A 72,089-nucleotide genomic window follows, 5' to 3' on the forward strand; every position below is an offset into this window, starting at 1 on the left:
AAAACCCGCGAAAATTGCCGTGGTTAAACGGAGCGTGCACGTGCAACTAAAAATTAAACTTAGTGAGTTCATCCACCGTATCGAGTACTTTCGTTTTCTAATTTTTTTTCCGATGACACCAACACCGCCGCCGCGAAAGGCTATCGTAATACTTTCGCTAGGCGCAGGCTCGGATACAGAGGGAGGCTATAACCAATGGAGGAGAGTGCACTTTATTATCGTATTACCTTATATATAAACTAATTACTCTCCATGAATAAGATAGCCTACCTCCTGTATCCGAGCCTGTAGGCGAAATTAATAAGGTTCAAAATCCACATTAGTAAAATGGCCTAATAAAAGTGGTTATAAACTAGGTCACAGTGTGGATGTAAACCACACTGAAACGACCGCCTTCCATTACGCAATCACGCATCATGCTCGCGAAAGAGCGCGCGCACACTATTAACGCTTACATGTCATGTACTACACTAGTAAACTAGTCGGTTATTACTTATAACATTATAATAAAACTGTCAATCAAATAATGTAAACACTAATTAAATATCCAGCACGCGTGAGAGAAAAGGAAAATTCAGAAAAGAGACGCAACTTCACTCCTTCGATTCTTTTTATTTGGAGCTTGATTTTTTTGTATATGGGTCTGTTTTCAACGACTAGTTTACTAGTCTAGTCATGTACCAGATAAACATGTCATCTCCAGTACATTTTAGATTATTCATTGAAAACAGATTACAATATAGTCATTTTTCATGTCTCGATTATTCAATTCCGAATAAAAGACATTCAGGGAAAAAAAGAGAAACACCTGGGTAATCTAGTTAAAAAAACCGAAAGTAAATGGTAGACAAAGTAATGAGTCAAGGCAAAACGAGATTAGCGTACCACTATGAAAGAAACCGCCTCCGGCGGTCGATTATTTTATTAAACTATAGTCATTAAAAAAAAACCCCGGTCTGGCAAAGTATTGTTTTAGCTTTTTGTCCAATTTTCTTTTGTTACAAACAAAAGACAAGTTGCGATTTGCATATTTTTTATCACGTTACCAAAATCTCCTTTTGGGATCGGTGTATTTTCTAATCACATGATCAGAATGTTTGCGAAATAAATCGATTTTGGTACGTAAGCTCTATCTTTTAACAATAAAAAGAGGCAAAAGCCTCCCAGACCAGTGTTTTTATAATGACTATGATTAAACGCCCCTTCGAATAAACACCCCTCCCAAAAACCGTACTGTTTACGCTATTACTTAAGTTAAAAAGACAATAACATATGAAAGGGATAACCAGATGGTTTTGAGATATGTTGCCTTTAGATTATTGGGAAAGAGTTCGATAAAAAGATTTGGAGGTTTTGCTCAGGACTATGAAACGAAGCGAATGATCACAAACAATCTGATTATATATATATTATATATATATATATATATATATATATCTGATTTATATATATATTTGTTTGTTCTCCGGCCAACTTACGATTCTATTCTTTTCAGTTTTTGTGTGATTTTTTCTATTTTTATGTAAATTGTGTTTTGTTGTAGTGTCTGTTTGTTGTCTGTTATTTATTTGGAAGCTGCTGGTCAGTTCCTTTTTCTACTATGTTTCCGAAGGCGACTGAGTGTGGGCCCTTTAAACACGTGGAAAGTCACTATGCCAGTCACAAGTCTGGGACTTCGGGTTTTTTGTTTTGTTTATGTATCCTTTTTTTTTTTAATTTATTTGATGTGTTTTGCTTTTGTATTTGTCCCCCCATTTTGTATGTATTTGATGAACTTACGGAAGTGTGTTTATCAAAAAAGTTTTTTGCAATTCATTGTTTTCTCCACTATTACTTTTCCTTCTATCTTCATTTGGATTAGGTTTTTCTTTCACATACCACTATTTAAATTCCCTTTAACTTTTTGCTAAATTACCCTCTGTTTCGGAATGATTAAAAAATAAAAAATACCAAAAAAATCGTAAATACACACAATTAACAAAAATATTCTTAACTTTTTTCGTTTTTATCAGTTTGAGTTATTTATATATCAATACTTTTCTTTTTCTAAAACGACAGATATTACATATCTTCACTATATATATAGCAAAAAATTACTTATGGAACAAATTAATTCAAACAAGCTACTAATAAGATTTTGTGGAGATCGTGATTATTGATTTCAAAGCGCCGAAGGCGGGCTAGATCCGAAATTCCAGGATGGGAAATGAAGCCACTTATTTCCTATCCAGAACACGTTACCCGTGTGTTTTTCAAACAGAGGTTCTAAATGCGGGCAAATTGAAAGCTTCACTTTTTCTTGTCTGGGAAAGGTTGAAGATTCCTATGTAGCTTCTTCGGGGCTTCAAAATCAATGATCATTAACAGTTCGAGCAGAAAACAATTGCTACATTTTCACAGAAATCAAGTTTTTTTCGAAATACTCTTTCTTTGACTTTTCGATTGGAAAGACTTAAGAGTCTGATCCAAAAAAACATTTTCGAAGTAGTCTAAAAATGTCCGAAAACGAGAAAAATCTGAAGATATATTTGAAATCAGAGAAGTTTAGATTCGAAAAATTATAAATTCAAGATTTTTTTCCGGTTAAAAAAATAATCATTGAATTCTTCATTTTTTTAAATTTTGATAAGAATAAGCCTCCAAACAATTCGCCCAGAATTTTCTTTCTAGCGAGGTACAATAGACTCTTGCTTATTCGAACTTTTATTATTCAAATATCCGAGTAATTCAAAAAGTATGATTCCTCGTTCGGGTTCGAATGAGCGAGAGTCAACTGTATTATAACTGTACTTTTGATTACCTTAAAGGAAAAACTTTTGGCGTGAACTTAATTTGGCTAATTTGGCAAAAATATATATCTTCTATAGATCTAAAATGTGCAGACTAAAACTTTTTAGAAGAAACAATTAAATCCTTAAGTAATTAAAATACGATAGGAAAATTAATTAACTATCTTACTAAAAATAGTAAATTTCTGGATCGGAAGAGCAACAACTTTCGTTTGTGCAGACATTTCAAGGTTACAATTTCCTGGTTTATCAGAAATAAAATACTGTCAATGTTTTAAACACATCATAACCACATTTTCGATATGGAACGTACTTCGTCATTTACTCTTAGGTGCCAAATAAACGGGAGGTTGGAAAATTTTCGAAATTTTAATAAACAGAGGGACCTAATTGTCGGGGGGGTTGGAAATTCTACTTCTGAAAGCCCCAAAATAAGGTAAATATAGGCTAAAATCTAACTATTAAGAGCAAAATAAGGGGCCTTCTCTTTGACAGCTGAAAATATTCTTAAGAATTAATAAACGGGGGGGGGGTCCTTATAAGGTCCGGGGGGGGGAGGAATTGGAAAATTTTCCAGAAACCATATTGAACTTGGCTAACACCAAGCATTACAATCATCGTCAACAGTTTAATAAGCTAATGACCAGGTTTTTCGAAACCGAAGGAGCAAAATCCTGAAGAATACGATTGACCTGTAAAAATAAAAACAATAAATAATTTGAGGCATGGAAATCCATTTTGTTCAATAAAAGATTTTGCAAGAGAAAGCCGTTTTTTTCTGAATGTTTAAATCGTTTATTTCCTATTGAAGGACTTGTACCCTTTCTAAAGAAATAGCTTAACAATGTCTAAGTTTAACGGTCTACGTAAATCTCAATGGCATATAGTATTTGGTCGTGGAGACAACGTTAAACATTAAGCAAAAAAAAAATCTTTAAATTCCAATTAAAAAAAATTATCAGAATTTATCAACTAACAGGAAGGTCAAAGTTTTTTAACATAACGTTTGATTGACTGAACCGATTTTGAAGTTTTATATACCAAAATTTAAGTTAAGCCACCCACTATAGCATAAAAAAAGTATCAACAAATAATCTTTAATCGGGAGCCGACAATGTCTTCACAAAACTGAATCCTTCTTTGGCGCACCCGGTATACATAAATAAAGCTCTTTCTATTGTTAATAGCAAAGTACCGCTTGAAAAATTCAAGAAATACTGTCTTTCCGGCGAAAATAGGTTGCTCCGGCGATTTTTAAATAGTTCCAGCATCAAAAATCAATTTTGTTGAAAATTAAAACATGCTTGATGGTGGGCATTGCTATTAATGATGTTTTTGAATGAAAAAAACAACCAATTATCATAGGAAAAAGTCATGAAAATAGGTGAGAACTCGTATCATATGATGCAGAGGGAGAATGAGAAGAAGGACGACGTCCTTAAAAAGCTCCTTAAGAACGATATCGAGCAAATTTAATTAATACATGGCTGATTTTGAAATAACAAGGACATTGTTTTATTTTTTTCTCTTTTGACGTCAAATTTATAGGTTCAACCTATTCCACCTACTCTATTACAAATCGATATAATTCGTCGTAGGTTGATTCTCGAACCATAATTGTGCGTTGATTTGACATCAGGATAGAGTTTATGTTCGAATGGTAATAATATGCTGATATTCCGAAATATCGCTCTTAAGTGAATTTTTGACCTGGGCCCAAAAGGGGTAATTTCGGATTTTGGCCCATAAAATTTTTTTGCTGGAGATAAAAAATTTACTCCCTCTCAAAAAAGTTAGTGAAAATAGGTGAGAACTCGTATCATATGATGCAGAGGGAGAATGAGAAGAAGGACGACGTCCTTAAAAAGCTCCAAAACCAGCTAGCCGAGAACCGCATCCTTAAGAACGATATCGAGCAAATTTAATTAATACATGGCTGATTTTGAAATAACAAGGACATTGTTTTATTTTTTTCTCTTTTGACGTCAAATTTATAGGTTCAACCTATTCCACCTACTCTATTACAAATCGATATAACTCGTCGTAGGTTGATTCTCGATCCATAATTGTGCGTTGATTTGACATCAGGATATAATTTATGTTCGAATGGTATATAATATGCTGATATTCCGAAATATCGCTCTTAAGTGAATTTTTGACCTTGGCCCAAAAGGGGTAATTTCCGAGTTTGGCCTATAAAAATTTTTGCTGGAGATAAAAAATTTACTCGAGATAAAAAATTTACTCCCTCTCAAAAAAGTTTCGAAAGACATTGTTTTTTTAAATGAGATCATAAAATTCCACTCCGCCAATTGTTGTCACGGATCCTAAGGAATGACCCCCTAAAGCAGACAGTAAAATTCGTGATATGCATCATTGCAATGTTTTCTGACATTACATCTGACATTACATCACGGACCCAAAAGCTGACTGGTTGTAAGTGACGTAAAGTCAGTCAAAACGTAACTTGCCATCAATCAGATGTAGGGTCCTTGGAAGACATTGCGATGGTACTTATTCGTTTTGAAAATGATGACACTGGTCGCACTTGTGAAAACTGTCATTACAGGACTCCTCAATTTTTTCATAAATTGATAAATTTATCCCAATTTAGGACTGTTACCATCGTTACTCTAGTTGATTATAAAAATAAAGAAGTGATCCTTCAGTCGATGCTAAACTAACTAATGACCACATATTTTAGACATTACATATCTTTGTACAAAAGTAAAGAAAAAACAAATGATGAAAAAACTAATGTTGAAATCTCGAGAAAAAAATCCAAAACCGGTTTTTCCGGAAATATCGGGCTCCGTCACATTTCGGGCATTGCCATTTTGCATCATTATGCAAAGAATCAGAAAAAACTAATGGACCAATCCCGAGAGAAGCTGGTAACAGAGGAACGAACGAACGAACGAACGAATGGGCATGGGTTAATCTACAGGACCTCATAGGGAGGTCCAAAAAGCTGACTTTTTCCTAATATTGCAAATGAAATCTGTATATTTACCTTCGATGGATTATCTCTAACTACAACCGTTGGATTTTCATTTTCTTTATGTTTTTCAGGGAATCAGATTTTGCTTCAGTAGATGGTTTAGGATGCAATTTTAAGATCTGTGCAGTTGACATAGTCGCCATGTGACTTTAGTCCACCTTATTCATTTGTTCTTTTGATTATGAATATTACGATTATCACTTAAAGCGATATGATAATTTACGAGGAATTTTTCGAAAGGGCTTTATGCTACTTTTGGTTAGCATTTTTTAAACCGAGTTTAATTAAGTTAGGATTATGGTTAGTCAAGTATACTTGAAAACTAACAGGTAAACGCTTGAACGTGACGAAAAACAAGTGGCGAGGTGGAGGTTGACAATGTTTTTCCTTCACAGCAAGTCATTGAGCAAGTTTTCAACTTCACCCGGGGGGGGGGGTACTTAGGCAAAATGGGTGCCGGGTATGTGCGAGCCATAAGGGTACCTTTTCTCATTCCTCAAAAGTCTCTCAAAGGGGTACAAATTCAAAAGTTAGTCTCTGAAAGGGTCCCAAAATCACGAAAATCAAAAATTTCTCTCTCAAAGGGTCACGAATTCCAAAAATTTTGTCCAAAATTTGGTGACAATCAAACCAAAATTTGGAAAAAATGGACCAAAATTTTGGAAACAGTCTCTCAAAGGGTCCTAAAATCACCAAAATTTTGTCTCTCAAAGGGTCGATTTTCGATTTTCGGCTCGGACATACCCGTCACCTCGCAAACCTAGTACCCCCCCCCGGAACTTCACTTGCCCTCGGTTGGTTAAGCACTCACAGTCAATCTTCAAGTAGCAGGTTGAAATCCAGCTGGGCTACGTGTTCGTCGATGGCTGTCTTTACAGTTCCCGAACGAATACCTCCCGCCAGATCTTAACGCTGTTCGTCACTTTTAAGAGTAATGACGTAATGTTTCGGTATCAAAAATACACATTATTCTAATACAGTTTTACCGTATTTTATATATCAAAAAATACTATTCCAAAGTCTGACCCTAAACCAAAGCTGCACTTAAACTAAACCATTTCACACATTTATGTTGTTTGATTTTATTAATCGAACATTAAAATAATTATCTTTACCTTACATGCTGAGAACAAAACTACTGATGATTTTATGGATGTTTTTTGAAGGTAATTACTCTTTTTTTAATGTTTTTAGAATTTTGTACGAGTTCAAACTCTAGTAATTGCACCATTTACTAAGGGTGGTTTTTCACTGAGACTGTCTGGCGAAAATTGATTATCTGAAACAAAGAAAATTGATAGGAAAGCATTACTGACTCCCAAAACAGTTGTTGAAGCGTTTACAACCCTTTGAATTTGAAGAAAATTTTATTAAAAATCATCAACTTGCATATCAAGGGATTTAGAATTACAGCCTTCTAATGAACATTTTCTGTGACAAGATTCCTCGTCTTTTTTGTATCAAATCAATACAGATGAAAGTTTGCTCTTCAACTCTATCGGGAAAGAAAACATTTTTCCCATATGACCAATTTTTTATAAAAGAATCCCACTGCACATTCTGCTACTTTTATGGCAACAAATTTGTTTTTTCTGCCTTTTTCGCTTAATCGGTCATTAAGGCAAGAGAGGTCTACCCCTCTCTTGGAGAACAAAAGGTTTAATGACCAATTTTCGACGTTAAATCTGGAATGCTGATATAAAGATCAAAATCTGATGTTAAGCCCGAATCTTCATTGTATATTTTTTACAACCCTTAGGAATTTATGAAAAGGACCGTTGATGTGAACTACTTATCTATCTAGCATATTGAAAAACCACCCTAAGTTATTTCTTCATTTTTATCATTTTTCGTCATTGTACACATGTATATATTTTCATTGTAAAAGTTAGATATATTAGATCTCGAGAAAAGCTAATACCTGCAAAATTCCTTAGTCAAGGAAAGAAGCTACTGATGCTGCTTGTGTCTTACAATGGGGGCGTCTGAAGGATCTTCAATAGCGGCCCAAAGCATTTACTTGAGGAGTTGCGACCCATGCAAATTACTAAGCTTTGTTAGTCAACCATGAATTTGTCAAATGAATCAAATCCTATACTTCCAGTTCCGGGAGTGAGCAGGAACTCTGCCAACGACATAACCAGTGATCGTAACACAGATCGATCGAATGAGGAAGCATCCACAAACCGTACCTTACGGGGGACACATCTGATGACGGCACAATTTTAGGGACACTCTTACGTTGTAAGAAACCAATTAAAGTTGGCACTCTCAATGTCAACACTTTACGTGACGAGAACAGAGCACGTGAATTAGTTCACTGTGCCAGTAAATACAGCATTGGCATTCTCGGAATCCAAGAACATCGATTTATTCACGATGACCCTATCAAGATGAAACGTATTGAACCTCATTACCTAATAACATCCTCAGGATGGAGAAACGACCCCCAAGCCTCTCAAGGCGGAGTCGGCTTGCTTCTAAATCACAAATCAAAAAAAGCACTCTTGAAGGCCACGAACGTCAGTAATAGAATCATTATGGCTGAATTTGATGGAAACCCAAAAACTACAGTGTTAGCTATCTATTCTCCAACTAACGCTGCTGACGTAAATAGAGTCGAAAACTTCTACAATGATCTGAACAACACCCTACAAAGCATTCCTACACATAACGTTCTCCTTTGCCTAGGGATTTCAACGCCAGATTAGGCAGTAACGATGGATTACTTACCTTTCATGACGCAACCACCGGAAATGGACACTATCTTGCAGACTTCCTATTAGAAAACAATTTACTTGCTGTTAACACTATGTTCCAAAAGCGAGCAGGTAAACCATAGACGTTCAGAGATAGGGCATCAGGGCTCAAACGGCAAATTGATTACATTGCTGTCAAAAAGAAATGGAGAAACAGTGTTCAAAATGCTGAAGCATACAACTCCTTCAACACTGTTGGCTCGGACCATAGAATAGTCTGTGCTACAGTTTCACTCAACCTGAGAACGTCCAAAACACAACCAAAAATAAAATAAGATTGGAAACGATTCTCTTCGGATGTGGACCTTCAAAAAAGGTACATGATTTCAGTCAGAAACAAATATCAAAAACTAGCTGGCGACAGTAACAATGACAAATATATAAAGTTTGTTTAGGCGAACAAACAGTCAATGCAAGAGTATTTGCCAAGGAAAAAGAAAACAAAATTTTTGTCCATCTCAACCAATCCAACGGTGATAGCCGCACGGGATCAAGCTGATCCCGCTAAATCCAAATATGAATCCTCCCAACTGCTCCCAATCAGATCGAGACAAAGAAGCTTGGAATCAAGAATTACAGTATCTCTATCGTACATACCAAGAAATTGGGAACCACGATCTCAGGGAGAAGATAGATAAGCTTGAAAACCTTCATGATACTTGTCAATATGGGGAAACATGGAAATTGATAAACGAAATATCCGGTAGGAAAAAGGCAAAGGAAGGTCAGGTTACTGGATTCAGCGCAGAAAAACGAGTTCGTACACGGTTCAAACATTTCCAGAACGTTCTAGGCAAACAGCCTGATGTTGAAGATCCAGACAAACAAATTGATGTAGTCTTCGATGATGCCGAAATCGACGACGAGGAATTCACGATAGACAGATTATGAAAAAGCCAAAAAAGAGCTTATTGGAAAAGCTGCAGGTCCTGACGACATCCCCCAGAGATCTATAAATTCTGCAACTTTGATGAAATTTGCCTGGGTTTCTGCAACTCTACATTATTAGACCTAGACAAACCCAATCTCTGTTCATATATGAACATTATACCTGTTCCCAAGTCTGATGATCTCTCAAAGCCTGATAATTACAGAGGAATAAGTCTTATTTTCACTATCGCAAAGATTTTCAATAGACTTATCCTCAATCGTATTCGGAAGACAATCGACCTCAAACTACCTTTTAAATCAAAATGGCTTTCGCTCTGGAAGAATTACAGTTGAGCAAATACTAACTCTCCGGCGAATTATTGAAGGGAGGAAAGATAAAAATCTGAAAGCAGTCGATATTCACTGACTTTAAAAAAGCAATACGTCGAGGTAAAATGCCGAAGATTCTTCGTGCTTACGGAATACCAACAAACTTGCTGGGTGCAATCGACGTAATGTATCGAGATACTAACGCCAAAGTAATCTCGCCTGACGGAGAAACAGACATGTTCCGGATATCCTCAGGAGTAATGCAATGTGACACATTAGCTGATATTAGATGATATTTCGAAGGCACAAAAGCTGTTGTCTGCAGTGGAAGGAGAGTTTATTAAGGTGGGACTCGGACTGAATGCAAAGAAGATGAAACCCATTGGATTATAACATCGATGGTCCTACACCACTCCACACATCAAACGGCACCAACCTTACGTGGGTGAACGATTTCAAATACCTCGGGTCCTGGGTTAACTTTACTGACAAAGATGTAAGTGTCAGAAAAGCCCTTGACTGGCAATCACTTGATGAACAAGATATGGAAATCTAACCTGAACACCTCTCTAAAAGTGAAACTATTCGCAAACCAAATGTCGGATAGATCTGTCGGCGAAGAACACTGGTTGGCCGGCTACGGCCGATCAGGTAAGGTAGGTCAATGACACCCTATCAGTATAGACTTTTAAACTCATATATATTTCGAGTAGGGGCCAATTTTACTTTCGTTTTGAGTGGTTTCATTTTTCGATTTCAAGTCAACATCTTAGCAACGGGGTGCTTGCATATAGTTACAGGGGTTTGTGCAAAAAACTAAACATAGAAGATATTCCAAATCCCCCATTTCGATTAAATGCAATGAGAAATGAAACTTTTCTATGTTTTACTTTTGTGTACCTATTCTTCAAAATGAAAATATTTAAGATTTTAAGTTCTTCTTTTATTCAATGATTTTTTACGTCACTTTGTTGACAATCTAACTCTCGCATCAAATTCCCGCTTTCTTCAGTAAATTGAAGATGAGAAAAAACCTAACCCACGGATCACAAATTGAAACAAATACCGTGAGATTGGGTAACTTGCATCAGTAGAGGCTAACACGGATAGCCCTCAAATGAATAACCTGGCTGGTTATTAAAATACAACTACCCAGCTCCGCTCCCAGCTCCACTCACAGCTCTACTGTACCATTTTTGTTTCTATTTAACTTTGTATTTTAATGACCAGTCAGGTCTTTCATTTGAGGGCTATGCCTGCTAGCCTCCACTGATCCAAGTTACCTGATCTCAGGGTATATAAAGGGTGGAATTTTACAGCCGCCTTTCGTGCAAGGCACTGAAAGGTCACGGGTGCCAAAAAGAAGGACCATTTGAAATGCGGCAACCTCATTGGTGGAAATTTGAATAAACAGCTGCGAAGGAGCGCTGGGAAGCAATCAGTAGGGTGAATTGCACCAAATTTGTCCCGTCCATCAGCATCATACTCAATTTTCAAGTTTGTTTAAATGACCATTTTTATTCTAAAAGAGGCCCCCTCAATTCACGTATTCATGCACAAAATTTTGCCGATTCACGTATTTACGCGCGAAAAAGACAATTTTCACGTTCACGCGCCAATTTTGCTTTTATATCTTTTGTTAAAACGATTGGGTTGAATATATGACATTTTATGGGTTCTTTAAGCAGTTTGACCTATTTTTATGCCAAACATTTTCGCCAATATATAGTTTTCTGCAGTTTTGTGACCTAATTCTCGATAGCGTCGACCTTTTAAGGTATCTTTTACAGCTATTTGAGCTTTAATAAAGTAATTTTTTAGGTCTGCCGCGCCAAAGTTACAAAGAACTACCCCTCTGGCGTAGGTTGGACTTTTGGTGTTGGTTTTTCTTCCTCGCAGACCCGTAAGAAGTCTTTTCAAATCGAGGTTGTGCCAATCATGGTTTGAGAAGCCGTAGACTTCAACACAAGCTTCAAAGAGGTGGAGAGGTAGTAGAAGCAGAGAACGCAAATTCCAATATTCGACGGGTAAGTCATGGAAGAAAATGTTTTGAAAACAACAACGCGAGCGAAGCGAGCGCGAAATTTTTCGAAATTTTTCGCCTTTTGTGACTGAAAAACAGCCTTAATACGCTATTGTTAGTCAAGTCTGCCTTATTTGGTCGTACATAATTCTTTGAAAATCTTTGATTTCATTTGACACTGAGCGTTTGTTGGCGAAAATCTGGTACGGCAATTGACGTACCTGCCGTACCCGGTGCGGCGTTCCAAGAGTTTCGCCAAAGAGAAAACTTTTAAAATTTAGGATGCCTAGATTTGAAAACGCATCATGTGCATTATCTATGAGAATTTTTTTTTAATTGCTTGAAGCTGCATGTATACAAGATGTTTTAGAATTATCTACTTTTACAAATTATTGAAGGAGTAAAAATCCTCTAAGTCTCTAAGTTTAACGCGGCATCATTTTGTGTATTGTATTGTATAATAACAATATAAGTGACTACGTAGAGACGACCATTACTAAACGCTGACGGAGAAAATTTTCTCTAGACTCTTTTGTTTTGGCTAACGACGCTCTCGTTGGATGCAGTATTTGCATCACAAAAATTGGCCTTAAAAAATGAAACATACGCCCTCACAAAAATAACAAAATTGTTTGTTTAGATATCTTGAGAATTTTAATGTCATAAATTTGATTATTTTGTATGGCTTTTACCATGACAATAAGTGAATATGACAAAAAATTAATGCAAGACTATGCGAGCGAAGCGAGCAAGAAAAATTTACAGATTTAGGTATTTAGGTCTTAGAAAATCTTTTAGAGTTTCCTTGCGTTTTAGGCAATGATTTGCTTTTCACGTTTACGCTAAAAATCTTGATTCACGAATTCACTGTGGAAAAATCTTATTTTCTCAATTCACGTATTCACGTGCTAAAAAAGTCCAATTCACGTATTCACGTCAGAAAAAAGGCTCATTCACGTGTCACGCCAGCCCCTGGGGGAGCCCCCTAAAAGGTTGTATAATATGTCTAGTTACTGGAATGAATAAGGGAAAGCAAGATTTTTCTCTTAATATGAAGTTTCATGCCGTATTGTGCTGTGCTAATTTTCCTGATAAAAAGAGGAAATAGTTAGAATAAGCACCAGTTGTGGAACTAAAACAGTGCTAAATTACACAATCAAACAGAATTTATCACTTATTTTGCAATAGGACAGCCCATAAAAGAATACTGCATAGTTAATTTTTTCCCCGTAAACCTAAAACTTTTGTGTGACGGACGAGACATGGGATGACGGACGGGACATCACCTTAAAAGCTCCCTCCTGAAAGAAATTTGATATTTAGGGTAAGTTTGAAAAATTCTTTGATTTTCAATCCCTAGCCTACAATAATTTCCAAACTTTACATTGTTACCAGCACATGCTAGTGAGATATCAGCTAATAAGTAGGGACAGAATTTGTTTTCAGCTCCAATTAGCCTGATATACTACTGATTTCTTAAGCATCAACATATTCGCAACCGCAAAAAAACGGGTCCAGGTTCAGAGTAAGACCTTTGATTTTGTAAAAATAACTTTACAATTGCATTAAACACTCCCAAAAGACCCATTAAGTACTTGTGTGATGGACAGGACAAATTTTGTACAGTATATGGCCCCCAAAACGGAGACGGCCCCCAAAACGGAGGTTTTCATTAAAATGAAGATTCTGACTTGTAGATTTATCAGAATTAAACGATTTTTGTTTATTTTGAAAGAATGATGGTTATACTTAAAAATGAGCATGTTTTTGCTGGTTTGAGACAGATTCAAAATAACATATTTGCGTCTAAAGGAAATATTTTAACACCAAAATTAGATAAAAATTGCATATAACTCACTCTAGCTCCTTGGATATTGAAAATAAGTTATGAAAACGGGGTATAGGAAACTCTCTACACCTAATGCCGTTCAGAAAATGCAAATACATCTGTGACTTTAGAGGCTGGGTAAAAGATATAGCATCTTGAAGGTCAACCAGTATTTTGGAGCCCTAGAATCAGCATTGACAAAACCGAAAATTCTAAATATGAGAAAAAGCAAAAAATCTTGAAATTCTATTCCTATCACCTTGAATTAATAGTTTATAACAAAAAATTAACATTACATATAAAATTTTTCGCTGAATCAGCAAAAACGGCAAATTCTGTCATTTTTTTGCAAAATATAGGAGAAAAATTTCTTTAAAGCTTAATATTTTCGGTTTTAGTTAAGCTTTTTTTCTAAAATTTTCACAGCTTATTCCATACATGAATGGAACTATTTTCAAAAGAGGTTTGTTTTCAAAAACTTGATTAAGACGTTGTTAAATCAAAATTGTCATTATGAAAATTTCTAAATTTTCAGTTTGGACTTTGCAATATCGAAAATCTTGAAATATTTCATAAAAATCATAAATTTTACATCCATCGGGTAGTAAATTTAAGGGAAAACACAAATATGTTCATAGTTTTCCCCCTTATTACCACTGGGCTTAATAATTTGATTTTAACTACACCTCCGTTTTGGGGGCCCGAAACCTGCATTTTGACAACCAGGGGTATACTGTTAAAAATTTTACGATCAAATAAATTTATGCCCAGAACCCTCTAAATCATATTTTAAAACTATGGTCAAAATTTTGTATTCATATCTTAAAAATATCTCGAGAAATCGCTAAAACTTCAAACCTCCGTTTTGGGGACCATTAGAAAAAAGCTACCTTTCTAGCGATTGAAAAATATTGTTGAAATTGAAAATTTTGAAAAAGAACTTCCAGGAAATAAAGTAGACATGTTAAATGTTTTCATGCAGCAAAGATTTTTGTAAAATCTCTTTTCCTCTAGATTTGAGAGAAATTTCAAATTTGATCGCCGTTTTGGGGGCCACATACTGTATACAAAACAAGATTTTTGCAGAAATCGATATATATATAAATATATGGGGCAACACATTATCTGTTCCTCAGTTTTCGACCTACACAGGATTTCGGCCTTTTACGAAAAGTTTTTATATATATAAAAAAACCTTGCCATGCATAAAACTTCCCAAAAAACCAGCCTTAAAATCATATTGAAGTCTATACTTTCTAAAACAAACCAGTCTCATCTAAAGGTGTTCCCATCATAAATTATTTTGCCTTGAAATTACACGGTTTTTATTTTTTTTCCGAAAAAACGAAAAAAACGCTGTTTCATTCTAAGTTATAAAGCTTTCGATCTGAAGCTAGACTTTGGACTTAGGTCTGTTTCGAACTTTTGAGAGAATTGACCTGGCATGAAACACATTCTGCTGTTGTTGTTATATTTTGTTGACTGGGTAAGACATATCAACAACATACAAGCTCGATATTTCCATATCAATAAAGTTTTCATAGAGATCCACTGGTGATTTATATTATTTGTTTTGTAGCTTAAGGTCTCAAAGTCTATATTATATCTGTCCCGTTCTGTCCCTAAATAAAAAATTCGAAAAGGAAAATTGATTGGTATTTCGTGGCACCTTCTAGGCCTTCTTTAAATGTATTTTCATTTTCATAAAAGTAACTGCTAGATAATATAGAGGTAGCTGGGTGGTGTAGGTAAAAATTAACAAAATCTTAAAAACTCATACAGTATATATTTATAAAAAACTTTCTACTATAAAAAACTTAAAATATGAATTCCTTCAAAAATATATTTTGATATGTTGTACAGTATCTGATTCTGACCCTTATGTAGCTAACTTAGATAAAAGTGTACCATCAGGGGACGCGCCATCAATTGGGAATTCCCATCGATTGGGGTTACACTTTCATAGTATAAGTGAGGATAATTTTCATCACCTGAAGACTACACTATTTGTAAAGCTGGAAATCATGAAATGACTTGTTTACATTCTAGCTAAATTCGCAAATCGCAGACCAGAACCTACTGTTTGGCATTTGAAATTGATGAAAGTTACTACTTACTTATGGTCTTATGAAAGTAGCACCAATCCACCGTAGGTAAAATTAATGTAGATAATATAAGGATCCATAATTTCCATAATATAAAGTATCACGCCATCACGCAAAAAAATTTTCTCCATCACGCATCACGAAAATCGCTAAAATTTATCATCACGCAAAGAATAGCGAAAAATAGCCAAATCATGCATCACGCCTCAAATTTTTGCCCTATCACGCATCACGCCAAATTCTTGATCACGCCATCACGCCAAAAAAAATTCTAATCACGCCATCACGCAAGAAAAAAGTCCCAATCACGCCAACACGCAAACCACTGAGGGGCCTCTGATATACATAAAAAACTTTCTACTATAAAATTTGAATATAAAATAATCCTTCTAAAATATGTTTGAAATAGGTTGTATCTGTGTATATGTATGTAACACCCTATAAAAGTTTAAATCATCCACATGATGGCTACTGATGAAAAAGCTTGTACTGTAATGTGAGAGTACAGAATATGTTAGTCAACAAAAAAAACATATTAGACAAAACAAGTATATTAACAGTAAAACTCATCGTTGTCATCTAAAGGGTTCACAACATAGCCTTTACAGTCACAGTGGTACCATTGAAAGCATCTATCACATTGCACCATATAGGAAGGTTTTCTCCACTCATACATTCCTAAGGTGACAGAATTATTTTTTGTTTAATAATTTTGAATAAAATAACAATTATAAGTTTAAAAAAAATATTAGGTAACTTCGACAAAAGCATGTGGTTTTTAGTTCCAAATATGTTTTGATATAACAGCAATAGACCTTATCGCATTTGCCAATTTTTCTAATTCCCATAACAATCCCACAATGCATTGCTTTTTTAGAAAAATCAGCAAATGCGATAAGGAGTATTATTATTTTGGTTGTGCAGTTAGATTTTCTCCCAGAAATTTATAATTAAGCAACATTTATTATACTGCCATCCAAAAAGTACAGTACAGTAAACATATATCATTATATTTACCTGTTGACTGAGAAATTTTAGGAATTTCTTCTTCGAACTCTTCATATTCTTCATCTTCATCACTTGAAGAGTCATCTGAAATAATTTCTAAAAAGAAAAACTTTATACTTTCACACCATATCCGTTTTTCAGAGAAGAGATCCTAAGGCCTTTATCCATACATACACCCCTGTCTCTGTGCTCCAGTGGGTGTTGATTACCCAGTGGGGTGAGAATCAAAAAACCTGAAATTCACTGGGGTGAAAAATATTCTCTCAAATATTGAGTGGGGTGGCGAAAATTTCCTTGACGTTCACTGGGGTGAGAAAAATTTTTTTCCATGAGCTAAATTTTGGTTAGCCTGTGTGTGACTGTAGACCGCTTAATTTTGTCGTGTTTTAACGATAGAAGGTGTTGGCTGACTTTTAGTTTAGTGCTAGAAAAAATCTGCGTCTTACATACTACTAAATATCACTAGAAATATCATCTTGATCAGGTGGATCCACTCTTACACTGTAACAGGAAATGTAATGAGGTCTGGGGGAAGGGGGCTATAGTGGAGCAGTACGTTATATCAAATTTTATGAACCCTGGAACCTAGTAATGTTTAGTCAACATGATTTAAGTAGAGGTCTTTCATTCAGTATCCACGCAAGTGAGAAAGCCTCTCGAAAATCATTCAGGCTATAATCTAGCTTTAAAGAAAGGAAGGTACAAGTACAACTGTGGTTTGCGCTGACTGAAATTTTTGATTTTCAACCCCTCTCGTTTGGCATTTTCTACGTTTTAAAATGACCATTACAATGACCATAGAATTTGGGTTAAATACATTAGTTACCAAGGGAACTTATTTTGGCGGGAACAAATTTTGGCGAATTTGGCGAAATTAGACAAACTTCACCAAAATTAGTTGCCGACAAAATTAAATATTTTGTTCATTCGCCTAAATAAGTTCTCGCCAAAATCAATATTTTTGGTGTCTAAATAACTTTTTGAGTTTACAAAAAAAGCTTCAAGTAAGACAAATTATAACCGATTTACGCTGTCATTCGCCAAAATTAGTTCCCGCCAAAATTTAGAAAATTGATCAATCGCCAAAATAAGTTCTCGCCAAAATTAAAATTTTTCAGGATTTTTGCCGCTCGTGAAAATTAGTTCCCGCCAAAATAAGTTAGTGAGCGAAGCGAGCAGATTTTTTTGGCTTTGTTGAATATTTTACCTTTAAAGAAGGGGAAGGAGAAAATTCTATTGGGGTGATTTTTTGAAAGAAAAGTTCTACTGGGGTACGTTAAAATAAGGGCATTTCGAGTGGGGTATGTGTAAACCTTTTATCATTTTCAATGGGGTGTTTTTTTACTACAACATTCCAGTGGGGTGAGTGATTTGTCCAGTGGGGCTGAAAAATGAGCTATTTTTGGTAAAAAAATTCACTGGGTGGCCAGTGGGGTGGATTCCACTGGGTCATAGAGGCAGGGGTGTATACATTGTGATAAAAATTGTAAGATTGTAAAATAGAAAAGAGAAGAAAGAGAAAGAAAAAGTATATTTTCAAAGCGTTAAAATTTTGGTATCAAGAGCGGACGCAAAGAAAAAAAAATACTCTCTCAGGGGCATCTGAGACATCTAAGAGTAAGATTGAATTTGGGTTAATTTTAGTTTAGATCAGTGTATCAGTGTATATTTTCTTTGGACTTTCTTCGGAATTCCACTTTCTTCAGGGTGTAAACTATATATTATAGTGGAATATACAGCATACCTTTGTTATTGCTTCTTTCACTTGAAACTGTGGTCTTCTTTTAGCAAGTTGGGGTGGTGAAGATGAATTATTTCCGTCTTCATCTTCCTTATCTACAAATATATACACTTTTTTATAAGAAACTCCAATTAGGCAGACTTAGAGCTGCTACAGAATTTTTGAAATCCAGGCCCAAAGTTGCTTGTAAGGTTGCTTAAAATAGGTGAAGAGTACATTTGCGCATTTTATACATGTAACCTTGTGTAAATATACAATTAAGAACAATACTCAGTCCTGAAAATAACAAAACCTTTATATAAAGCAATACACCTTTATATAAAGCAATAAGTCCCACGTGATGCCCCAAACATAGCATAGTTCTTTCTATTCCTATTTCTGGTAATAGGCCGATCAGTAGGCTAGTTTACAATTTTCAGCTTTTCTATTTTTGAATTGACTTTAAATGTGTTCTCAATTTTTATCCCTCCCCAACAAACAACAAATGAACACTTTGGAATATGACTAAGGAATTCCTATTTCAAAAATGTAAAATAAAGTAAGAATCAATAACATTCAAAATAGCTTGAAATATTTTGCCTTAAAAAAGGCTAATACTACTGCTGTTAGGTTTCACTACAGCAATTTCAGCAAGAAAATGAGAAGTATTCCCTAGACATGAATGAATTTCTCTTTAAATATTTTCTCTTGAAATAAATTTCAGAAATAAATTTTAGAAATAAATGAATGTTTATAAAAACCTGGAAATCATACATATCCCTGCTATGTTCTCATTCTCAATAAGCAATTCCAATTTTGGTTTCAGGCTTAAGGTTGCTAAGTATTTTCTGAATTTCAGGCTAATAAAACACAGAGCCACCTTCTATAATTTCATAGGTTTTGATTCTATTTTTACTAACAATACCTCAAATTAAACATTATGTAGGTAAGTAAATATCTTATATGATTATTGATTCTTAGATGATTTTTATTGCCAGATACTGTAATGCCAAAAAATATCCCTTTTTCAGAAATTTGGTAGCTTTTTCTATCGTATCCTCAGGTCTATGCTGCTAAACCAAGCTGAATTGTTGACCTTTTACAAGCTTTTAGTAGCTTGGTTGCTTATATAAAAAATGTCTTGATGAATCTATACAAACCATGAAATAATTAGATCTCCAGAATAATATCCTTCCTCCTGAGTATCTGTAGTAGATGATTGAATAAGTTAATTTTGTTTCCTTATAAAAGGGAAGTAAGTAAAATCAAATCTTACCTGAATCCTTTAACAATTCCTTAAATGATCTTTTCAAGAAACTGGACCCTTTCAAACTCATGTCTGGTTTAAAACATCATCCAGAAATTACATTCCACCATTTTTTCGCGCGTAAAAAAATCTCGCGCGAAAAATTAATTCAACGAATAATTTAGATTGATTATGCTAATTATTTCAATGCGTCATGTTTGATTTTGGCTAAGTGAATATTTTCGGGTCTGCGTTTTACATTCCAAAACCCGTCGAAAAATGTGTTAGATCTACGGATAGTAGATATCACCTTCCCAAAATGTGGAAGAAGTTATATCGGATCGCCCAAAGTTACCTTCATTTTCATTTTATTTTTTTATTTTCTTATCTCTGATCCTGTTTTTCTCTTTTCTGACTGTCTGAGTTTCTGAGACCTAATTTCTCAATTCTGACTATAAGTTATCATACCTGTATCATATTTTGACCAACCACTTCATCGCACCGTTCGGGGTTCGAACCACCATCAAAGTGAGACCTTCGGATTCGGAAACCAACGCCTTATCCGTTGACGTAGAGCCATCGTCGCACAGCAAAATAACGCAATTCATAACATATTATACCGAACTGGCAAAGACGGGGGTAATGTTATTATAATATGGGTAAAAAGTACCCCTTTTTTAAACCTGACTGAAATTCGAGCCGTTAATAGCAACCCGGTGGGGCCCAAGGCGTCGAGTATGCACCCGGCACAGTGACAAGCCGTGACTAACAACCCTGACCCTACTTAACTGTTAGTTAACCAATTCCCAACAACAAAACCCCCGGAAACACAGATTCCGGGGTGACTATCAGCGATCCGTGGATAAGAAAAAAAAAAAAAATGAAGGTAACTTTGGGCGATGATCCGATGTAACTCACTCCCAAAAATGTTTCACCACAATGTTTTTACCTCCGGGGGGGGGGGGGGGGGGGGGGGTACTAGGTTTGCGAGGTGGTGGGGTGACGGGTATGTCCGAGCCGAAAATCGAAAATTGACCCTTTGAGAGACAAAATTTTGGTGATTTTGGGATCCTTTGAGAGACTTTTCCTAAATTTTGGTCCATTTTTTCCAAATTTTGGTTAGATTTTCACCAAATTTTGGTCAAAATTTTTGGAAATCGTGATCCTTTGAGAGAGTAATTTTTGATTTACGTGATTTTGGGACCCTTTCAGAGATTAACTTTTGAATTTGTACCCCTTTGAGAGACTTTTAAGGAATGAGAAAAGGTACCCTTATGGCTCGCACATACCCGGCACCCATTTTGCCTAAGTACCCCCCCCCCCCTGGGTTTTACCTAGACCAATTTTTCACGTTTTATGAAGTCGCGCCAATGGCTAATTTATTCTGAGTTTAAAACTGTTATAATTAAATGAGTTTGGAAACTATTCTAGTCGCGAGTTAGGAGTTGCTAGTTTCGAGTTGGGGAGTTGCTAGTTTCGAGTTGGGGAGTTAAAAAATTACCGGCTACCGAAAAAGAATAACATACATCAAAAGTACGATTTTGAAAGTAAATGTAATATGAGAGTAATATATAACACATATAATACGTATAATACATATACCACCTGTAATATGCTTATTTGCCTTTAAACACGTGCGCTGAGAGCATGGAAAGCTATTTTCTACTGCCAATTCATATCCATTTATATTTCCTGCATTACATTGAGTATAAATATAATTCTTGATTAAAGTGACTTTAGAACCATTGTATTTTTATAATATGATCAAAATTGTTATTAAAAAGTGTCAATTCCAATGATAAAATGACAAAAGAAAGTGTCATTATTTCCTAGCTCTATACTGTCTGTAAGCTATCTCTACGAATTTTTTGAGGCTAAGATGACTGTCAACTTATATCCTTTTATATACAATAAGCATCACTTGCAGTATGATCAATATTGTTTGGGGAATTTGTTTGAAAATCATTGTATTTAAAGATTTTGTCAATATTTTTACAAGAACGTGTCATGTTGTCCAGTAGCGGCCTGGCTTAATTTTCTTGGTGGTGCAAACTATGAAATTGGCACCCCTGGTATTTTTGTCCTTATTTGCACCCTATACCATTAAGTGAAACTATTAAACTGGTAAGAGCAGTGACTGTTTGAAAGTAACGCCCGGAATCTGTGAGTTAACAAAGTTTTATTTATACGAGGGTGGTGGTAATGATAATTCGATATCTATTTCCTTGTTATTTCCTGGTCTTACTGTACTCTCCATTAAAAATCAATGGCTGAAAGAGGGCCCAAAAATTCGAAAGTTGGCAAGAACAAGGCTTGTTCGTAATTCTGGCGCCGCAGGCAAAAAAATTTGCTGTAAGAAAGGTCAAACAGCTTATAAGATATTCTAAAAAGGAGAAAGTTAGTCCGCATAAGACCACAAAAACCACAGTGAGCAGTTTCGATCAATCTCTCATTTTGCGGGTGAGCATCCTCTTTAACCCCTGGTGGATACAAAACACTTATCTTGCTTTGACCTTTTGCAATTCAATGTTGATAGTAGTTTTGAAAAAAATCGTAAAATAAAACGAAGCGCCGCAGGCGAAAAAATAATTACATTGCACTTATAGAAGGCGCTAAAAACGTGTCAAAGGGCGCAAAATCGCCCAAACAAACATCAAAAAGATTTTTGGCGCCCCCTTGAAAAGCTTTTTTGGTGCACTCTCTCGTCTTTCTGGGTGGTGCACTGCACACCCTGTACCCCCTGCCAGGCCACCACTGATGTTGTCAGCATTATGACAATGACATAACAGTACTAAGTATTTTCAGCACCTTACCATTTTCATGATCTTAAAGTCAATAATATGTTTGGTACTGGCTAATTTGAAATTTGTTCTTTTGGGCTACATTAGTTTAAATTAGAAAATTTTCGGTCGCCGTAAAGTTTTACGAACATCCCAACTCGAAACTAGCAACTCCCCAACCCCGGGGGGGGGGTACTTAGGCAAATGGAGGGTACGGTATGTGCCGCCCTTAAGGGTACCTTTTTTGGACTTCCAAAGTCCCACTAAGGGTCGGAAAAATCAGAAAATCAAATTTCAGTCCCACTAAGGGTCGGAGAAATAGAAAAATTTCAACTTTTTACCTTCTGAAAATCGAAATTTGGTCAAAATTGGTCAAATTTGTCCCGCTAAGGGTCGTAAAATTCCCAAAATTTTCCTTGGTTTTCTCTTTTTTAGTCCCGGTAAGGGTCCAAAGTTCGAAAGTCGGGCGGCACCCCCCCCGTCAACTCGCAACCCTAGTACCCCCCCCCCCCCCCTCCCGGGTCCCCAACTCACCAACTAGAAAATTACCTAGACTCTAATTAAATTTACTCTTGGCACTCTTAAAAGTATATGTACAAACTGTAGGCTAAAAACAGCGGGAATTTCATAAAAAACATCAGTGGCGCGAAAGAAGCAACCAATCGTGTCATTTCTAAATATGACTTAGCCAATGAAAGACCCAGGAAATTGCGGGTTATTGTTTTCCATGGCTACACAATGGCTGCTTGTTTCACTTTCGATTTCAGTCATATAAATAATGTGTAATGGCAAAGGTGGGTTGTTCTGATCGGTGTATATCGAGCCAGAGCCTCCAGCAGCTAATAGAGCCTGTTGCGATCTGTCCCACTTTGGTGTGCATTGTTGCGAATCCTTAGAGTTTTTTTTAAAACTACAGCTTGCAGCGTCGTCCTATTTAGTTGTTGGTTCGTGCCCCCTCTGTGGTGCACGGCGTGCTTCTTTGGCATTTAATGTCTCAGAAGCCTTCGAGTATGAGCAGAATGGAGAATTTTGATTGTTACCTCAAGAAGAGAGCTGCTGACACACAGCAGGCTAAATTGGTCAGCTTGGAGGAATATCTCTTGATGGTTGAGTTTTTGAAAACTCGCCAGATAGTGGGTTGCAGTCCAGCTGATGTTCGAAACATTCGAAAGAAAATTAGGCGTAACAAGATGATTTTAAAAGAAGAAGATGGAAAAGACATTATATTGATGTCGAAAAAAAGGGATGATCGTCAGGTAAAGTCAATCTGTTCATAGCTTTTTTAACCAAACCAAGTTAAATCCTAGTGTCAAAAAAATGATTCTTGATACACTCTGCATAATAAATCTGCGTAATAAATAATAGAGTGTCAGAAAGTCTGCACTAATTTTTCCTCAATATTTTTTTGCTGGAGTATACAATAATTCAACCTGGTATCATCTACAAAAAAAATATTATTCAGTTTCTTTCTACTGCATTTCCTAATTTCCTTTTGATGATAACTTCATGTATTGATTTTTGAATTGAACAAAACACAGACAGCTGTGTTGGTTAGAGATGAAATAATTTATTATGTTTCTACTATTATTATGATGTTAGTAATTTGTTATTCAATTAACTATCGTGTTCTTCTAAATGTTGATAAAGTGTGTTATTTGTGTTATAATAGTTTAGGTTTTTCATTTTGAAGTTCTGCATTTCCAAATAATTTTTTGCAGGGCCCGCGCCACCGGGGGGGCCGGGGGGCCATGGCCCCCCCACTTTTTTGCAAAGCAAAATAAAAAAATTCTCCTAACCTAATTATTTTTTTCTTTTCTGTGCGCGTGCCAATAAAAACATTAGAACCTTTCTAAATGGTCTAAAATAAGTCTAATTTAAACAAACAAACTTAACAGTTTTCTTTCAGAAAATCGGAACAAAAAGGAAGCTGTTTTAGCCAAATAAGACAGGTCAAAATCGAAAATTTTCCGGCCCGTCGACGCAAACCATGGTTGCGCCTCCTTAGTCACTATATTTTTGTTGGCCCCCTCACTTTCAAAATCGTGGCGCGGGCCCTGTTTTGTCCTATTGGCTCAGGACCCAAACAATATTGTGAAGGGAATTTGATTAAATTTTTGCTTTTGCTTGATGGGGAGTTGAAGAAAATGGATCACTTTAGAGTTTCAAGCTTTGATATTGAGTCATTTTGTTTACGTATGCCTTTATTTTTATTCTTTTGACATGGGTCTGAGTTTTAAAGTTATCTTTGTGGGTTGCAAAAACTAGGTTGATGGCAAATTTGACAAGTTTTCATTTTTCTTAAGTTTTCAGCCAATAGCACTTTTCAAGATCCTCTTGTTAATACTTCTTTTGAGTTCTGTGTGGAAGTTACAATGGGAAGCAGTGCATTTCATAAAATATGTCAAGCTCACTAAATTTTTAAGAAATGCAGATCCAATCAGTATAGACCTTTGCTAGGCCTGGTGTCTCATGCTGAGTATTTAATAACTCCAGCATCAAAGCAATGATAATAACAAATGGTGAAAACTTATAACAATAATGCATTAATAAGTCATTGTTTTGATGCTGGAGTTTTTATTATTCACCATGCTTGTCCAGACGTAATTCAATCAAAAGTTAAATCACCAAACTAATTGAACTTTGTCGAACTTAATCGAGCAAGTAAAGTTTAATTAAGTTTGACAAAACATGTTAAGTTCGACAAAGTTCGGCAACTAGAAATGCTTGACAATTTCAACAAAACTTCGTTCAATTTGACAACAAGAAATATTCAACAGAAATTGAATTGTCAAAAAAGTTAGAAAACAAAAAACAAATTGTTAATAAAATTTTCTTTTCATTAGTACTTTTCAAGACATTTAAATTTTAAGTTTCATGACGTCATTAAATATGATATGACGTCGTAAACCTAATTACTTGAAAAAGACAAAAAATTATTCTTTTTAGCTGGCATTTCTGAAATCTACATCTTAATATACTTCTTTTGACGTGTAAATGACCATGTCAAAGGCCTCAGATTTTTTTCTCCAAACTTATGTCCTTTTTGGATATGCCATAAGTTACACAAGGGACCATGGTGATCTTTCTGGGGAACTTTTAAAGAGATGAGATGAAATTTTTGCACAAAAAGTTACCTCATAACAAGTCAACAGTAGAAGAAAGAAGTTTTTGATACATCCAACAGATCATAAGTTCCGAGACACTCCGAATTGAAAAAAGCTAGGAAATTGAAATTTTGAGAGTAAGTGCTCTTATATGCTCTTCAAAGGATAAAAAAAAAAGAAAATTTATTCTCAACTTTTTGAAATTTGGTCAAAATTGAAAATTTTAGATTGCCGTGCACATCCCACTTACCAAAAGGTCTATTCAGCTTGTAATATTACTATCTGTTTCTACACTGTTTTTTATTTTGATTATAGTTATCAGAGCGATACGGTGCATATCGCAGATTTCTGCCGATAACTGAAATTCAAGATGTTATCATCGATTTTGTACATCCCGATAAAGGCAAAATTGAAACATACTTAGAGGTATCAGAGGTTTTATTTACTTAGTTTTGTTTGTAATTTTTATCGATATTGAATTAAAAGAAACAAAATTATTATGAATTTTTACAGTAGCATTGCTGAGAAACATTTAGCATTAATTTCAATTTTATTAAAAGGGAAACCCTTCATAGTCTTTAATTTATAATGATTTTACAACCAATACTGTTTCTGAGATAATTTCTTCTATTAAATGAGAAAATTTCTTCAATGTTTTTTATCTATTCGTTTTCAAATATTCTTCATATCATATTAAATAGGACTTCGTCTTTTATGGATGCTTGGAAGTAAAAGTAAAGTATAAAGTGGAAAAATTAGATTTCTCTTGTTTTTTATTTTAGTTGAATAAAGACTTTTTTATCCCTCGGTCTGTGGTATCGGCATTTATTGATATTGTCGGCAGAACATTCCAAAAACCAATAAACTTGAAATTTATGGAATGTTTAAAAGTAAGTTGAAAAAATGTTGATAAATATTGGTATAAAATGAGTTACAGAGATGAGTACTTGTATATAAGTTTTGCTGATGAGTATTTGAATAGATTTGTTTCTTTAAATGATTCATTTTTACTATGTTTTCGATTAGATATATGCAATGACCAATAAAAAGCAGCTTGTAATTTATAAATATAAACAGATCACAGACAAAAAATAATCACTTTCATACGACATTATTATGCTTTTTATCTTTCAAGATCGATGTGATTAATGTGTCGTCTGCTGGCAAATTGGTACATTGTTACGATGTCCAAACAAACTTCTCATTTGCATTATTTAATACAAACTCGATAGATGTGAATGAGATTGCAGAAGAAATATCTGAATCAGTTGTCAGTTTGTTTGGTCTACCACAGACCATCATTTCAAACCTTCAGTGGAATTTGGTGGAAGTGCTAAATGATATTTGGGCCTCCAAAATTTTTAATGGCGGTGTTCAGCCATCGGGAGATTCATTGCTACCCTTCTTAAAAGAGAAAACTGAGAGAAGGAGCCTTCAAAAGATTTTGTGTGAGTATTAAGAATCTTTTTTTTTGAATTAATGAAGATTAGTCAAATTACACACCATTTTATTCAACATTGCCAGGGGTGAACTGCATAGAAAGGAAAAGTTTTGTAATTTATTTAGTTTCTTGATCTAGATAATTAAGTATTTAAGGTCAATTTGGTTTTCTGTATTTGTGGTTTTAATTCGTTTGAATTCTTTCAAGCATTGTTTTTAATTCATCCACTCAACTTTCATCATAAAATTACAATCTATTGATTTGTATTCTATTTTAGTGAAATTGAACACGACTGAAGAAAATGGCAGAATCTCCCCATACGAGCAGGCTTTGGCAAGGAAACCTTGTGTCCCAGGTACGAAATATTTAAAATAAGTTATTGCTCTTGCATGACGCCATTCTCCCAACCCAGAACTCTATTTTATTATTTACCTGCCAATCGATCTAGTTCTGAGAAGAAGATAATCAAATGAACTGTATTTTTTATGAAAGAAAATAGAGAAAATGTTGAATCATATCAATTATTATTTTGAACAGTGTGGCACACATAATTAGTTAAATGTCATAGATTGACCTTCAATTTTGTTCAAATTATTCTATTCAAAAAGATCTTCCTTGCTACTTTCAATCTTTATCCTAAATTTTCATTCAACGTTTTCTTTTTAATTTTCAGCCAGCTTGTATGGAACACCCCAAGACGGAGGCCAAACAATGAACGATACCCTTAATGCTAGGTGAAGGAAATAATCTATATCAGTCTTAAAATAGTGTAATTCCGTTTATATTCGTCAAGAATTGGTTTGTTTATACAATACTAGCAGTTTGACACTTTAAAAAAGTACTAACAAACATTATTTTAATTGTTTGCATGATTTCATTTCAGTGATCTTGAAGATGAAGATGGTATCGACGACGATGTTTTTGCTGTTGCACTGAATTCAACAGCATATCACGGTAAGATGACGAAAACGTATTTTAATAGGAAAATTTATGTTTAGCTTAGAATTCCCTCCTTTTAGATGTAGAATCTGATATATATTGATAATTAAAAAAATTTGTTACTATCTTCAAAAGATTTCAGGGCAAACTTTGATCAAAAGTATTTCTTCACATTTCTTTATTTTAGGTGTTGAATGTAGAAGGTTGGTGGATGTCCAATTTCGAGATGGTAACAGGTTATCCTCGATAGCGTCTGCCACCACCAACCAAACAACGCGAAACATCGCCGGACAAGTTCTTCCACTCCCAATTGTGAGCCTTCTCATATATTCATTTTATTAGTTACATTCCATTCCTTAAGATCGGTTGCAATAAATGAGAAATGGATAAGCCGGTAAGGCTCGGAAAATATTGCTAGCTTCAAGACTGACATTACAGACAAAACTGTGAGGGTTTTTCAAAGGAAAGAATTCAACAAAACTGATTTATACTAGACTTAGGTGAGGGTATTCTTTTCAAAGTAAAGGTTCTACAGAAGACAATCCTAGCTTCAACAAAACAAGAAATACAGCCTATTATGGCTTACTAATTCCTGTAAGATTAGGTACAATTTATTTCACATTTCTAAGCACTGTGTGGATCTGATAGAATTTCGAGCTTCAAATTACTGTATTTCCTTGTGTATTAGAGTAGGTGACTTGTTGTAGCACACATTTGCCAGATGCTGTACCCGATATTATCAATTTTTCACCCAGTTAACTTCAGTGCAATACCAGTCAATTTTCAAATCTTTTCCCTGACACTTTTAGCCTGTAACGTCATCTTTTTGCGATAACCAATAACTTGCCCTACCTTTTTCATTTACACCTAAACTTTTAACCTTAACTTTTTTTAAGTATGGAAATAGTCACTCAGAACTCTCAAAGATACTCAACTTTGCTATAAAATCCTATTTCCCACTTACGTACAATTACCCTTTGAGTACAGTTTTGCGTTGAACTCCACTTTGATACTACATTTGAAAATACATGTACATGCCCATTCAGAAGCCAGTCTGAGCTGTCTCCCAAAATCTTTAGATTCTCGATGAAGTGGTCGTAACCTTTTTAGGAAAATTTTACAAAATGACATTCAAAGCAGCCTTAACCCTTAACATTCTTAACTGACTATCATTTTCAGGTAAAATCCACTGAGGAAGTAGATGCGAGGCTGCTCACTCTATGTGAGCAGGATATTTCAAGTAAAATCTCAAAAGTATTAACTAAAAAGTAAGTATAGGATAGGAATTTTTCAACATTTTCTAGTTTTCTTGTTTTACATTTAATTTTATTCGAGAACTAGAATTAAAATGATTTCGTTTAAGACTCTTTAAAAAATACTAACAGGGCTGAGGTCTCCTTTCCTTGATAATTTTGGAATCTCTATAATCATACCATTTTTAATAGTTTTGTCACGAAGAAGATTGGAGAGGGGTCGTTTGGGGAAGTTTTCATGAAGGAAGAAAATGGGGAGAAAAGTGTAATAAAGGTAACTTTTGATTTTATTTTTCCAAATACATAATTTTGTACGTGAAAACTTTAAGGATTTTATGTCTATTTATTCATTTATATATTTAAGAAATTAGGCCCTGGGGCCCTTTTTCGCTACATGTAAACTATAAGTTTGTTTACATTGTAGATTTTAGGTGTTATAAAACAGTTTATTCATTTCGACTTCACTTATACACTCATCAGCTTGTATTTTTTTGTATGCGTGAGGCTTCTTTCTGATTAATAGTAAATAGAAATATCTCTTGACTGTATGTTATAGATTATACCAATTGGTTCGGAGGAAGGAAAGACGAAGAAAGAAGTGCTCATAGCAGAGATTGCAATCAATAAGTAAGAAATTTTCATCTGTTATAATGCTTTACTTCCACATATTTTACGACAAAGCTCAGAACCTTCTTTGGGACTTAAAAATTAAAAAAAAACAAATTTAGTAACATTGCGTACGATGAATCGCTGGAATTGAGAAAAAAACTTATTTATCAAATAATTAAAAACTGTTCTGTTGTGCCGTTTTATTTCTTGTAGAAAAATGTCAAACTGGAATGGTTTTGTGAAACTGAAAGCGTAAGAACCAAACAATTAGCACTGATATCGAACACACTCATCTTTGGAAATAACGTGAAAACCTTTTAAATTTTAAAATCTGGTCGTTTCAAAATCTGAAACAGTTTTCATGCATCGTGACACAAAATGAAAACAATGTCAAAAGAAGAACTCAAAACTACCTGATGGTTTCTATTGTTTTACAAGACATGTGGTTCAATTTACAATTGCTATGTTCCTTTAAATACTGCTTATACTATCAATTTTCCGTTGCCATAATTAATAAGATTTTTTAATCTATTGCCAGTTATTGAATTCGTGCTCATTAAATATATAGTATATAAATTACGTCACAAACATCACTTGCCTCGTATTCAAATGATTACCATGGTGATTATGTCCCTTAATACATCAAATGATTTTTTTATGAATAGAAAGAAGTTTAATAATAAAATCCATTGGGAGTTAATCACCATGGCAATAATTTCAAAACGAGGCAAGTGATGTTCGTGACGTGATTTATGAAAAGGTTTATAACACATCTGAGTTGTGATTGCAATATATTTCTATAGGGCATCAGTTTGTAGCGGAAAGTATCCAATTTTTTTGAGAAGGTTGTGGAGTGAATGGGCGGAGAGCAATGACTCGTATAATGTGGATCCGGGTATGATATTATAATCCATTCATTTTAATTATTCGCTCGTTTTTTACTACATTTATGGAGACAGCTCTTGAGTTTAATTACGCAAACATAGTCTCCACGTGGTAACAAAAACGTATGCATATTCAAAGCAAATGAATTGTAAATCACTTACAATATTTGGGTCATGAGTTTAAGTCTAGAACAGTATAAGTTTAAAAATATATAAATTTGAACGAAAAACTCTTGAGTTTTTATCGAAAGTTAACATTCTAAAATCAGATTGGAAGCGAGAAAGCTAGTCGCAACAAGAGTGTGTTTGCAACCGGGTGCCTGTTTAAGTGTAGTGAAACTTTCTTGAATTGTTGTCATACATTACGACTTGTACTCTTTTTTTTCTATTCCATACCAACCATTTATTTTTCTTGAAACTTTTCAATACAAAATATTATGTTTGATCTTGGTTTGTATTTTCTCATAGTCATTTCATCTACAGATTAAAATTGTATTGTTATTTTTGCTGCTTTATTTCAGAAATATACAAAAGCAACCAAGAATATGTTGTCATGGAGCTGTGTCATGGAGGGGATATGCTAGAGGCAGCGGTAAAGAAGTTTTACACGATGACAAACATTGTCAGTGCCATCAAACAGGTATTTTCCTTATAATTTCTTACAAATGAGTTTATTGGTAATTTTCAAATGCTTTGGGGAACTCGTATTGCAATTGACTCAGTATCGAGTTGGTGTATAATTGTCAAATCGAGTCAGTGTATAATTGTCATCAAATTATCAACATCTTTTGATCCCTCACTTTCACACTTATTTTTCTAGCTCGTCCTCACTTTGGCTGCCGTGGAAGACTCCATTGAGTTTGAACATCGGGACCTTCACATGGGGAACGTGCTGGCAGGCCATGACCCCAACAAGCCAATTCTTGAATTTGATGTGTGTGGCGATGTGTACAAGGTCCCGAGTAATGGTTGGGTGATAACCATTATTGATTTTACACTTTCACGGCTGCAAAGTGGTGAGTAAATATCTGTTTTTTTTTTCACCATGGTATTCATTATGCTAAATAGTTAACCGGTCACTTTTTCGAAGCGGGCTACACGACTTTTTGCGCAATGCAATTGGTTCTTTTCGCATGACGACGGGCCTACACTGGCCAGAGTTGCCCGTCGTTAGGAAAATTCATTGTGACGTCACTTATTGCAAAGGAAAATGAACAATGCGTTGACATCATTTCTCTCATTTTTTATCGTAGTTTATAAATGATAACTTTGCGAATCCCCCACTGCATGTCCATTCCACTCCTTTTACATTTCTTTCATATGAAAACCATTTTTGGACCTACCTCCGGGTACCCCGGTGGAGGTTCTATAAATTAACCCTCGTCCGTTCGTCCGTCCGTCTGTCTGTTACCAGCTTTTCTCAGGATTGGCTCATTAGTTTTTTCTGATTTTTTGCACAATGATGCAAAATGGCAATGCCCAGGACGTGACGGAGCCTGATTTTTGAGAAAAAATTTATTTGGGCAAAAATGAGGGCCGAAATCTACCTAAAAATAGGGTTTTTTGGAATTTGTGCAAAATCCTGTCATTACTTTTTTCTGATTTTTTGTACAAAGATGGAGGGCAAGATTCTCTAAAGAATGGCTGAAGTGGTTTTTCCCGGAAAATTCTTATTCGCCTTAAAAAACGAATTTTCGTATTTTGGGGAAATTCCCTTTAACCAAATAAGAAAATATAGCTCTTCTCAAAGTTGGCTCGTTATTTTTTTCTATTTATTTGCACAATGATGCAAGATTGCAATGCCTAAAATGTGACGGAGACCGATTTTCGAAAAAAATTATAATTGGGCAAATTTGGGCCAAAAATTGCCTAAAAATAGGGTTTTTTAGACTTTGTGTAAAATCCTGTCATTACTTTTTTCTGACTTTTTGTACAAAGATGGAGGGCAAGATTCTCTAAAGAATGGCTGAATTGTTTTTTCCTGGAAAATTCCTATTCGCCTTAAAAGACGGATTTTCGTATTTTGGGGAAATTCCCTTTAACCAAATAAGAAAATGTAGCTTTTCTCAATGTTGACTCATAATTTTTTTCTGATTTTTTGCACACTGATGCAAAATGGCAATGCCCAAAATGTGACGGAGCCAGATTTTTAAGGAACATTTTTTGTGCAAATTTGGGCCAAAAACAGCTTAAAAGGTTTTTTGGGCCTGAATGGTTTAAGTGATTTTCGTATTTGGGGAAATTCCTTTTTACCATTTTACATTATTCAACACACAAGCTTTATTTTTCCATTCTAAATTTTTGTACAAATATTGTCACTTTTTTCTTATTTTCATCTGATGTTAATCATTAGGTAGGTCCATTCAGAATGTTGCTTGTTATCATTGTATTTAAACTTGTTTTCACATTTCCGTTACAATACATTTGATCATGAACTGACATTAGTTCACTATGTTTTTTATGCAACCGTGTGACGACGAAAATTGCAAGCCAATGAAATTCTCGATGTAAAGCGTTCTTTTCTTGAAGAAGGATTTCATGATGTTAAAGATTTTATATATAGTTACCAGTGTGGATTATACTTCCCTGTAAAACATACGTTTTTCCTTACTATTTTCAGAGGATTGTGTAATATTTACCGATCTTTCTAAAGAAATGACGCTGTTTGATGGCGGTCGCACCATGACACGGCTGATGCAAGCTGTCCGCGAAGATAACGGGTAGGGAACTGATTTCTTGTTGCTAAAAAAAAATCGACAGTTGTGCTATACCCTATACCGGGTGTATAAATAATAGCCTATAGTTGAGGAAACTTTTTATGAAATTTGAAAAGTATTGCAAGTATTGCTTCGATGGTCAAAATGTTAAGAACAAGTTAAAGGCTTCGTGGACTGTAAAATATCTAATTTCTTAGGAAAATAAACAAAAATACTCAACAAATGGCGAAAATAAGAGTATGCTAAGAAAAACTTTAGGCTTAAAACTCAAAAAGTTAAAAATATGTATTCAGAATTTTTGGATGTTCTTATAAAAAAAACGTTTATAATATGTGTCTTTGTTTCGATGCAATGAAGTAATCAGTTCCGACCAACTAGTTTTCATTGTATTATTGACGACTTCACAATTTCAGAGCATTTAAATAAACTTCTTTAAGAAAACTTAAAAAGCGTAGAAGCAGCAAATTGATAAGACAGAAGATAGAAGCTTCAAAAGAAATTTTCGTCATTTTACTTGACTTTATCAGCACATCTTTTTTGCAACCAAGTAAAGATATCTTCAGATTAGGGTCTCTTTAAAACATAGTTTATTATTGATTTCAATTCTTATCTTCTTCTTTTTGTCATTTCAGAAATGATTGGAAAACTTTCAACCCCCAATCAAACGTGAGGTGGATTTTGTTTTTATTGAGGGAGCTGATTAAACGGTGTGAACATACGGTGAAGTTGAAAGGTCTTTTGACCAGACTCGAGCGATATAAATCGTGCTATCAGATGCTGCCTCATTTTGACGAGATATTCGATATGACGAAAAAATAAGAGCTTTTACTGTACACGTTTCTTTTTAAGAATCTAGTTTTACCAAGCAGCCTCAATGTTTCTTAAGAAATCGGCCTTTTTAGCCTTAAATGTTTTTTACATGTTTCTAAACTTTTTGACATAATCAGCCTATTTTTCATGCAAAGAAAAAATAACATTTGTGTTGATTAGAAGGTTCTTAAAAAACGAATTAAAAAATGACATTTTCTCATTCTTAGCCTCAGCATGTTTCTTAAGATGTCTCTTAGTTTTTAAGCATTCTAAGCCTCATGTTTCTTAAAAGTGTGTTTCTTAAAAAAAACGTGTATTTCCAAATAAGATTGTGATCAGTATCTCATTCATCTACATTTTTTGAGTTTTCTTTTTTGAGTTTTCAGATTGCTCTTATTTTTTCTCTATATTGAATAACTTGTCAAAATCATTCTTATAAAACTACTTCGTAATTCTTTTGAGTTTTACTTTTTACTTTGAATGATTCAAGTTTTCACGTATCTGTCGTTACTTTACGTAAGCATCTGATACACAATTTGTATGGTTTGATTCTTCTTGAAAGGAAGGGAACTTTCTAATCCAAGAAAAATGTGCGTTTTAAGGGCTCTGACCATAGTTAAAGAATTTGTTAAGGGATTTGAAGAAAAAACTTTTGCTTTGGGTTACTTGAAACGTTTAACAAAAAGTTGCCTTTATAAGTTGTTTTGTAATTCACACGCTTTTTTTATAAGAATGGTGTTTTTTCATTTCATCATGGATATTCTTAACTTTTCTGGGAAAATCATCCTAAAATATTCTTAGGGTATTTTATTAGGTTAGGGTCGAAATGTAGCCAAAATCTAACAAGAAATACACACCTGAAGCAAAATTGGCATTTTTGTGAAAAATTCGAGGCTTACTGGGGGAAAACTGGCAATTTACAGTTAGAATTGCTCTGTAAATAGCATTCTTAGATTTTGTTGCCTTGTTCCATGATGCTGATATTCTTACGATATTCTTAATTTTTTGGCCATTTTAATCATGGACATTCTTATAAAGTGTTTTCTTATAAAAAAAGAAGCGTGTATCCCTTCAAAAGTGGTCATATGCGGTTTTAGACCCTTGTCGAACTTATCAGATGAAGAGCTTTGTAATTGTAATTTCATTGTTTTTTAACGAGCGTTGCACTCCTCATGTTTCTTGAAAAATTTTAAAGTGATGTATAAAAAATTATGACAGTTTTTCTACGAAAAATGCTAACGCAATAACTTTTTCAAAATGTCTATTCTTCACCGAAAATAAGGTCCTTAAAGTTTTATTACACTACTTCTTCGCAAAAGTCTTCACTCTCTTCCTCGTCAAATGATTCATTCCGATTTTTTAATTTTCAGTTTCTTGGTTACATCAGGTAGAAATCTATATTTTGTACATGAGAATAAAAGAAATCCACCTTGGTCAGAGCCCTTAAACCTTATTACCATAGCAGCGAAAATACTAGTAATTCCTAGTATAATGGAAAACACCTCTCAGAGATTTTTGTTAAATTTGTAGTTGAGTAACTTTGCTTTCCTGTGTCTGTGGAATTTAACTCTAACAGACGGGTCAAATTAAGTAGTGATTTTGCAGATGGAATAGAACAACAAGTACAAGAATGCTTTGTATTCTACTCGATTGCTTACGTAATTTGATAAATTTGGTAAATTTGGTAAATTTGGTAAATTTTGAATAGGTGAAATCTATCAGAGGCCACTGCTTATCAGTGTATCTATTTTATTTTTAAAAGTTTACCCTGAAGGCTTTGAATAATCAAAAGTTGGCAGTGAGAAAGAATTAGATAAACCAAGAAACATTTGAACAATGGTTTTTTTATTTCGACTTTTCAGACCTATCGTTGAGGCCTGTTCAAGCTAGTGAAATATTAGTTTCGCCTATTTTGTAGTTATGGATATTCCAGATAAAAAGTTAACCCAGCTTTCAAAATTTATCAAAACAACTCTGGGAAGATTTTTCGGTCTGGTGGACTTCTTATTTTGGTTAAATAGTAAAGGTAATAGTAATTCATCAAGTTTCGTTATGCTGTTAGTAATTGGTTAGCATCACAAGAAATATTGACCGAAGTGAGCAATGAAGGGAATAAAGTGCTGTTGAAGACTAAAGAAATAACCCATCTTAAGGGAGAGGAAGGGGATAGAAACCGTATTTACTTAGAGGTTCCCTGTATAGCTTTCAACTTTTCCGTGTTGCCACACCGTTTTTATTTTAGTTTGTAAGTATGTTCATTTTTAGGACATTATTTGAGAGATTTGGAAAATTGTATATGACTTTATAAAGTCAATGAAATGCTCATTGACTTTATTATTATAGAGGTGATTTAGTTTGTCTTTGATCGTTAATCTGATGGAAATGTACATGAGGCGTGATTTGTAATTATCTGAAATGCAACCTACAAGGAATAAAGGATGACAAAAATGAGTTCACTCATGGGACCAATAAATACAGGGATCTATTTAGAAGAGTTTTGTGTCTTTCTTGCTATGATGTATCTATGTTTATATGGACAATTGTGTAAGGTTTGTTATCCAAGGTAAAATATGAAAACATGACATGAAAAGTAAATTTGCTTAAATTGAATCATTTGTAGTTTGTAGTGGAAAGAATGTTTATGTTTTCATTTTCGTCGTGGTGAAAAAGGAATTTTAATTTTGGTAAAAAATATCTCGTTTTGTCATGTACTTTTCATCTTGTTGTGGTGAAAGATGTCTTTTAAATTTTGGAAAAATACCGTGAATTGTAGTTCATTTGTTTTGAAATTTTGCTGCTTTGATTGGTCAGTCATTTGAGGGCTATACATGTTAGCCTCCACTGATGCAAGTTACCCGACTTCACGGTATCTCTTTAAAAATCGACCGGTTCAGATGATGTTTTGCGATGGATGAGTATTCAAAAGACAATTCTTACTAATGAAAATGCACAAATATCGCTTTCTCTTCGTTGAAATCATTCAATGGTTATCCATGTGAGTCTTACTTTTTTGGTATTTCCACTTTTGTTATGTTGTAAAAATTTCTATGTAATTGACGTACGGTTTTAGATAAAAATTGCCTAACGATGTATTTGATACTTGAAACAAAAAAATTGAAACAGAACCAATGGAATATCATCAGACAATCAACTAAGGTAAGGACAAGACTATTCTCCAATTTTCCAAATCTCTCTTTTAGCCATTTCATTTAATTTCATTTTAGTCGTTTTTAGATTTTTTAGGATCATTTGTTTCGAGCCCAACTGGCACACAACATTGTTTCAACGTTTATCCAATACTTATCTAATTATCAGAACATCTAACGTTAGATGAACGTTGAGACAACGTTGTGTGCCAGTCGGATTTTTGCTGATATATCCATTTCTTTTGTTTTACAACTCCTTAAAAACGTTTCTTGTCTTCACAAGTTAAACTTAAAATCTTCTGATTTTTTTAATTCTTGTTTTACATTTCTAGGAGCGCTTTAATGCTTTCATTTTAGAATCTGTTCAGGATGCACTATTGCTTGCTAACATGTGGAAACCACTTAAAAGGGAACTAAATAGTTCAATCACCCTGACATTGTTTCCATTGCAAAGCCAAAAATGTACATCCTTGTCGTAAACAGACTTTTTTAAGGATTGAAAACCAACGCAGATATTGTACATGAATCTAGCTTCTCGTTTTGATGCTTTTCACCAAAGTTCGTCCTAAAAAGCCTCTCAAGGAAATCACTGCATTGAATTAGTTGAATTAGTCTTTTTTAGTAACTTTATTCCTCGCTTAAGGTTTTCTTTTATTCTTTACATAATTTGGATTTTAAGAACTTAGTAATCGAAAAATTATTACAATTTTTGTACAAACTTTTTTTTAAACTTTGTTTTGTAGTAAAAAAATTAATAGAAATTCCTTAATAATAATTAATATGATTAATTTTGTATATAATTCAGAATTATACTTTTTGAAAAAATATTTACAACTAAAAAATATTTATGTAGAAAAATAATATTTTGAATTTTTTTTTGATATTCTAATTTGCTTTTTAATTTTGTACTAATAATCTATTAGAGGAAGTGTAACCATTCTGTAATGTTTGAATTGATTTTTGTAAACATTTTTTATTTTTTTAGCATTTAAAATAATTCTTGTAAATTTTGACGCTCGATAGTTCTTTTTTTCTCCTGTTGAGATTTGGGCTGAATTTTTGAACACGAGATGCCTCAAATTTTTGTCGAGTGATAATGTGATTTAGTCGAATGATATTTTGAGGTTAAAATTTGTTTTTCAGAATATTCTTCTAGTCACGGCAAGCTATAAAGTCCTTTTAAACTGGAAACTTTTTTGAAGAATGGTACTAATTTTGTTATGTTTGAATTCATTTTATGTAATCATTTAAAGGGCCCCTTTAAAGGGAAAGAAATCAACGACAAACAACATTATGATTACATAATAAAATATGGAATTTACACATGTCAGAATTTATGTACGGCAGAAATTCATTTTCTTAAAAGAAGCGAATATTTTTTTTCATAATTTTGGACTTAATATTTTTTTTCTGAATAATATTTTAAGCTATTTTTCTAATATACAGTATTTTCAACGTTTTTCAAGATAATTTGAGGTTTGATTCTGCATTCCGTTGCATCAAGTCGAAGTCGAAGTCGTTCTGTCCTGAAAATTTCTTTCTATCATGTTTGAATTCATTTTTTGTGAAATTTTAAAGCTGCAATCTTGTTCAAAATCAAACAGCATATATGATCACTGAACATGGAATCAGACATGACAGAATTTATGTTACCTTGATTTACATTTCAATACTTTGCTAGTCACGTTAAGTCGAAGTCGTTTTGTACTGCAAGTCTTTTGAAAGGAAGATTGTCAGAACAAAATATGGAATTAGACATGACAGAATTTATGTACACGCAGAAACTTTTTTTATCGATATAAAATATGTTAATATTTTTCATAATTATGAACTTGTTTTTTTTGTATATCTTGATATTTTTAGCCCTCATATTATGGGTTAACATTTTTCTAAAAATAGATTTTTCAGCTTTCCTGGAAATAATTTTGTGCGATTTTTTTTAAGCATTTTGCATTTGGTTGTATCAAGTCGGAATCATTGTTTCCTGAGAATTTCTTTCTGCCATGTCTGAATTCATTTTTTCAGATCATTTAAAGCTGACCTAATAAATGACCTACTAAATAAAATCTTATTCACAATCAAACAGCCTATGATCACTGAACATGGAATCAGACATGACAGAATTTTTCAACACTTTGCTAGTCACGTCAAATCGTACTGAAAATCTTTTGAAATCTCATTTTTGCAATGTTCCAATTCATCTTTTGTAATCATTTAAAAATGACATAATGCAATAAATGTATATACTAAGAAATGTCATAAGATTACAGAATATGAAATAAGACATTTAGTGAGGTGCAGGTATACGCCTTTATTCCTAATTTATGGACAAAAGTATTTTAATGTTTTACAGGATTTTAAATAAATTTATAAATTTGTGTAAGTATGAATATTTTTAATATTTATAATTATGAAATAAGCTCTAAATTTTACAAAAAATATTTTTTTTATTCAAAAAATATGACTCCATTCCCTTTTAGAATTTTTTTTCAATTAGCTAGTTCGCAAAGTTGAAATCGTTTGTTCTGGATTTTAAGGCCTTCTTCCTAAACAGCAAGAACTGTTCAATACATATCCAGTATGATTTCTGGCCCTAATTTCTGCCAGTTTCGAATTGGAAAATTTCTAAAATCACGCTTACACGCTTTTCTTTTTACAAGAAAAACCTCTATAAAAATATCAGGGTGAGATTTCAGAGTTAGAACAATAGGCCTATTGTTTAGAACAATAGGAAAATAAGAGTAATGCTCACCCTCAGCCAAAGTACACTATTCTTATAAAAAAGCGTGTATTTGTCCATGTTGTTTTTTAGCATAAGCATTTCAAACATAACAATTTACTCAAACACTTTTGAGTGATGAATAGAAGTTAAAAATATTCAGAGACGAGGTCATAAATGTTACTCCTACCTTGAGGTTTCGACTGTACCAAAATAAATCGATAGTAAAAATCTTTTAGCAGACCTCCGGATATTATAGTGGAATCCCTTTAACTCGAACCACTATTACAAGTTTGCTGGTCCTTTCAGTTAATTATTACTTATAACTTACTTTACTTTATGTCCTTTATGCGACCGCAGTCGAGTACGCCTTCACAACATCCTATCATTCATCATTGTTGGCAGATCTTCTAGCTGGACATTTGTTTCTCTGACAATGCAATCAATGAAATTTAAAGGACGCTATCCTCTAGTTGGGCATTTCAACCTCAAAAAAAGTACGTCGGAAACGATTTCTTCTTTTGCTCTGTGGCAATAACCTGCTACCCTTGTTTTTCTTTGATTGACGACACTTGAGATGGACAGGAGATTTTCATAGATTTCAGCTTTGGTTTTGTGCTGGCGCCATGAGATATTTTTCACTCTCATGAGAAGACGGGTGTAGCAACCACCAAGACGAACCTTTACTTCTTTCTTCATGGTCCAAGTTTCCGCACCGTAAAGTAGGATGTTTTCTACACAGGCTTTGAAAAAGGATATTTTTGTTTTGTTAGAAATTGTTGATTGTCACACATTGTGTAGGCGGTTACATGCAGACCATGCTTGCGCTTTTCGAGTGTTGAACTCTTTTCTGCAGTCTACGACGTAGGAGCCTAGGGGTTTGAAGCATTGAGTTTCAAGCCCGAAGGGCTAGAGGTCAATCTCTAACCTTTCTCAGGCAAGAAAAATTGAAGCCTTAAAATATGCGCCGTATTTTTGATGACGAATTGAATCTAGCAATTCCTTTGTTTTCGAGTGATATATTTTTCGAAATTAAGCGGTAAATTTTAGTTTCAATCCGTCATTTGTGTAAAAAAGGCCGCGCAACTTTGGTAGGATTTGTTGGCTTCAAATCCTACCAAAGAGATTGACTTCTAGCCCTTCGGGCTTATACTTCATTGGTTTGAAGTTTGAGACTTTGTTTAGTGTATTTTCATCGGTTGAGGCTAACGGTAAATTACTTATAAAATCTTACTCCATAACTCGAAATTTCCTTAACTTGTACAAATTTGCGTTCCCGTGCGTTTTCGAATTAAGGGCTCTGACCATAGTGAATTTTTCATAATCGCCGTGTTTAAAATGTGTTTTCTGACTGATGTAACCAACCAAACTATGGCATGTTATACATTTTCTGTTAGAAAAACTATTCCTGAATCTGAAAATTCAAAAATTGCGATGAAATAATTTGATGAAGAAGAAAATGAAGACTTTTGCGAGGAAAAATATTTCAACTTTGAAGAGCTTAGTTTCGGCGAAGAAAAAACATTTTGAAAATTTTTTCGCATTAGATGGTGTATCTTTCACCAAACAATAAAAATTTTTGCGGAAAATTTTTGTAAATGCTTCTTTGTCTCAAAATCTTCAAAATAGTGGTTTTTCATCAATTTTTCATCTGGATTTTGCTTAAAAAAACAGTCATAATTTTTGACACATCTTTTTAGAAAAATTTTCCGCAAAATTTAAAATAGTTCAATTCTTTGCGGACAATGTAAAGAAATTTTGAAACAAAAAGGTTAATTACCCATTAAAACTTAGCGCTTTTTATAAAAGAAGGTGCAACATATTATTAACGTCTTTTTAAAGTTCATAACGTCATTTCTGCAATTAAATTCTTAATTACTCTGAAGGGATTTGATTAAAAAGCAATTTATAAAGGCAATTCTTTGTTAAAAGTGTTAAAGAACCTAAAACATAACTTTTATGTTCAAATACTAAAATCAATTTTCCGACTATGGTCAGAGCCCTTAACTACATTTGCAGAGCGAGAACAACTACTAGAAGCTTTTTACTTAAAGGGACATTACAGTAGTAAAATGTAAACATTGTGCGAACCACGTATCATTAAAAAGAACAATTAAAATCACGTGTCCAAAACAAAGTTGTGAAACAATTGAACAATCAAAATTAGCCATATTTGGTTTGATTTTTTATTTTGACATGTGACATTTGTTTTGATTTTGTATCCGCTGCATACAGTTTGTTTACAAATTTCGCAAGTACTGTTATGTCCCTTTAAGGGCTCTGGACGATTTTACACCAACTTAAATGGCAATTTCTGCATTTTAAAAAGATCAATGTATAACTTTTTTTATATGTCCTCTTAAACCTACCTTTTTAGAATTTAAAAATCGAAAAATTGAAATGAAAAAATTAAATGAAGAAGAAAACGAAGAGTTTTTTGAAGAAGAGTATTTCACCTTTCAAAGCCCTAATCTCGGTAAAAATCTAACATTTTGGATTTTTTTTGGTTCAGGTGATGAATCTATTTACTATCTAAAAACACAATTTTTGAATTTTTTTTGCAAGTATCTTTCCTTTAAAATCTCCAACAAACCTCATTTCGGGCAATTTTCTCCACTAAATTTCCATACGAAAACAGCTATAACTCGAGATGTAGCCAAATAGATAATATTTCCGAAAAAATCTAAATAAAGAAATTATTTGTCACTAACTTAAAAAAAGTTTGAAACAATAAAAATTATTTCCATAAGAATATTAGGCTTTTTTTGTGAAAAGTACACGTATAGCGTTGTTATGACGTTTTATTAAGGTCCATGCCACACTTATTCCTTAATTACTCGTGATGTAATTATATAAAATCATTTTTTCAAAAGCAGTTTGTTCTTAAATATGTCAAAGAAACGAAAACGAAGGTTTTATCTTCAAATTCTGAAATTGATTTTCACTATAACCAGAGCCCTTAAAAAAGCTTGTTTATTTCTCATTTTACAGTTTAGCGTGAAAACCACAATCATTACGGGAAGTGAGATTTTATGCTTATTTCAGTGCAATTTAAGAGGGTCTGATTTTAAAAATTTCAATCGTCTCAATTGTTATTCCATAGAATTATTATCAGATAGAATGAATTCATGCTTTTTTCCTCAAAATGAAGCGTGTCTGTAAAAATAGGTCCCTTAGTTGCAATGGGAATTCAATTGCACGTGTGCAATGATAATGTCATTTCTTTGTTCTTATCGTATTTCGATTGCATATTTTCTCATGCTTGATTGGATTCTTTTGAATTCTCAAAAAATTATGCACATAATTTGATTATTTTCAACTGGAAATTTCGGGCACTTCGGTCCCCTCAATGCAAATAAGAATTACATATTTGAAATCAGCTCATTTTATAGATTCACCAGTGTTGAAGACTATTTGAAAACGCACTTCTAAGAAAAGAAAATTGGGTGTCAAGTTTTCACCTAAATTAGTTATTCTTTCCATATAGACTAAAATTGATTTTTTAATTTTAGGAGTTAAAATCGATGGAATCACTAAATTTCAGCTCCTAAAACTCCAGATTGTAAGCTAAAATAGATTTTTAAATATCAATCGTTTTCCAAAACTAAAAATTTCGTAACTGAGAAAAAATACCGTGCAAACATACCCTTATAATAAGATTTCTATCCAAGAAACGTTTTTACGACCAATAATCACTTTAAACAAAGGGAATCTGAATCGTCTGAATAGATGATGAAGTAGCCAAAGTGATATATTATTCTATCTGATAACAGTTCACTGGTTATTCCCAGCTAAAAGAGTAAAGTGCATTGTAATACCTCCTTTCAGCTAATGCATGTAAAAATGCGATTTCATAGTCTGATATTTTAAAGCCCACGCATGGGAAAAAGTATTTTTACATGCATTATGCGGTTGTCCCACTTTTACATGGAAGAACCCACCCCAGAGAATGGTCATTTCACACGCAACGGTTTTAAATATTTCCTTCCGGTGATAGCTCCGTCACGTTTTTCACATACTTTCTATAGCTTTATTTCTGGGAAAGAAATAAAGTCGGGAAGATGGCCATTTAAAGACATAGTAGAGGGTTGAAAATTTTCTCCCGTCGACGTAAACCATGGTTGCACCTCTTTAATCGCTAAACTTTTGCCCTCTCCACTTCCAAATCCCATATCACCAGAGAGCTAAGCCTCACTCTTATTGCAAAGTAGAAGGTAAAGAGCTTGAACCACCTATACCGTATATCCTATATTTAGTGCTTACAACATGCAGGGTATTCGCAAGCCTCATTTCTGGCTGCTAAGACCAGCATTTTTGAGCTAATTGCAAAGCATGAATTATTGAAACTTTTGCCATTCAGCGCAAGCCATGGCTGCACCTCCTTAGATTTTTATTCAGTAAAGTAAAAGTAAAATATTTTTGCCCTTATATAGCTATTTAGAACAAACTTTACACAAATCATCACACTTCCCAAAAGGGAAATCTTGTTCACTTTTCTTTTTGGGTCTCCTGCAAGAGACGCAGAGAAAAACTATCGAGTCAGATGTATTTGGTAACCTTAGAATAAAAGGGCTCAATCACAAAATTGTTACTTTTCCAGTTTCTTGATTGATTTAACTCTTACGAGAGAGAGGGAAAATACCCTGGGAATAGGCCTAGAATAAATAAAATCATTTAACCTAGTAAATCATAGCGCTAGATAAAAATTCGCCGTAGCTAAACTATTACTTAAAATCTAATAATCAAATGAAACCATTCCCAGCGGTCTTTATTATTTCAAATCATGAATTTTTATCCAATTCAGACATTTTCACAATTTTATACAAACTAAGCCGGTAGGTAAAGTCTGGACAACCAACATTACGTTTTTTGGTTTATAAAGATTAAAATGTTTTACGTAGAATACGACGGAGATCCATTTGTGCTACAATGGAACCTCCAATTGGCAAACGCCATTGAGGAAAAGAGTTGGTGTCCGCTAAATGGAAGTGTACGCCTTTTAGAAACTTTTTAATTGTGTGCTCTAATACATCCTGTGTCAAAGATCCACTGGGGCCCCAGCCCGACAGAAACATTTGCCAAAAATTGTGTCCCCGGTGGGAAAATACTCTGCAATTTAAGCCCCACTGGAAAATTATCAACATAGCCATTTAAGTTAAATGTTTCCAAATCTATGTTTGCTTGTTTTATTGAAAAGAAATACTTCTTGGAAGAATGCTAATTTACATTCATTGAAGTCACTCTGAGCTGGATGACATGCAAGTGTCCATATCGGTTGCGTCTAACCGATATGGCCATTTTAGTTTAATGTTTCCAAATCTTTGTTTGCTTGTTTTTATTGAAAAGTAATATTTCTTGGAAGAATGTTTCAGTTAACTTTCATTCATCGAAGTCACTCTGAGCTGGATGACATGCCAATGTCCATATCGGTTGCATCTAACCGATATGGTTATTTTAGTTTAATGTTTCCAATTCTTTGTTTGCTTGTTTTTATTGAAAAGTAATATTTCTTGGAAGAATGTTTCAGTTAACTTTCATTCATCGAAGTCACTCTGAGCTGGATGACATGCCAATGTCCATATCGGTTGCATCTAACCGATATGGTTATTTTAGTTTAATTTTCCATTCTGTTTGCTTGTTTTATTGAAAGAATATCTTGGAAGAATATTTCAGTTAATTACATTCCTTAAGTCACTCTGAGCTGGATGACATGCCGTGTCCATATCGGTTGCGTCTAACCGATATGGCCATTTTAGTTTAATGTTTCCAAATCTTTGTTTGCTTGTTTTTATTGAAAAGAAATACTTCTTGGAAGAATGTTTCAGTTGATTTACATTCATTTAAGTCACTCTGAGCTGGATGACATGCCAATGTCCATATCGGTTGCATCTAACCGATATGGTTATTTTAGTTTAATGTTTCCAATTCTTTGTTTGCTTGTTTTTATTGAAAAGAAATACTTCTTGGAAGAATATTTCAGTTAATTTACATTCATTTAAGTCACTCTGAGCTGGATGACATGCAAGTGTCCATATCGGTTGCGTCTAACCGATATGGCCATTTTAGTTTAATGTTTCCAAATCTTTGTTTGCTTGTTTTTATTGAAAAGAAATACTTCTTGGAAGAATGTTTCAGTTGATTTACATTCATTTAAGTCCCTGAGTGGATGATTGCAAGTCCATATCGGTTGCGTCAAACCAGAGATTTGGATTATATCATTGGGTGGCATCTACAAACATCCTTCTTTCAAAATCGATCTTTTTAATTGACAATATTTATCACCTCTTTTGATAAAAGCATGCAAAGAAATTAAAAAGCTCATTTTGTTAGGTGACTTTAATAGTGATCTCCTTACCTGTCATACGGAAATCTCTCCACTCTAAGTTTCTTGATACACTTGCAATCATATCAAAATTCTTCCATCGATCATACTTCCTACTAGGGTAACCGACACATCCAGCACTCTCATCGACAACATTTTCACCTCAAATACTGACTGTTCTCGATATCTGAAATCTTACAGTGGCTTTTATCTGATCATCTACCACAATTTTTAATATTCCTGAATACTTCTAATTCAAAACTTAAGCCCCATTTGCCCTTTCGTCGTGACTGGGTCTAAATTTCGTGCACATTCTTTAAACGTGAATTTGATAGCATTGACTAGAAAGGCTTGATCGATATTGACAAAGGTGATGTTGAATCTTCTTTTAATGCTTTTGATACTCGTTTTGCTCTTTTATATGAGAACCATGTACCTCTTAAACAAGTTACTAGACGTGAAAGCAGGTCTTCTTCTGAAACCATCTCTAGAGGTATTCTCACTTCGATGAAAATTAGAGATGGCTTATTTCGTGACTATCTAAACACAAACCTACCTGATCTGAAGAGGCCCGGAATTCCCGAGTTATTTTTTCCGAGTTAAAAAAACCGAGTTAAAAAAAACCCGAGTTATCCCGAGTTATGACGTCATTTTTGGAATTTAGTGACGTCATTTTTCATTTCATAACTCGGTTTATTTTGCTTCCTTTAACTTTCCGATTATTTTCCATTTTTTTTACTCGGGAATTTTTGCTTCCTTTAACTTTCCGAGTTATTTTCCATTTTTTAACTCGGGAATTTTTGCTTCCTTTAACTTTCCGAGTTATTTTCCATTTTTTAACTCAGGAATTTTTGCTTCCTTTAACTTTCCGAGTTATTTTTCATTTTTTAACTCGAGAATTTTGCTTCCTTTAGCTTTCCGAGTTATTTTTGAATTTTTAACTCGGGAATTTTTGCTTCCTTTAGCTTTCCGAGTTATTTTTCTTCATAAAAAAACACCAGTTTTAATCTTTTGATCCCATACCAACCTAAATCAAGACATAACCATCCATTACCAACTAGAAAAACCTTAACTTGCTTAATAATGAATAATCAACAAACAAGTGAATAATGAAAAGCAAGAACTGAAGTTAAAACCTGCTAGATAAACAAAGTGTAAGCCCTTCAAAAATATTACAGCATAAATAAAATCTCAAAAAATACAGCAGGTAAGTGATGAGATAAAGCTATTTCAAAATTTATATTTCCTCCCTATTTCATTAAAGAATACTGTAAGTGACATGACAAGATTCTCAGAAAAATTCACTGAGTCCTTCCCCCTTCGCTGTAAAAAATTTGAATGAATCACCAACGATTCTTGAATCAATCATTTCACAGACTATTCGTAGATTTTTATGAGAGATATTAAAAAATAAATAAATAAAACTGTCCAGAGTGCACACACTCACCAAATCAACTTACAGAAAAACATTGGAAAGTTTCCCGCACGCATGTGACCTTTGCAAAACATTCGAATTATGAATCGAATCTTTTTGTGTCATAAGGCTCTAATTAGACTTGCGGGTAAAAAACATTCCGGGGGTCAAATACGCTACTTTTTCAAAGTGGAAAGTCTTTAAATGGTGACCTGAAGGTATATTGTTATTCGAATGTTTACCCCCGTCTTTTTATAAAAATAATTCGAACATCAAACCCCATTCTGCGCAATGTGAAGTTAAAGATACTGGAAAATTTTACTTAAGCAACGAGGAAACTGCTAGTCGAGTTTTTTGTCACTCGTTGTCACACGTACAAAGAATAAACGTAACGTAAGCGAATGAATGAACACTAAATTTTCGTGAGAAAATTTTTAGAAGCAGAAAAGTCGCCCTTGGCTTGGCACATCCCTGTGTTATTGAAAAACAATGGAGGGATCGTGTAAGACCCGTTCGGCTTTAAAGAAGCCCCGGGGATACTAGGGTTGCGAGCTGACGGGTATGTGCCGCAAAAATTGAGGAAAAAACTGATTATTTCGATTATTTTGTGACCCTTATTGGAACTATTGGCAGTTTTAACAAGCCAAAAAAATTCAAAAATAACTCGGAAAGCTAAAGGAAGAAAAAATTCCCGAGTTAAAAATTCAAAAATAACTCGGAAAGCTAAAGGAAGCAAAAATTCTCGAGTTAAAAAATGAAAAATAACTCGGAAAGTTAAAGGAAGCAAAAATTCCCGAGTTAAAAAATGAAAAATGACTCGGAAAGTTAAAGGAAGCAAAATAAACCGAGTTATGAAATGAAAAATGACGTCACTAAATTCCAAAAATGAAGTCATAACTCGGGATAACTCGGGTTTTTTTTAACTCGGTTTTATTAACTCGGAAAAAATAACTCGGGAATTCCGGGCCTCTGATCTGAAGGCTTTCTTGCGTGGTAGGTATAAATTTTATCGTAACCGAATCGTTTTTCTCTGTCGTTTGAGTAAAAAACTTCACTATTCTAAATTCTTTTTTCATAATTCAGGAAATATTAGAAAGTTATGGGAAGGCGTTCGTGAAATTATATCCTCTTCCTCATCTTCTAGCTGCATCTCTCTTAATATTGAGGACACCCTCTCTTCTAATCCCAGTTTCTGAAACTTTTAATGACTTCTTTGTAACAATCGCAGGTAGCATTCGTTCCAAAATCCATTTTACTCGTCATCGTTTCTCTGAGTGTTTGAAAGACGAAAATCTGAATACAAAAACTTTTTTCATTGTTCCCACGACCCCTAATGAAGTATTTGCTGTTCTCAAGTCCTTAAGTGATAACAAATCCACGGGTCCAAGTAGCATATCCTATCCGATAATCAATTCAAATCTACAAAGCTTTTCTCTGATTCTTTCTGACATTATCAACTTGTTTTTCTATTTTGGTAATTTTCCATCTAAACTCAAAGAAGCCAAAGTCATACCTATCTTTAAAGAAAAAGGCTCTCCTGCACTTGATGCTGAAAACTACAGGCCCATCTCTCTCCCAAAAACTTATGCACAAACGTCTTATGACTTTTCTTGATCAATCAGGCTCTTTGTATCCACTCCAATTTGGTTTCCGCTCAAAACACTCTACAGAAACAGCACTTCAATATTGTGTTGATCAAATCTTAACTGCTCTGGATGAAGGTGAGTATGGCTGCTCTATTTTCATTGACTTACAAAAAGCTTTTGATACCGTTGACCATGAGATTTTAACTTCAAAACTAGAATTCTATGGGGTTCGTGGGACAGCTCTTGATTGGTTTCGCTCTTTTTTATCTGATTGATCACAATTTGTGTCTATTTCTAGCATTAGTTCTAAAACTAAGCCTATGCTTCACGGTGTTCCCCAAGGCTCTGTTCTTGAACTATTATCATTTCTTCTTTACGTTAACGACTTGCATATCGCCCTTCCTTATTCCCAAGTTAATTTATTCGCTGATGACACAATGCTTTTTATCAGAAACGAACTCTTAAAAATGTAACAATCACCTTTTTGTTGTTACTAAAGTATATTCCGTAAGTCTTATTTTCGAATGACTCAAAATAATGATTTAACACGATATATTTATGGGGTTCGCTATTAATTAATTTCCCTTAGGTCGTATTCACACTACAGACCTTCCTTAATAAAAATGTAGTTAGGAGAATCTTTTGTTGACTACAATACAGAACGTGCATTTAACAAAGAGTCGAACGCGTAGTATTGTAATTTTTAATCGATCTTCCTTAATTAAGAGTCGTAAGCTCTATTGTCTTAAGGGTAGGGTAGAGGCTTCCCTTAAAACAAAAGATTTTATTAAGGAAGCATAAACAAAGAATGCGTGCAGTGAACAAAAAGTTTTACGATTTCAAAAACGAATGAACTGAGGAAAAAATTAGAAATAGTGCAAACGGTGTTGTTGATGTGTAAGATGAATGCAGTTATTGAGTAAAACCATTAGAACAAATATGTTTGCAGATTTCAAGTGATGTATGGATACCAATATCAACCAATCACAGGTGAAATCGAAACTCTCAATAAAAAATCAACCAGCCTTAAGCAAAATCAATTACCGTGTTATAATAGATCTCGTGAACCTACAAAGAACTGTAATAAAAACCGGTGTATTCATCCATCATAAATCTCTTTGTTTAACTTTGATAGATTTAATTAAGTAAACTTTCCAGTGTAAACGCGCCCTTAGATTCTTTTCTTCTTCCTTTAAATTCAAATTCGTAATTACAATATAGGATTATGCTTAGTGCGGGCTGATGGCCTCGCTATTTGTTTCTTAGGCTGATGGCCTATCTTCTTTCGCTTTATTTCTTCTCTATTTGCTTGCTTCCCCCGACTGACTTCCTTGATTTCGACTCCTGTATTTATACTGTTTTTGAGGTGGTGGAGCGCCACTCCTTCTTCTTGTTTTTCCCATGATTTCTTTTGTTTGATGAAGAACGTTGCTCTGACGTTGCCTTCTCTCGCCAGTACGTATTTTTTTTAAGAATTTCGTGTAACGCAATTTGCGGTTAGGGTTTTTCCATTTGCTAGGACTTGCCCAAACCTTTTTCTTGCGGAATTTATAACACTCCTTATTTGGGCTTTACATGCGGATTATCTTTTTTCTCGCGGTTGAGTGGATCGTTCTGTAAACGTTTACTTAAAAGTTTGTTCTCTTGGTTTGATTGGTGGATTCTTTGCAACAATAGGTAATGTTTTTGTCAGGTTTGTATCGAAAATCTCGTGCTTACGTAGTTGGTGGTTTGGTCTCTACCGAGAGGAATGTTCGAATTCCCAGGGATTATCTTTTAATATTCTTTTTATTTACAAAATCTTTAATCGAATGTTACCACCTCTTCTGCAAGAACACTTCATTTTGACTCGTCCCGGTGATGTTGAGCGTCATGAAGTCATGCGATGTAAATCTGGTCTGTTAAAACTTCCCGAGGTCTCCACAGTAACTTATGGCAATTACTCAGTGCTATATCAATCCATTTTATCTTGGAATAAACTTCAGAAATTCTTGACCTTTGATATGATATGTCAACCTTATAATTGGATCGTCTTAAGGACTTAATTAAATTATATTACCTGTCGCAATATTTCTAATTATTTTTATCAAATTACCTATTCTAGCCATAGATTCATTTATATCTTACATTAACATAGGTACTTATTTTTATAAAAGATTTTGTAGATTTATTTCTTGTAACTTAACAATTTTGCGACAACCTCCTTAGTTTAGATTTTTTCTATGAGTGTGGTCGCTAGTCTTGTTATAGACAAATAAATAAACACTACTACTACTTGTCACGAGTAAACAACCTAACCTAGTTTCATTCCTAGTATTCATTGTTTAACAGTGGACTAGGTCAGATTGTTTAACAGTAAACCGGACATGACTATAGGTTAAATTGTTAAACAGTGGACTAGGTCAAATTGTTTAACAGTGGACCGGACATGACTATAGGTTGGATTGTTAAACAGTGGACTAGGTAGGATTGTTAAACAGTGGACTAGGTTGGATTGTTAAACAGTGGACTAGGTTGGATTGTTAAACAGTGGACTAGGTTGGATTGATAAACAGTGGACTAGGTTGGATTGTTTAACAGTGAACCGGACATGGCTAGGTTGGATTGTTAAACAGTGGACTAGGTAGGATTGTTTAACAGTGGACTAGGTCAGATTGTTTAACAGTAAACCGGACATGACTATAGGTTGAATTGTTAAACAGTGGACTAGGTAGGATTGTTTAACAGTGGACTAGGTCAAATTGTTTAACAGTGGACCGGACATGACTATAGGTTGGATTGTTAAACAGTGGACTAGGTAGGATTGTTAAACAGTGGACTAGGTTGGATTGTTAAACAGTGGACTAGGTTGGATTGTTAAACAGTGGACTAGGTTGGATTGTTAAACAGTGGACTAGGTTGGATTGTTAAACAGTGGACTAGGTAGGATTGTTAAACAGTGGACTAGGTAGGATTGTTAAACAGTGGACTAGGTTGGATTGTTAACAGTGGACTAGGTTGGATTGTTAAACAGTGGACTAGGTTGGATTGTTAAACAGTGGACCAGGTTGGATTGTTAAACAGTGGACTAGGTTGGATTGTTAAACAGTGGACTAGGTTGGATTGTTAAACAGTGGACTAGGTTGGATTGTTAAACAGTGGACTAGGTTGGATTGTTAAACAGTGGACTAGGTTGGATTGTTTAACAGTGGAATAGGTCAGATTGTTTAACAGTGAACCGGACATGGCTAGGTTGAATTGTTTAACAGTGAAATACTTTCTGGTCTGTATTTTATAACATTATTAGGTTAAACGACATTAGGTTATATTCTTTAACAGTGCTCTCCACTACTAAAGAATCCAACCAGTGACCACGCTAACTGCACCTGATCCCTTTTATTTATACGAAGGTTGGTGTAATGATAATTTGATATCTATTTCCTTGTTATAATTTGAAATGTCATATTTTCTTTTCTGAACAAGGAAAAATTTTCAATTTTCAACTTTGAAAATGTCTAAAAATGCCCCAATTTATACCGATTTAGCACCAAAAATGAAGCTCCTCAAATAAAAAACATGAGCTGTTGATACTTGAAACGGAAATTTTATACCTTGTAAGTTGATTTGGTCTATATATTGGCTTTCTAAAACTGAAAGATTACCTGATATACTTTTGCGCCGCTGGTCTTACTCTCCATTAAAGATCAATGGCTGAAAAAGGCCCCAAAAATTCGAAAGTTGATAGGAAAAAGGGTTCTTTGTTAGTTTGGCACTGCAGGCAAAAAATTTGGATGTAAGGAAGGTCAAAAAGCTTAAAAGATCTTCTAAAACGGAGAAAGTTAGTCAGCATAAGACCACAAAAACCACAGCGAGCATCAACAAATTTCGATCTTTTTGGCAATCTCTCATTTTGGGGGTGAGTATCCTCTTTAACCCCTGGTGGATACACATTAATTCTTTTGCTTTGAGTTTTCGCGATTGAATGCTGATAGTAGTTTGGGAAAATTAAAGAGAAAGGATTCAAAAAGGAAGCGCCGCAGGCGAAAAAAATTAAAATTGCACTTATAAAAGGCGCTATAAACATGTCGAAGGGCGCTTAATCGCCCAATTAAACGGCAACAAAATTTTGGCGATCATCTTTCTGGGTGGTGAACTGCACACCCTGCACTTCCATCCCCACCTTTAGAAGAAGTTCCGGCGGGTTTTTGAGACAGGGGTGTCATATTTTAATCTACCTAAAGAAGAGGGCCAAAGAACATTAACGAAGGGGAGTGTTCTTTAAAGATTATAACTTTTCCTTTAATGTTGAACATGCCTTAGAGGTGGCCAACCATGTTAATCACGCTTTAAAATAATATAATTTTATGATCACGCAGGGTATTTATTTTCACCCAATTACGACCCAAAAATACTCCATTTATCATCACATCAACATCGGGTTGGGGGGGGGGGGGTATTTATAAAAGCTAATACAATCAAAAGGAGTCACTAACTTTAAGTGGACAATCTGCCTGAGTCTTCCTTGTTAAGATATTCCTTGAAATACAGATTTGTTGCTTAAGAAAAGCACAGTAAAAAAAGAATGCAAGATGCTACGAGAGAATAAGTTTTTTTTACATAGTCGAGGTTATATAAAAGATTTTGTGGTGATCTGGTCAATTTTAGGATGACTTCAACGTATTGATATTCTGTGAGTTCCTATCATAACGAACTTTTTATTTTTTTCAAATTTTCAAGACTATATCATTTCTAGATAAAAAATTATAGTACAATTATGGAAAAAATATTTGAGACTAGGGGATTTTCCGGCAAAATTTTAAACACCACAAATGATTTTAAAAAGCGCCTTAAACTACAGTTGGAAAGTAGAGTTTTAACTTTGAGTTTTAACATGAAACTTAAGACTTACAACCTTCGGATTTAAAAGCTCAAATTTATTCGAATAAGGCTTGGAATATAGCCTAAAAGTCACCGAGCCCCTCTAAAATCGAAATATTCAATATAATAAAGTGGAAGAGTCTGATTTGCAGACCTTTACTTCATATAAGGAACTTTTTTCGCTAGAGGATGAGCAGAAGCCTAAAATCAATTCTCGCCCGAACTTTAAATTCTGAAAAACGTGGTTTGCTTAACGTGGGCATATTTATTTTTCTTATAAGCATATTCTTTATAAGAAACCAATCAATAACTTTTGATTTGAGGGAATTAAGCTTTCGGTAATTAGTTCTTTAGCAAAGCCAGGAAGGAATTGTGCTTAACGTGAGCATATCTATTTTTCTTTTAAGTATCGTCTTTATAAGAAACCAATCAATAACTTTTGATTCAAGGGAATTTGGCTTTCGGTAATAGCTTTTTTCATAAATCAAACATAGCACAATTTAGCTAAAATTTGGAAAATAATAAGGCATAATCAATTAAGTATGAACTCGCAAGAAAATAACACACTGAGAATTCAACCAGAAAATGAAATATAGATAAAACCATGTGTCATTGAGTCTATAAATAAATTTTTACGAAGTGTTTTTGATAAATATGATAAATGATAAAGAAATAAAATCACTTCTGTCTCATAGAGAATGCTAAAAAAAAACTGGATAAGAAATCAGAAAAAATGAAATGAACCGCCGTTGTTGTCGTCTTTTTTTCTGAATAATTTTTTGCAGAACATTCGCCTTTCACGTGCCGGGGGGCAATAAAAATCACGTCAAAATTTACAAAAATTTAAGGTAGTAATACTGTATGGCACGTCAAAAATTTAGGGCGCGTTGATAATAAGGCGCGTGGGCGTGTTGGCGCGTCAATAAATGGAAGGCGCGCGGGCGCGCAAGGTGCGTCATTTAACAAACTCTGAAAGAACGGGGAAGGGGGATTTCATTTCATAAAATCTCCGCCCAATCTAATATTGGTTACCGCCCTCACTCGGATAGTAAATCTAGGACATCGTCCTAAACTACCCCTCTTAGCTTTCAACTCGCAAAACAAGATGGCGGAACAAGAGTAAGTGTAATTAAAATTCTTTGAATTCCCCAAATATCCAAGTAATCTGACACATATTGAAAGTGATAAAAGGCTCAGCCATCACTGAGAGGATAATGGGTCATAACTAAGTTACTCATTTCACTTCGAGATACAGGAACTAGCTGGTATAGCCATAGATTCTTGTTTTGCTCGTTGTTTTGTCAGATCAGAATAGAAAGAAACAATAGGTTAAGCCCCCAGGGCTAACCGTTCCACAATACTTATTACCTGTGGTAATATGTTTTCTCTTTTATGTCACAGGATTGCCAACAAAGAGAAACAGGCAGCTGGCTCAAGTAAGAGAAGTGCTGACGTCCTGGGAGAAGATGAACTTGAAGGGCCAAGAGCTAAAGTGTCTTGTCTAGAACTTTTTGAAGAGGACAATGCAATAAACTTAAGATCAGATCTAGCGGATCAAATAAACAACTACATTCGCAGACATGTCTCGGACAAAATTCTAAAAGAGAAGATTTTGGAAGACTATCCGATTCCATCTAACATAGACAAACCTCAGAATTTGGATATGTTTATGAAGGACACTTTAACCTCTTACAAAGCATTTGCTATGGCGAGAGATAGCCAATTGTATAACATTCAGTCTGGTATACATAAGATTTTTGGACCACTGGCCAATCTTTGGGAATTGGCTGAGGAGGACAAGAAAGACCTGCTTTCTAAGGAGGATGTCCCAGACGAGGTGAAGGAAAAGATGGAGGAAATGTGCCGTTCCTTTACCAATGTTATTGCACTTGTCGGACAGGCGTCGAACAAAGTTGCATATTATAGACGTTTAAACATGGTTGAAAATATGACAGGCGACTCTAAGAGAGCCAAGGAACTTCTAAGTGAAAATGAAGAAGTTTTAAATGAAAAATCTTGCAACCTTTTTGGTGAAAAGTTTGAGGATCTCATTGTCAAGTTAGCCAAATCCAAAAAGAAATCAAAGATGCATTGTCTAATCTTGCATCACCCAAGCCGGTATCCAAGAAGCCCTTTCACAGGAGCTCTCTATCAAATGCAGATCAAGGAGGAGATAGGGGCGTGGAAACCGAGGTGCCTTCAGTGGTTGGTTGGCCAGGAGTCAGTCATCCTTCAACAAAAGAGGTAAGCCATCCTCCTTCAAATCTTCTGGAAATTCTACCAATGGGGAAATTTCCAAATGTTCTCCCAGCAATAAAGGGGCTTTTCCAAAGGAGATCCCTCAAACACCATTAGCAGGAAGGACAAAGTTCTTCCTGGAAAACTGGAAGAAACTAACAAGCGATCAGATTTTATTAGAGATGGTGAGCGGGTACAGAATCCCTTTTCTAGAAAACCCTCCCCCAGTTTTGAGACAAAACCCTTACGTTTCTCAAGTAAGTCAGGACATGAGGGAATTAATCCAGGAAGAGGTGAAAAGTATGTTGCTCAAAGGGGCAATCGTGACAGTGACACCATCACCAGAACAGTTTGTCAGCCCTCTATTTTTGGTACCAAAGAAAGACCAGGGGCAAAGGCCAGTGATAAATCTGAAAAACTTGAACAAATTTATTCCATACGAACACTTCAAGATGGAGGGATTATTTTTAGTGAAGGAAATTCTGAAGGACTGGATGTTAAAAATCGATCTCAAGGATGCATATTTCGCCATACCTTTAGATCAGCATTCTCAGAGGTTTGTGAGATTCGAATGGGACAAGACCCTATACCAATTCCAGTGTCTCTGTTTCGGTTTATCTCCAGCTCCAAGAGTGTTTTCAAAAATTCTGAAGGTTCCAATTTCACTTCTGAGGAGATTAGGGATTCGTTTAATCATATTTCCGGACGATATCCTGCTAATAGCCTCGACTCCAGAGGAGTTGAGACAGATGAGGGACACAACTATTTTCCTTTTGCAAAGTCTTGGGTTTCTAATAAATGTCAAGAAGTCAGTTTTCGAACCAACCCAAAAGATAGAATTCTTGGGGATGATAATAGACTCAATCAAAATGACTCTAAGCCTTCCAGAAGAGAAGGTGGTTGCCATAAAGAAGCAATGCTCAGAAATGTTAGAAAAGGAAAAGGTTCCCCTGAGGGAGTTATCGAAACTAGTGGGCAGGTTGTCTGCCTCAATGCTAGCAATATTACCAGCACCCCTTCAATACAGGAGCCTTCAACGACAACAGATTTCAGAGTTGAAGGAACAGGGTTCATACAATCATGTAGTGGAATTGACAGAGGAGGTGAAAAAGGAAATAAATTGGTGGCTCTTGAACCTAGAACTTTACAATGGGAGGAGTCTAATAACCCCACCTCCACAGATAGTAATCCAAACGGATGCCTCCAAAACAGGATGGGGAGATGCTTGTCGGAGTTTAAGAACAGGGGGTCCATGGTCTCTGGAGGAACAGCAGGAACATATAAATGTTTTGGAATTAGAAGCAGCCAGGATAGGTCTATTGACATTCATACCAAGGTTCAGGGCAACGTCGGTTCATATTCAGATGGACAATACAGTATGGAACAAAAGATTGATCCCGTTCGATGTCCTGTAAAGCATATTCTAGATTTTCTTACTGATCTGTGTACAAAGGGACTCCAATATAGTACTATAGGTGGGTACAGATCAGCAATTTCAGCTTTCCATGAAAATTGTGATTGGTCTTCGATAGGAGAACATCCTCTTGTCAAAAGGCTGATGGTTGGTATTTTCAACAAGAGACCACCTCAACCTCGTTATGGATTCACTTGGGACGTTGAAACGGTCCTTAGGTACATAAATGGTTTAGATTCTTCTACAATAGACATTAAGTTACTGGCATTAAAACTAACAGTACTGTTGGCCTTAACCGGGGCATCCAGGGCTTCAGAACTTAACATTCTTGATACAAAGTTTCTATCTAAGTATTCTTCAGTTTACATCTTTGAACTAGATGGTGTAACTAAAACACAAAAGCCTGGGGATTCGCCGACTAAAATAAAATTGTTCAGATTTCAGGAGAACTTATCTCTTTGTGTGTGCCATACAATAGACGAGTTCTTGTCTAGAACTAAGGAACGAAGGGGAACGGAAACTAGACTCCTAATATCACATATCAAACCATATAGAAGAGTTTCTACAGACACAGTTTCAAGGTGGTTAAAAACGATAATTGGATTAGCTGGCATTGATACTAAGATTTTTAAAGGACATTCTACAAGATCAGCGACCACTTCTAAAGCTTCCAGTCTGGGGATCTCTGTGAGGGAGATCTTAGAAAGAGCTAATTGGACAAATGAGTCCACTTTCCAAAAATTTTACAACAGAAAAATTGATCCTGGTAAAGGGGAGAAATTCCAAAAGGCCTTATTGAGTAGCTTTGAACAGGGGTAGTTTAGGACGATGTCCTAGATTTACTATCCGAGTGAGGGCGGTAACCAATATTAGATTGGGCGGAGATTTTATGAAATGAAATTGAGGATTGTGCAAGGGCCCGAAGGGCCCGCAGTGCAATCCCGATTTTATGAATAAAATCGAAGCCAACGATCTAATATTGCCCGCCCACCATCTCCCTTATTGGTGTTTCATTTCATAAAATATGTTTTATTTTTCTCTACTTGTCAGGTAATTCTGCTTTCAGAGGACGCGGACGTGGCCGAGGAAGATTTGGTGGATGATTGAAATATTATTTCAATGAAAGATACGATTCTTAAACTAAATATTGATATTGTTTCTTTCTTTCTTTATGTTTTATCCCGGGCTTGTCCTAGATTTACGATGCGAGTGAGGGCGGTAACCAATATTAGATCGTTGGCTTCGATTTTATTCATAAAATCGGAATTGCACTGCGGGCCCTTCGGGCCCTTGCACAATCCTCGAGTTTCCCTGATTATCGGCCGACTGTAAAATGTTAAAAGCTATACTATTTTTAAAAGTACCAAGTTATCTTAGACGTTCTCTAAGATGTCCAGCAAAAATCATCGCTATCCAACAAATTTCTAATCCTTTTTTAATAATTTTTTTGTTTCTTTATTAAGAAAGTCATATATTACTTGAAAAAGTACATTAATTGTTAATTCTCTTGAGGTGTATCAATAACTGAATCTAATTGGTTGTTCGTTTTTTTGTTTAAATTAGTTTTTCTTCTCCTGGGAATTTCAATCGTCAAAATATCCTTTCTGTCAGCGGTTATATATAGACAGAATAAATTTTCGATCTCAAAACACATCAACAGTAGAAAGAGGTGTGTTAACCCTATTAGCCCCAAGCTTTTTTGACTTTTGTATCCCCAGGGGGGGGTAGAATCTACCACCCTCGATTATTTTCGATCTAGAAGAGCTATGGCCATGAAATTTGGTACAGATGTTCTCCATCATGATACAATTTTCCAGGAAGAAAAGAAAAATTGATTACGTCATTCAAAAACTGATGACGTCATCACAAAATTTCCACCTGTCGGAAAAAAGCCCAAATATATGGTTTACAAAAATGTCTATTACAGTCGAACCAATAAAGATATTTCAATTCTGTTTAAAGATTCTGAAAGATAAAAGACTGTTCTTTAACATAATTGCCGGTTTTGCAAATTCCATGAAGAGTTTTTCTTAAAATCCATGCTGAAGATGAGTAAAATTTTCAAAATTTGATGACGTCATAAATGATGACGTCATTATTTTCAAAAATTCTCTTTTGATTTTTTAAATCTGTATTATCAATGCCTATCACGTGTCAAAATTTGAAAATGATTGAATAAATAGTTTAGAAGTTATCAGCACTTTAAAATTTTGAGTTTTAAGCGATTTAAGCTGGGTTTTATGTCATGTTTCACAATAAAGTCACAAAACCTGATCTGGACAACCTATGACCCTAAAATTTTGCACAAGTACTCTTAATAAGATTTTATTAGCCTCCGTCTCAGAACGCGGTCAGAAAATTTTGCGGATAATTTCACAGCGAAAATGCATCCAGTGAAATTGGGGGTAATGTATCATGATTCAAGTCGACTGACATAATTGTACACATAATACATGTTACAAGTTCTGCCTACGGATTCTCAAGCTCGGCTATAATAAAACTATTACATGTTAGTAGCGGAACCGACTGACCAATGTTATGTAGCAGGTTGAAACATGAGTTTCTGCTGGAAAGATGCAGTTTGTTTTCAAGTTAAATCTTCAAAATAAAACAAACTGTGTGGGTTTCTTTACTTCCAAACAACCTACCAATAGTTTTGGAACACTCCATAATAAAGGAAGATGGCTCTCTTCTTGTGGATTGGCTTTCTGATACCCCATATAAACACGATGTGACTGGATGAAAGTGAAGAGACATGATTTGTTGGTTTTTGTTTGATTTGATGGCAAATGGGATAGTAAATGACTTTTCATGTATTGCTTGGCTCTACATATGATACATCTAGCTTTGAACACCTCCAGAATGTTGAAAAAAGCATTTTACGAGATAAGTTTCAATTATAATTTTCATGGAAATTTTTAATCGACAGATTTTTAGCTTGGCGTCAGTTTTGTTTGGTTGATGTTTGGTATTGTGATCATTAAAAGCAATGAAATGCCACACAGTCACTCTATACATGATGCCTCCAGCCATGATTGGTATCAGAATGTTGGAGAAAAAAACATTTTACGAGAAATTGTTGATAGAAATTATATTGACTTATTTTTACAATTTTAGCGGTGTGGGTTTAGTTGGTTGATAATGTTTACACTGTGGGATGGTTTTCAAAAAACAGTTATATTGATTGCTGTTTGTTGGAATCGATTACCAAAAAAAAAGAGAACCTTTTTTTGATAAATACTTTATTTTTTTCATGAATCGAGAAAACCGTGTGGATAGTATGTCTTGTAGTAACCAATTCAGTGTCTGTTTTCAAATTTTGAAAGCTCTATGCCTACTGAATTGAAGCTCTGACTAGCTCTGTTTTAAAACTTTGAGCCATGTTTTTTTCTTTGTTGCTATTAAAGATAGATTTTTAAATTGTCGTAATGGAAATTTATTTGTAAAGTTTTAGTTTTTGAGTTTAGTTCATCAGTAGTACATACAGTAGTATTTTTTCAGTAATCCTTTCTTGTAAATATAGTAACATTTAACCAGACTCATTGGCCTAATTATATTCGAATTTGTATTTTTTTAGGACAGATAAGTACATATTTTTAAACACCAAAACAAAGCAAACAACATGCCAGTTCTTTCTGGACAAATATACTTTATTGTGTGCTTTGAGTTCTATTTTAATCAACCCTCTCAACTGCTGATCTTTCAACTATCATTTAGGAGTATAGAATGGGCTTCCATAGTATGTATAGTACCATTTTCTCTAAGTATTTTGTGCAATTTGTCAACAAAGTAGACTTCTTGACTGTCCTTGTCCCTTATGTTAAAGTTGTTCTGATGGAGGAGTTTGCTATTTTTGGTAGCCTTCACATATCAATAAGGAGCTTTGATGTAACTGTTTTTTCTGATGAAATCATACTAATCTGAAACTATTAGGCCTTAATGAACTTTCTAGAACAATAATCTTGCTCCAATCTTGAGAAACACTGGAAAAATAGGTTAGCATTCCCTGCCATAATTTCACAGATTTCCTCTGCTTTCTGCTTGAAAACGCTGTCGTATAGCCGAAAACGAAAGTGAAACTGTGAAAACGTCCGCAAATTCGGGCCCAGTCCCCTTCCGAGACGGAGGCTAATTGAAAGTCAGAAAGTTTCAAGTCGTTTGAAAAATTTTTCTCTGAGATATAAACAAAAGAACTCCAGCGTGGTAGATTCTACCCCCCCTGGGGCTAATAGGGTTAAGAAGAGAATACTGACAGACAGGCAGAATGTGTTGAAAAGTGAAATTCAAATTTGATACTTTATATATGGAAATAAAATTTTGCTTCAAATTTTTGAGGTAAGTGTTTAAAGTATCTCTTTTTCTCCGAACTTTCGTCTAACGTGAATAGAGGATAGAGGGTTTTTTATTTTTGATTTAAGGCTTTCAAAGATAATTTCAATTACACAGTAACTTTTGAGTTCTTTATTTGAAAAGTTTTGAAAGATCACAAATATGTTACAAATATCTTAATTTTTGTCTTTTAGAAATTGGACTCTTACAGTCTACTTACAATGTGCAACATGGAAACAGTCACTTGCATATCAAAATCAATTTTGGAATCTGGTTGAAATGCGTGATGTTGCGAAACCGTCTTACCATAAATTATCCATGGCAAAGCACTAACATTTTTAACCCGTTATAATCTGGAATATTTCCTGAATGTTGAAATCATGGACGACGCGAAGCTCGTTGTTGGTGTACAAACCCTCATTGCCAAAATGGTGAGTTTCAATTTCATTTTAAGTATACAGAATTGGCATTTAAACAATTTAAGATCGACTGGGTTTCTAAATATAACAATTACATACTTCCTCTTTTATGTCCTTACTTGCGTGTTTCAACCTGTGGTGAATAACACCGGCTTATTAATTGCTGGTGCAAAGTAGAGCTTAATTGCTGTCTGTTCGGACCAATTGAGGGGATTGAAACGTGATATCAACATGATAATATATATTTATTTTTTATTCAATTCAAAACATTGATTTCAAATGAAATCGTCAATGTACCGAAGAAAGTATGTTTCACTACAAACTTCAGACAATGATTATTACACGTTTGTTTTATAAGAAAATATTATATAAGAAGATAAGGCCTTGGTGGCTAAATACCGAGATCAAATTGAAAACGTTTCAAGGCTTTGCAGACTCTAAGACATCCAATTTCATAGGAAAATGGACACAAAAATACTCACAAAATGGTGAAAATAAGAACATAATAAGAACATTTTTGTGCTTAAAACTCAAAAAAAAAAAGTTATAAATATCCGAAGGCTTCAAAAATTGTGGCTGTTCTTATAAAAACGTTCTAAAGCGTTGAGAAGCATCTTGGATAAGTTATGGCATGTCTTAAAATTACCATAAATTTTAGATCGCATTAGCCGACAGAAAACGACCAAACAAATGACTGAACATGAAGGGTACTATGATGTAGTTTCTAACCTGATGTGTAACCTAATTGTTTTTTCGCCGATTTTCACGAAAAACCGCGAAAACTGATTATGACGTCATAATCGATGACGTTATAGAAACTAAAAATTGAATTTCTCAAGGGTTGTTTATCTGATTATCTTCAAACTTTCACCAAAGATTTCACCATTTTTTTTTCGAAATGCTGATTATGTCAGCAAAAAGAATTTTTCCTTTTTTCCTATTTTCTGTTGTCGTCATGAAAATTTCGAATTTTTTTTTTAAATGAGCGTTTTTTGTGAGATACATCTTTGAAAGTTTGAAGACAATCGGATAAATCATTCTTGAGAAATTCAATTTTTAGTTTTTATGACGTCATCAATTATAACGTAATAATAATTTTTACGGTTTTTCGCGAAAATCAGTGAATAAACAATTAGGTTACCCATCAGGTTGGAAACTTAATCATGGTACCTTTCATGTTCAATCATTTGTTTGGTCATTTTTGGTCGACTAATACGATCTAAAATTTATGGTAATTTTCAGTTTTTCAGACATGCCATAATTTACCAAAGATATCAAAACTATCACTATAAGAATTTTGTGTTTTTTTATTTACGAACCATGTCCTTTAAAATTTGAACTTTTTTTTTTACTGAAATTTTAAAACATTTTTTATTACATTTTTCAGGTTCGAGTTCGGAAGACCGAATCGAAATTTTGAAAACACATCAAAACATCGTAGCGTTGCTTTCAATGGCTAAAATTGGATTCCTCGATTATGAATGAAACATTGAAAGCTGTCCGTAAAATTTACGTGCTGTCCGTCCGAAAATGAGAAGAAGTTATGTGTGGAGTCCGGTATCTTTAACTTTTTATTTGTCTGATCATGAGTAGTTTTTTAATGTTTGGCTATATAGTTCAATCAAGGATGGGCTTAAGTTAGGTTGTGAAGCAAAAATTAAGGATAAGGTTACACATAACAAGTAGTCCAAATAATGGAATATTTCAAAACGGAATTTCAGTTGGCAGTATAAGATCAGTGCATTAAGAATTTGAAGCAACATGAAGGTTTTGTTCATTGAAAATGAATCAAATGTAAAACGAAAATCTAGAGAACAACACTTTGAAACTAAATTATTTGTTACAGTTACATTACTTACGGTTAGAAGGCAAAAAATACTACATAGAAATAAATATTTGAGATTGAGACTGTTCTTTGTAGACTTTGAATTTTATTTGTTCGAGGTTATTGAAAATGAATGGATTGGAGATTCTTATTCTGCTTATTGAATTATGTTTTGAAAGAACATTTGAAATTGAAAGATGAAGACTTTTGTAGATGAGAAGTCCCTATTTTGTTTGATAATTTGACGGTCGGTAGCTCCAGTAGCGGTCTGGCTTAATTTTCTTGGTGGTGCAAACTATGAAATTGGCGCCCTTGTATTTTTGTCCTTACTTGCGCCCTCGATCAATAAGTGGAAATATTAGCGAAGTTAAGTAAATCGGTAAAATCACGACGACGGACGAAAATTTAACAGGCTATTGAGTTTCAACCAATCAAATTTCGTATTTTCACTAGCCTATTACATTTTTCGTCTGTCGTCGTGATTATCCTGGTATGCTTAAGCTCAGTCTGTAAGATAAAAAAGGTGGTGGTAAAGATAACTTGAAATCTATTTCCTTGTTATAATTTGAAATGTCATAGTTTTCTGAACAAGGAAAATTTTTTAATTCTCAACTTTTGAAATGTCTAAAAATGCCCCAATTTATACCGATTTAGCACCAAAAATGAAGCTCCTCAAATAAAAAACATGAGATGTTGATACTTGACATGGAAATTTTATACCTTGTAAGTCGATTTAGGCTATTTTTTTATTTTCTAAAACTTTATCAGAAAGATTACGTCTTTATTAATATTGGCGCCGCAGGCAAAAAGATTTGGTGTAAGAAACGTCAAACAGCTTAAAAGATATTTTAAAAAGGAGAAAGTTAGTCAGCATAAGACCTAAAAATCCAAAGCGAGCATCAACAAGTTTCGATCTTTTTGGCAATTTCTCATTTTGGGGGTGGGCATCCTCTTTAACCTCTGGTGGATACACAACACTTCTATTTGCTTTGACCTTTCGCAATTCAATGTTGATAGTAGTTTTGAAAAAATTGAAGTAAAAGGATGCAAGAGTGTAAATAAAAAGTAAGCGCCGCAGGCGAATAAAATTAACATTGCACTTATAGAAGGCGCTATAAACTTGTCGAAGGGCGCCAAGTCGCCCAATTAAACATCAACAAAATTTTGGCGCCCCCTTGAAAAGCTCTTTCGGCGCCCCTCTCAGATCTTTCTGGGTGGTGCACTGCACACCCTGCACCCCCTGCCAGGCCGCCACTGGGTAGCTCGTTCTTTAATATGTGAGGTTTTAAAATATTTTTTAACGGTTCGGTCCAGTTAATCTTCATTTGATGTTTCCTATCTTAAATTGAGTTTTTGAGTGCATTTACTCTCGGGTACCTAATAGCCGTCCCCCCCCGCTAATTAATTTTTCGAAAATTTTCCACCCAGGACATTCTTATTCCAACCCCCCCGCTTATTAATTTTTGGAAAAATATTTTTGAAAGTTCTCTCTTTTGTCCTAATTCTGCTGTGTTAGCCTCCTTTTCAAAAATTTTCCACCCAGGACATTTTTATTCCAACCCCCCCATTAAGTTTTTCGATTTTTTCCAACCCCCCGCTTATTCCAAACCCCCCGGCTATTAGGTACCCGAGAGTAGGTATATTTACATTAGCATGATTGAATTGAATCTCAATTTCTCTCCTAATTCTACTTTGCCAGTTTCAGTTTTTTGTTAGTCCATACGTTTTGATCACTTTGTTGATTGCCTCGATGGCCTCTATTGTAAAAACCCTAAAATTTCTTCTTGAGGAATTGTTTTGCGACTGGATTACATGGTCATGATATGAAAAATAAAATTAATTAATAAAGCTTGGATTTAATATGAAAGATCCAATAGTTCAAGTGAAGGAGAAATTTACCGCTCAATGTTAAATCAATTATTGTTACCAACAAGCCTTTATTTGGGACCCTCGTATCCTTGCCCGTAACTTTGATGCGAAGATCACGTTCTTTGATTGATCCAAATGAGAGTAAATAAAGAGAAATTAGAGCAGAAAGACGAAAAAGACATTCCTTTGATGTCAAAGAAGAAGGGTACAGTTTTGCAAAGATTGTTTTGAATATATTCATTTCAGACTTTTAAAATAATTTTGAAAATGAAAATAAAAGATAAAAATGGGAATAAAAATGTATTTCCTTGATTAATCGCACGATGAATTATTTTTTCTTATTCGGCGCGCCTTCAAAGAGAGGAATTAATCGTCAATTGCATCATGTAGAGAGCAATTAAATCGTTAATCACACTCTTCAATGACGCAAAGTCTACAAAATTGATTTTAAAGTTTTTTCTTACATTCCTTTATCGAACGTTTTAATTGCTTTCTGTGTAAATTACTTTCCTGACGGGGAAAAGTAATGGAAAAAAAAGGCTGCTATTGGCTCGTAATCACATAATAACTCGTAAAATTCTAAAACTGCACTCATAATTTTTTTGTTGCAAATTTTCCTCGTTATTTTGGACTCGGAAAATAACAAAAAAAAAATCACTCGTGCAATTATTGCACTCGTTATCATGTGATTGCATATACTAAGCATCTTCCCGGAAGATGCGTACTGGCGTAAGGCTTTTTTACCTCTCTGTAACTCATCAAAAGTACGCATCATCTCAGAACTTACCATAATTTAATGAAATTTTTCATTAAAAATACTTAATTACTATATGAAGAAACTAAATAAATCAAAACATTTTTCGTTTCTACAAAACTCATCATCATCATCATCATTAATTAAATAAAAAATATTTTTAATACTTACACAAAATTTTCAAAATGGCATTTAGCACTTCCATCGAATTCAACTGTAGGTTTGAAGTAATGGTCTGTGGTAGAGCAAACAAACTGTAAACTGAATCAGATATTTCTTCTACGATCACATTAACATCTATCGAGTTTGTATTGAATAATTAGACGAGAAATTTGTTTGCACATCATAGCAATGGATCAATTTGCCAGCAGGCGACACATTTATCACGTCAATCCTAAAAGATGATTTTGTGAAACAATTTTTAAAATGAGAAAAAGAGGAATAAAAATGTATTCTCCTTATTTAAGCATCTTCCTTTATTACCTCTCTGTAGCTCATCAAAAGTATGCATTATCTCAGAACTAGTATAATTTAATTAATCTTTCATTAAAAATACTTCATTATCTAGATCAAGAGACATAGAACTAAATAAATCATAACAATTTTTCCTTACAAGACTCATCATTATAAATTAAATAAAAAATATTTCTACTTACACATAATTTTCAAAGAGACAAAGTTTTTTTAAAGAAAATTTTACTCAAAATCGTTTTATTTTTTGCTAAAAAATTTCGTCTTCTATTTCACAAGAAAAATTTCTTAATGAGCAATTTCTTGTATTTCTCAAGGAAAATTACCGTTTTTTTAAATCAAAATTTCCAAAACGAAATTTAAATATGTTTAAAGGAATCTTCTTGCATTTATAGTTCCAAAAGATTACCAAGAAATATACGAATTGCTTCAGAATTTTCCTCGTTGTTTACAAAAAGTTACCTTTCCGTCAAGAAATGTGTTAAAATATTTCCCTTTGTAAAAACAGTAATTGTCGCTGTCAGGGAAATATTCCTTGAGAATAAAACATTATTTAGGAGTTTTTCTTGAGAAGCATAGGATTTCAAAGATTTCCCTTGATTCAAAAATATTTATCTGGTTAAGAAATTTCCCTTGAAATACAAAAAATATTTTTAGATATTTTCCTCAAGAAATACAAAGGTCTGATCAAGAAATTGTCTTCGCCAAGAACAAGAAATTACTTAAGAAATTTTTCTTGGGAAATAAAAGAGCTTTCTATTTTCCTAAGAAATGCGAATCCTTGTTCACGAAAATGTCTTTCACAATTACAAGAAATGTTTTGAAAAACTGGCTTGCTTGGAAAAACAATATGGTTTTTTGTAATTTCGACATGAAAAAAACGTCAGTTTTTTGGAAATAACTTTCGAACTACTTTTTCAATTTTAATGTATAATAGCTCAAAATTCAAGTTAGAGCATCCTCTATACAATAAAAAAAGAATGAACAAAAAATATAAATCCTGAGGCTCACAATATCTCGACAAACCTGAATACTTTTTTTTGGTGCACCCGGTATAATAACATAAGTATTCGGCAGCTAAAATTTAAGAACATTTAAAAGCTTTACAGGCGACTTCAAAAATTTTGAAAAGTCTTTAAAAACGTATTTTATGGACACAGTAAAATAAATTTAAGCTGGAAAAGTGTGTTTCCCAACAAGAAAGGATCACTTATAAGAGAAGAAATTTTGAAGCTCGCGAGGTTATTTTTGTAATTAAATCCTAATTATGTTTGACAGACGTTTAATAAGGATCCATGAAATTTCTGAATTTTGTCGGGTCCATAAGTGGAAATCTTTTGAAAATTAATACCCTGTATTATTAATACGTCGTAGTAATAAATTGTTTTTAAAGAAATACGCCAGTATCCCACCAGCCCCGAAAGAAAATTCACTTCTGTTGTACAAAAGTAGCATAGATCGCCAATGTGATTATACAGTGTGATACTATTGGGCAAAGAAAGAAGCAATAAAGAAATCCTCTGAAGGAAAAAAATATATATTAAAATTAACATGATAAATACAAACCGTGCTATGTAAAGCACACCCATATTCAAAAAAATATTTGAAGTATTGTAATTTGAAAACGAAAAACACTTCAGTTGAGTAATAGCTTATCTAGATGTGAAGGCCTACAAATTAGTTCACTAAGCACTCCCATAAGAAATGAGTTTCAGCTTATAGAATTCTAAGAGTTAATAAGTTTGCACACTTTGTCCTGAAAAGGGATTTCAACAAACCATGGCAAAAAAATAAATTTAAAGTTCTTTCAGTTATCGGTCTGCCTCACTTCACATCCATCAATAAGCTATTTTCGATGACAATTTCATAACACGAGTTATATTCCAAAAGCCCACGAACCCATCTCCCCTTGTCCTGGTAGCCATCAGAGAATTTCTTTACTTTTTTTCTTTGCCGTGATCTCTCATACAGAATATTTGTGTACTTACCCAGTGCACATTCGACTACGGGTGAAAGGATTTCCACTCATTTCTGTAAAAAGGAAATAAAAAATATATATTCATGAAAATGTGTTGAAGTTTTAGAACACACAGTAAAGTATCATTATGAAAGTTTATATCAATAAACATAACGAAATGCACTTTCTTTCTTTTACCCTTTAAAGAGGACTTTGTTGCCGCTTGTATTTCAAATTTGACAAAATCCACTGTAAATATTATTTTACCCTTAATTTCGCATTTAAACACTTTGAAACGGCTTGAAAATTACTAATTATAAAATCTTAATCAATGCGTATGCGCACAACTAACTTAGTGAGGTTTAATGGAGAATAACTAACCCATTATCTTCGCGAATCTTCCTTATCACGTCGAATTGCGCGTCGCATGTTCCAGTGAAGAGATTATTTTCGGTGGAGAGATCTGTAAATATCACGCAATCCTTTTTTCCCTGTTTATCATGAATAAATAACAAAAACAATATGCAAACTTTTACTGTTATTTTGACATTTAAGTTGAATTTAAACTTTTTTCTTGAGTGCGGTTTGCTTGGGTTAGAAAATTGAGAGATATCTTAAAAATCTGGTACATCTTGACACTGCAAGACTGTTTTCTTTATTTTGAAATAATTCTTGAAATTTAATTCAACAAATTCTTGTTCGTAGATTTTTTACTTGGCCCAATAAAAATTCTAATAAAAAGGAGTATACTGATTTCAAATCCCCCCCCCGTTTATTCAACCCCCCCGTCTATTATATTTTACAGAAATTTCGAACCTCCTCCCCCTTTTATATTTGGACCCCTCTATTATTCGGGTCCTTAGAGTAGAATATTTCAAAAGGAAAATGAAGATAAAAAATCGCTACAGTGGGGATAACATTCTTTGAATTTTCCCCGAGCGGATGAAAATATTCTTGGCGTCACCAGGGGTACAGTTCAACGGGATGGGTGGGGGTAACAACGGGTCACTTTAACTTGTAGATGATTTTATGGCTAGATTTTCTTTTACAGCAAACACAACAATAAAGTTTATGGATTACAGTATGCACACATTTTTAAAACGTCTCTACTTAGTAAGTGACCAAATCGAATGTTTAATTCGAATATGCAATAGCCGGAATTCACCAGGGAGTCATAATTTACTGGGAAAATAACACTTCCCCCTAATTAGAGCAAATAAATTTGCAATTTGAAGGGGAGTAATTTTTTTCACGGGGGAGTAATAATTTCTCAGGTAATTATTACTCCAGGGGTCATTTTTTCCCGGGAAATTATAACTGAGGGAGTGATTTTTTCCGGGGAGTAAAGATTTACGGTTACACCGGTAGGTTTTTTTTTTGTCTCACATTAATTTGTCAGTTTCAAAAAATATTTGACAAGAAGCAAGATTGCCTGGGTAAATAGTTTTGCTTTGTGCTTTACCACCTGGAAATTAGTCCTTTTTCGCTGGTCATGGTACACCGTGTCTCGTCAGATTATGTCATTTTTCGATTTTCCAATGAGGAAGGATTTTTCCAAAAAAGCAAAACAAATTACAAAATCCTTTCCAATATGAAAAGAATCTGCTAGTTCTAGCTAGTAGCTTAATGAGGAAGGGGGACCTGGCTAAATTTCACAATAACAAGTTTGTAGTTTCAATTCATAGAGAAGAGTCTAAGAGTATTAATAATAATATTTACTTTCCCAACGACAGCCTTCAATTTATTTACCGATTCTTAATTGCAAAGGGATAATACTTGGTCGTTGGGTTCGGCGAAGGCATCCTAAAGATGATGCCAAATGACTATTTAGTTTTACAAACACATGTCATCCAAAAAGAGCTTGAAGCAACTCTGGATGGTATTCTAAGTACATAGATTAACAAATAAGTTGCCAATGATTATTTAATTGACTCTAGAAAAGCTATCAACGCTTGCAAATGATGTATGTATGTCATTTACCTCGTTAATGATAATAATGAAGTCAGCGTAGTGTAGAAGGGAAAACCTAGAAATATTATTTTACCCTTAATTTCGCATTTAAAAACTTTGAAACGGCTTGAAAATTACTAATTATAAAATCTTAATCAATGCGTATATGCGCACAACTAACTTAGTGAGGTTTAATGGAGAGTAACTAACCCATTATCTTCGCGAATCTTCCTTATCACGTCGAATTGCGCGTCGCATGTTCCAGTGAAGAGATTATTTTCGGTGGAGAGATCTGTAAATATCACGCAATCCTCTGAAAATGCAAAAATATTAAATATATCCATTGTCATAGATACTTCCTAAAATACTGAATAAAAGTAAATCCATATTCACGGAACAGGTTGGAAAATTAAGGAAAATTCAATCAATTGAAAAAGAAATTTCAGGTAAATTTGATAAAGTACGAAACGAACTGTCTTTGGTTATTTATTCTTTTGATTTCATTAATCCAGCATTTCAACCATTTTAAATTTCTGAGGTTAAGCGTACGCTAGAGCAAGAAAAAGTACAGTATATGCTCATAAAAATCCCATTGTCTATAAA

General features: G+C 34.2%; 3 protein-coding genes and 1 long non-coding RNA gene across 4 annotated transcripts in view; 3 read left to right on the plus strand and 1 right to left on the minus strand.

The window, feature by feature from the left end:
• The first annotated feature begins 23,283 nt into the window (after window positions 1–23,283).
• On the plus strand, window positions 23,284–34,362 carry LOC136814899 (uncharacterized). Its single transcript, XM_067071321.1, has 17 exons — window positions 23,284–23,715; window positions 25,879–25,989; window positions 26,346–26,453; window positions 26,699–27,011; window positions 27,282–27,359; window positions 27,678–27,738; window positions 27,888–27,958; window positions 28,131–28,255; window positions 29,123–29,211; window positions 29,389–29,470; window positions 29,753–29,823; window positions 30,019–30,057; window positions 30,609–30,700; window positions 31,211–31,329; window positions 31,510–31,705; window positions 33,310–33,409; window positions 34,039–34,362. The coding sequence occupies exons 1-17, from the start codon at window positions 23,449–23,451 to the stop codon at window positions 34,223–34,225; spliced, it is 2,109 nt and encodes a 702-aa protein (XP_066927422.1). The 5' UTR covers window positions 23,284–23,448; the 3' UTR covers window positions 34,226–34,362.
• A 20,896-nt stretch (window positions 34,363–55,258) lies between these two features.
• On the plus strand, window positions 55,259–56,437 carry LOC136814891 (uncharacterized). Its single transcript, XM_067071316.1, has 3 exons — window positions 55,259–55,379; window positions 55,662–56,318; window positions 56,422–56,437. Exons 1-3 carry the CDS (start codon window positions 55,366–55,368, stop codon window positions 56,435–56,437), a joined length of 687 nt encoding a protein of 228 aa, XP_066927417.1. The 5' UTR covers window positions 55,259–55,365.
• A 4-nt stretch (window positions 56,438–56,441) lies between these two features.
• On the plus strand, window positions 56,442–59,057 carry LOC136814900 (uncharacterized). Its single transcript, XR_010847658.1, has 2 exons — window positions 56,442–56,504; window positions 58,963–59,057. It is a non-coding gene; the product is annotated as an uncharacterized lncRNA (long non-coding RNA).
• A 12,620-nt stretch (window positions 59,058–71,677) lies between these two features.
• Window positions 71,678–72,089, minus strand: part of LOC136814892 (serine/threonine-protein kinase haspin-like) — a 2,357-nt gene continuing 1,945 nt past the window's right edge. Inside the window, exon 6 of the mRNA XM_067071317.1 lies at window positions 71,678–71,799. Coding sequence (XP_066927418.1) covers window positions 71,678–71,799 — 122 coding nt within the window. The remainder of the gene's footprint in view (window positions 71,800–72,089) is intronic.

The sequence above is a fragment of the Clytia hemisphaerica genome, unplaced genomic scaffold (genome assembly GCF_902728285.1).
Source record: "Clytia hemisphaerica strain Z4C2 unplaced genomic scaffold, Clytia hemisphaerica genome assembly, whole genome shotgun sequence".
Classification (NCBI taxonomy): Eukaryota; Metazoa; Cnidaria; class Hydrozoa; order Leptothecata; family Clytiidae; genus Clytia; species Clytia hemisphaerica.

Bases quoted from the DNA above. Each gene is read 5' to 3' on its own strand.
- LOC136814899 (XM_067071321.1), top strand. From the start codon at position 23,449: ATGTCTCAGAAGCCTTCGAGTATGAGCAGAATGGAGAATTTTGATTGT. The intron at 30,701-31,210 runs GTATGATATTAT...GCTTTATTTCAG, and splicing joins CTCGTATAATGTGGATCCGG to AAATATACAAAAGCAACCAA. The intron at 31,706-33,309 runs GTGAGTAAATAT...TACTATTTTCAG, and splicing joins ACTTTCACGGCTGCAAAGTG to AGGATTGTGTAATATTTACC.